Source organism: Rhinolophus ferrumequinum, chromosome 3 (genome assembly GCF_004115265.2).
Source record: "Rhinolophus ferrumequinum isolate MPI-CBG mRhiFer1 chromosome 3, mRhiFer1_v1.p, whole genome shotgun sequence".
Lineage (NCBI taxonomy): Eukaryota > Metazoa > Chordata > Mammalia > Chiroptera > Rhinolophidae > Rhinolophus > Rhinolophus ferrumequinum.
In genome coordinates this window covers 31,134-103,222 of record NC_046286.1, presented here as the reverse complement: position 1 = coordinate 103,222, position 72,089 = coordinate 31,134, and the positions used below count along the sequence as shown (strand labels likewise).

The following is a 72,089-nucleotide window of genomic DNA, read 5'->3' as shown; positions in this document are numbered from 1 at the left end:
TCATTTGAAATGTCATTCTAAATATCATTGGATATGTGTTACTCCTAAAAGATATAATAATAGTCAATATGATTGGAGTCGGGTTCGTTCACATCTTCAAGAAATTTGGCATGATGTTAATGTGTCTTTAGATATGTTTCGGTTTCATGATGAAATTCAAAGTATGAGAGAAGCTGAACCCTTGAAATTTGATGCAGCTCAGGCTGCTTCTGAGTTTATTGATGCTCTTAGAAATGCTATGCCATCTATGCCTCATATTACCCATTCTGTTATGATTTTTCTTATATTGGACATCTGTGTCTGTTTGGTTCTGTGCCTACTCCCCATCCTCATTAAGTGTTTCATCAGCAGGATGTTAGACTTGCGAGCTGACATCCATCAGCTTGAGCTTAAGACAAGGCCTTAAGTCTCTCTCTCCCCCTTGTATATATTGGGACGGGTTAGCCAATGACGGGTAAATCCTGGGAGGTCCTTCAACACCTAAGACAGGGCTTGTATTAAAAAATACAAGTTCCAAAGACGGGTTAATTGATGAGACGGTCCCGGGGTGCCTAAGACAGGCACCGTCACCTTATATCTCCTGTAATATGGATTTTGCTTCAATAAAATAAAAAAGGGGGAGATGTGGGGAGCCATAATTTCCTGTTATTCTGAAGCCTTGCAAACTGGCTCAGTTGTTATCTTTGCCTGCAACTGGTGGATGTTTACAAGTTGCTGAGGAAGGTGGTGAGAATGGCCAGTTTCTCGGAAACAGACACTGATGGCTATCAGGATAATTGATAGGCTCTGTTATGGGATAATTGGTTTGGGGAGTTTTTAGTGATTTGTAGTGTCAATGTTAAAGTTAAAAATTTACGTTCAATGATGTAATGCATTCCACTGTTTGCTGACTAGTAGTTGTGCACGTACTCTTAGGGTATATAAGTAGTGAAGGTAAATAAAGCCGGTGCTTCAGCATCACTGGAGACCGATCGATCGCATCATCAACATTTGTGTAAGTGTCTTTGTTCATTCCCACTCCCCCTTTCGGGCTTTTCGTTGATCTGTGGCTGCTGGTCAGCCTCACATGGTGAACACTCAATGTGATATATAGATGATGTATTACAGAATTGTACACTTGAAACCAATGTAATTTTACTAACCATTGTCACCCCAATACATTTTAATAAAAAGAAAAACTGATTTACCCAAAATCATGTGTAATTATATACTGCTCCTCCCTTGCTGTTATAAATTCTTTATTTTCTTAGTCGGATTATCTCTGCCTATCACACTAAAGTAGAAATTTTCATCATAAACTCTACCTCAATGGCTAGATCAATTGGTCTAAGATCTCTGCCTTCCCAAGTTTCTGTGTCCCACTGTTTTCATTTTCTTGGAGGCAAGAATTCTGTCCATGAGAAAAGAAGGTTCAGGAACTCAGGCTCAGCAGGGGGTCACACTGGGGGTTGGGGGGTGTGGGGGGAACACACTTCCTGTCATGGTCCACCTATCACTGTAACTGCTGCCTCCTTTTCACACCTTCCAGCAGAGCCATATATCAAATTCTTGTCATTTTCTTTCTAGAATACTGAAATAATCTCTTGTCTTTTCTCTTCCAGGCTCTTCCCCTTCAATGCTTCTCTTTCCTTCATCCCTCCTCCGCTGCAACTGCTAAACACCTGTCTGGTGATATCCCTCCACTGATAAAGAGGAAATAAGGCAATTTATTATAGCATCAAATCCAAAATCTTAGACAGGGTAGCAAAAATTAATATGTCTCAACCACTCCCTATTTTTCCCAGTCAGACTCCAATTTTTCCTTGAGGTAGGATTCTTATGAGGATAATTTGTTGCCCAAGGTCACACAGCTAGTGAGTGGCAGTTTAAAAACTGAAATAAAGCGTTACAGGTTCCCTGTCCTGGGCTCTGTTAATGATTTTATCCTACCGGAAAATCAACACCAGTTTCTATGTTTAGTTCCTTTGATCATAAAGGAAACAGGTTCAAGTTTTGCTGAGGTGCCTTCCACCACTTCATCCCAGTTTCAACCACAGCCTCTGCAACCACCCAAATTTTGGTTCACTATTTAGTTTTACTTGAATATTTTCCCTGAATTAAATAATCTCCGTTGTCATTTGGAATCCCCATTCAAGTGCCAATTGATGGTCCTTGATGTCAATCCAATGCCAACAGGAATCCCCAATTTGGGGTGCTTGGAAGAAGGAAATTTCATTTAGTGCAAACAGCTCAATGGTGATACAGCAGGGCTGTGGAACAGCTCGATAGTGTTATGGATCAATTATGAGACAGCACTGCTGTGAGGTGGCCCTGGGCTGAGATGGCCCTGCTCTGCTCCTTTCTGCTCTGGTCTGGTCCTGTGAAACAGCTTTGGTGTTCCAGCTCCAGCTGGGGAAACTCAGTCTTCAGTCTCCAGTGGAAAGGGAAAGGGTGCTCTCTGAGCCAGAAGGGAATTGACTTATAGAGGCAGAAGTCCCCGCCCCTGGTCCCTGATTTGTCCATCCTCGTACAAATGAGGACTCCAAAATCCTCATAGTTTGATTGGTGCAAAAGGCACTGTCCTGACTGGTCAGAATGCAGCCTATCTGATTTGTCAATGAAGTTGCTGATCGGGATATAGCTGTGCAGCTCTGATTTGATGGGGAAAGCCTCAGTCCTATTGGTTGAAACAGAATTCCAGGATCCCCTTTATAAGGGCTGGCTCAGACGGCAGGAACAGTGCAGGTCGGCAGTTCAGTGCCTGAGGCAGGTATTTCAGTGTAGGCTTCTCTCTGAAATTAATTCTGCATGAGAGGCCCCTGTGTAAAAATGGCTGCTAGGCTCTGCTTTTATACTTCAGCCCAGTTAGCCACCTGGAGTCCTTCTTGGTAGGTATCTTCTTTCTCAGGGTCTACATAGTTCTCCAGAATTTTCCTTACTCTGGATTGCAAGTGTGAAGCATAGGCTCTATCCTAAGTCTGCCATTTAAAGTAACATCACTTATGTTTATGTAGAATTTGTAGTTCACAAATCTCCTTCATGTCAATGATTTCATTTAGCCTTCACAATCAGCCAGTTACATAGGTAGGGCAAGTATTATTTGCTCTAATTTGCAATGGAAAAATGAGGTTTAGACGATGTATTACAGAATTGTACACCTGAAATTTATGTAACTTTACTAACAATGGTCACCCCAAAAAACTTTAATTTTATAAAAAAAGTGAGGTTTAGAAAAATAAGTGACTTTGGAAAAGTCTCAATCATGTAGAACTAGACCATAAACTTGAGTTTTTATTTCAAAACCACTTGTCTTTCCACTGTAGGCTCAATTCTGTATAATATATATATTTGTAAATGGAGGAAAGTTCTAGGGAGACTGTTCCTTTGTATTTAATTTCCATTCTCGTGTATTCTCAAACTTCTGACCTTCTTCCCCAAACATGATGAGGTTTGGGGCTCACCTCTGGTCTAGCTGACTGTGGCCCTGAGGCTTCACTGAGGTAACTAGATGGCCTGACACACAGACTTTCTGAAGGGTCTGTTACTAATGCCAAGTTTCCCTCCCCCAACCTTTTTCAGGAAGGTTCTTGTTCTTGGAGGTTGTGGTGCGGAGGCAGTGAGTGGAAGGATGTGTACTCCCCTAGGCAGTGTTCTTGTCTATTACTTTTGCCTTAATGGGCTGGGGGAGGGCAGGAGAGAGAGGGCTCTATGTCCATGCACACAGGAATTTGAGTAACCCACACCATTCAAAACCAAATGCCCTCCCACCTAGAAATTTTTCAGTCTATGACTCAGGCCCTTGTTGCCCCCAGAGAAAGAATAAATATGTTCCATGTCATGAACACATACTGCAAACCATCACCCACAATTCAATAGAACTGTAGGACATTGGGAAAATATGTCTACAGGCCTCAGTTTACCCATTTAAAAAAATCAGCTGTTGGATCAGAAAATCACCAAAGTCTCTCCGAGGCTGACATTCTTAGTTTATTTTCTCTGCTTTTGAGAGATTCTGATCACCTCTGAAACCTTAGATGGTTGGAAAATAAGAGTAAGAATCATAAAATTTTATAAATTTTAACCTTTAATGTGTCTTATAGGTCATATTTTCCAAACCACAACTGTATACATGAGAAGCATATGCTCAGTGAATTGAAGAGATTACCTCGTCCAAGTCCCAAGGGCAGGGACAGACTCATTGCTTGTATGCAGCCCAAAGCTCACACTATCATAGTTTTATCATTCAGCTCGAAGTAGTTTCTAGAGTATAGAAGCAGGTAGTGGAGGAGAACGAACCTGGGAGAGGAAGAAAGCAACAAATTATCTGAAGGAAACTGAAGACAAGTTGAAAAGCTATCAGCTTTGGAGGCTTCTGCTCGATGAGGCAAAAATGATGAAAAAAAAAAAGTACTAGTTGGATGGACCAACTGATGTGAAATATATTCTTAAAGTATAAAACTTTTTCTTCCGAGAAAAAGGTATTTTGTATTTTCCGTTCTGATGTCTTATAAACATGGGATATTTAGTAGTATAGTGCTTGGTTTCCAAGCATATAGAAACGTTCTAGTTATTTTTTTAATTGAATGGATGGCTTAATTGCATGATGGTCAGATTATATGTCCTGTAGTATTATATCAGTCATTTGAAATTTATAGATTTATAAATTTATAGATTGGGTTTATAGCCCAATATATGGTCAATTTTTGTAAATGTTCCATGTGTGTTTTAAAACAATTGGAATTCTGCAGTGTTGGATGTTTTATACTCTATGTTTATTAAGTCTAATTTGATAATCATGCTGATCATATCTCATACAGACACAACTCATTTTATTGCACTTCACTTTATTGTACTTTGTAGATATTGCCTTTTTTTCACAAATTGAACCTAAGATCCTCCACCAGCAAAAAAATTACTATTCATTGAAGGCTCAGATTATGGTTAGCATTTTTTAGCAATTAACTATTTTTTAATAAAGTTTGTACTTTTTTAAAAGACATAATGCTATAGCACACTTAATAGACTATACTACAATGTAAACATACTTTTATATGCATTGGGAAACCAAAAAAATTGTGTGACTTCCTTTATTGCCGTATTTGCTTCGTTGAGGTCATCTGAAACCACACCAGTAATATCTCCAAAGTATGCCTGTATAATATTGTTGATATTTTTCTTGCTTTTTCTATTACTGAAAGAGGTATGTTAAAGTCTTCCACTAGGATTTGTATATTTGTCTATTTCTGTCAATTTTAATGTATATATTATTAGCTATGTTATTAGGTGCTTACAAATTTAGAGTAATTATATCTTCCTGATGAATAATATATTTAATCATTCTGAAGAATTTCTCTAAGTTTTTAGTTATTCTTTTTGCCTTAAAGTCTATCTTGTCTGAAGTCAATATAGTCAATTTTATTCTGACATATTTATGCTTAGTAACTTTTTCCATCTTTTTATAATACTTTCAACCTTTCTTTTTTAGATGTGTATTTTGTCTCTCCTTTTCTATAGCCCTTATTCTCCTTTTCTAGTCTTCTTGTGAACTGTTTGGTATGTTTATTCCCCTTTCTCTACTCCCATAGGGTTGGTGGTTTTATCATTCTTTGAAATCACAAAATGCATCCCTGACATATCAGGTTCTAGTCATAAATAACCAATTTGCCTCTTTTTACCCTTTTTCTAGGCAATGTAAAGACCTTCGAATTTTATAACACTATGTCCACTCTCTTGAATTATATAATTTTATGTTATATTACTGGCATGATTAAACTTAGAAAGATATTACCTATCAAAATATAAAAGAGAAAGATGTTGTTTACATGTCAATCTTCATGATATATTTACTGTAATGTTAATTTTATGTGTCAACTTGATTGGGCCATGGGGCATACATATATTTAATTAAACATTATTACTGTGTCTGTGAGTGTGTTTTCTGGATGAGAGTAACATTTAAACTGGTAGAATGAGTAAAGAACATTGCTACCCACAAAGTAGGTGGGCCTCATCCAATCTGTTAAATGTCTAAATAGAATAAAAGGCTGAATAAGAAAGAAACCTCTCTCTACCTGACTGTCTTTGAACTGGGACATTGGTCTTCTGTCTTTGGATTCAGACTGGAACTGGACTTACACCATCAGCTTTCCTGGTTCTCAAGCCTTCAGCCTCAGACAAGAGGTACACTGTTAGTTCTCCTGGGTTTCCAGCTTGCTGACTGCAGATCTTGGGGCTTCTCAGCCTCCATAATCATGCGAGCCAATTCCTTCTAATAAATCCAGCTTTCACTCTCTTTCTCTGAAAAGATAGATAGATATAGATATATAGATATCTATATAGGACATAGACATAGATATACATGCATAGATACAGATATGTAAATATATCTATCTCTTTATATAACGATATCTCTTATTGATTCTTTTTTTCAGGAGAACCCTAATTTCCTTACAAACTCTTGCAGTTGGATGGATCTGTGTTTTCTAGTTTGTCCTTACCCTGAGAGCAAAGCTATTTAGACCATAGCTTAAGGTGGGGGCTCTCAGTGAGTAGACCCTGGGGCTCAGTGTCTGACCCCTGTGGTAAAATAAAAATAAATAAACATTTCTTCTTTGTCCCCAGTTCCTGGCACAGAGCTCCTAAAACACTTGGAATCTCCTGAGTGATATGTGTGTCATTTGTGTGCTACTGAGAAGACTGGTGGCTGGGGACCACTACAGAGTTTCAGGATGGGATTAGTTGCAGGAAAAACCAAACCATGATTAGAAGGTGGGAATTTTCAGCCACACCCTCTCTTCAGGGATGAGAGAGGGACTGGAGATTGAGTTCAATCACCAAAGGTCAGTGATTTAATCAATCATGCTTTTATAAGGAAACCTCCATGATGGAGTTGAGAGCTTACTGATCCATGAACACTGGAAGTGCTGGGAGGATGGCACACCTAGAGAGGGCATGAAAGCTCCATATTTGCATATACCTCCCACCCAGTAACTTGTGCTATACATTTTTTCTGTTTGGCTGTTCCTGAGTTGTATAATAAACCTGTAAATGTAAGCAAAGTGTTTGTCTAAGTTCTATGTGTCATTCCAGTAAATTTTCAAAACTGAAGAGGAGGTCATAGGAAATCTTGATCTATAACTGGTCAATCAGAAGTACAGGTGCTCCCCCAGAACTTACAACTGGACCCTGGAGTGTGGGCAGGCTTGAGAGACTAAGTCCTTCAACTGTGGTCCACACTAACTCTGGGAGTTGCTGTCAAATTTGAATTATTGAACACTAAGTTAGTGTCTGAAGAATCACAGACCTCCCCCTCGTAGAAGAATCCTTCAAGTCAGAAGTTCAACTCTACCTGGAGAGATACTGACCTTTATGAGAAAAAATGTTATTTGTGTTCAGTTTCTATTTCTGCACAAATGGCTTGGTAGTCTACTACCATTGTCATGCAGGTTATATGGGGGTCTCTGGTCCCACTCCCGGCATAAGAACGCAGGATATGGTGAGGCCAAAAATGAACACCCACAGAACCATAGATAGGGGAGGCATACCACTATAGTCTCACTGGCGGCTGGGTTGGAGACACAGGAAGCAGGAGCCACACCATCTGTAACCTGCCATCAGCTTCTCTGCCAACCAACCAACCCCACTTGCCAACTGTAATCCACCGTGCAATCCGTTCTTGCTAGCTCAGCCACCATCTTCTTGCTAGCCCCCATTTTCTGCTAGCCTAGCCACGGCAGTTATATTAGTGGCCAATGGCGCACTGGTTACAGCTGACAGCCAACTAGCCACAGCTGATGGCCATCCAATCACAGTTGATGGCCGTTTACTATCCGAGCCAGCACCTTTCCATGTGAGGCCGAAAGCCTGGAAACTGCACTCCTGGATCTGTCCCCACAACCGTCTTGTCAGTTCTTAAATGCTTTATGAGAGAGATTATGAAACCAGACATTAACTAGACACTAATCATGTTTCTTTTCCTTGGTGGCAAGGTTTTAAGGATATTGCAGACAACAGGAGGCTGTTACTCAGTCCCTCCACAGAGCCAGCTGTAGTCACACAACAGCCTAACTGTTTGTCACCCCCCCACCCCCCACACCTTTCCTTAAGGAAAGAAGAGTCTATGGGACTGTGTTTCTCTGGGCATGAGCTTGTTACACCTTGTTTCTCTCTGTTTGGTCTCCAAAAGAAGGGTTTGCAGTCAAAGACAAGTAAGATTCCCCACAGGGGGAACAACCCAAGCCAGACGGAACCCCATTGAGACCCCCAATGATCTGCCTTGGAACATCTGGGGAGGGGCCTTGCCTCCCCTTCCCCCATGCTTGCGAAAAGCTGCTGCTGCCTCTGGCTGCTCCCTCTCACCTAATTGTGAGCGATAAGATCAAGCTCTTTCTGCTCAGCTCATGGAATTGTTTTACCATGAGAGACTGCCCCCCAGGGAGGTGCATACCGCACCTTAGTCATCATGGGACTATATGCTTCGGCTGTTTTGGGACAAATAATTTTGGTTTGAGGTAATTTTCTGATGTGGTGGATGAGTTTCACAGATCGTGTCTAAAACAATGCCACTTCCTTGTATGTGATCAATAAACATCATCAGTCGTCTGATTCGTGGCTCCAGTCTTTCGAGGCTAGGTGAGACCCTTGGCCCTCTGCGATTTAAACACATTGAGTCTCTGCTTCTTTCTTAAAGCTTAACCCAAAGCCGCCTCTTCTCGCCTCCCCACAGCCCGTGTTGCGCTGGACGCGACAGCCATCCATAACCAGCTAACATCAGCTGAAACCAGTCTAGCCAACCTGAGTCTGTGCAGTTAGCAATTGAGTATTTCTGACGTGACCTCGAGAGCTCAGCAGAATCAAAATTCAAGCTGCCATGTAACTAATATTCAAAGACCTGGTTTCTGCAGGCTCATTTTTGAAGCAAGGGATGCCTGAAAATGCTGCCCAATCAGAAAGAAAACCAAACATCATAAAGAATTCATGACTTCAATCAATCAAACCCTGCTGATTTGAAATTCCTTTGTGCTTTCTCTCATCCCTCCCCATACGTTACCTTAATTGGATAAGTTCCAGAACCACCAAATCAGACCCTCCTAAATTAGAATTTAGGAATATACATAACCTCTTCTGACCTTCACCTCTTAGAACTTGTCTCAAGTCTTTGGGGAGACAGATTTGAGCTTTGTTTCCTGTCTCTTTGTCAGGCCAGCCTTACAATATATTCCTTTTCTCTGCAAGATTGCTGCCTCAAAATTTGGTCTTTCTGTTGTGCAGTGGGGCACTGGGCCCACTTGCTTGTCTTGGTTACAAAGTGATTACTGTTAACCTGAAAATGAAAGGCCAAAGTGAAAGGCAACAAGTATTTACTTGAGATGAAAAAACAAAAAACAAAAACAAACTATTCTGGAAACACTGATTCAGACAGAAACCCAAATAATGTTCCAAATAGAAGGTGAAGAAAAGTGGTATTTATAAGAAAGGGGAGGGGAGCAATTACATGAATAGAAGGAATTTCTATGGGTGTTAATACGCTAAGAAAGGAATTTTTATGGGTGCAGAAAAGCTAACAAGTGATGCTAATTCTAAAGAATGTATGTAATTTTCAGTCCCATAGTCATAATAATGTCCATTTTCCTGTTAGCTTTGCAAACAGTTGTTTTGAATACAATGCTGCTTTAGGCCCAGTGCAACTGTTATTTGCCCTGTTTAAACATTCCAAAGGTTTGAGGAGTAAGACCTGCAAGGTAGTTCCTCTGGGATGGCAGCTCCGACTCCATTTTGAAATAGTTCCATTTGTGTTATTTCTCACACTACAGACAAAAGAAGAAATGTCAATATGACCATGGAGGCAAAGATTGGAGTGATGCAATCACAAGCCAAGGAAATCTAGCAACACCAAAAACTGGAAAAGGCAAGAAACAGTTTACCTGTAGAACCCCCACCTTGTTTTGGTGCAGGGAAACTGATTTTGGACTTTTGGCCTCCAGAACTGTGAAAAAATAAAATTTTACTCTTGTAAGTCACCAAGTGTGTGGTAAGTTGTTACAGCAGCTGTACCAAGGAAACTTGTTAAAGGAAACTGACGTAGACTTTGGTAACTAGAAATGGGATGCTGTTGTAACAGATACCTTAAAGTGTTGAATGACTTTGGAATTTGACAATGGGTAGAGGCTGAAAGAATTTTAAGGTACATGACAGAAAATGACTATAGTGCCTTGAACTAACTATTGATAGAAATATGGATGTTAAAGGAAGCTTCTGGTAAGGGCTCAGAAGGAAATGAGGAACATGTTAAGGATAAGTGAAAGATTCATGACCTCTTCCTGGCATCACCGCAATCTCTAGCTTCCAGAGTCATATGTCTCCTGTCTTCCTAGTAAATGTCCTGCTGCTTTCCTGTCACAACAGTACATGTGAGTGTATAAGCGTGCACCACATAACGCTGACTGCAACGACAGACTGCATTTATGATGGTGGTCCCATAAGATTATAATGGAACTGAATCTCCTATAAGAAATGGAAGGATATGGGTTCAGGAGGAATTTCTTTTATTCAGACAGGAGCAATACCTGTGGGGATTGGCTATAGACTCCACCTCACTCACAACTCCTTGGTTTTGAGTGCACAGATTAGCACCCAGCCAGCCACTGACCTGTCTCAGCACAGAGGAGCCTGTCCCTGGCACTACATATTCAGAGGCTGCTCCAGCCCTCCCAGGTCTCGCCTGACGGTCTTCAGAGTACATTGCTGTAAATTCTTTGTTAAGGACCTAAGATGCTGTATAAGGACATAGGTCCACAAGAGCTACCTTAATAAGTGTTAAGTGTCACTGTCACTTTAGTGAAAGCTTTCTGTGGTAGCATGGAGCCAGCCTGTCCCTGTACTTTGGAAATATTTTTAGGTTGTATTGATGCAAAGCACAAGGTTTTATTTCTTCCATCAGTTCAATGCCAGAGACAGTGCTTTGTGCCAAATAGGGTCAGTGGAACCAAAAACAAATTTCTAAAGACAAAATATTGAGTCCTTAGTTCTACACCCTATCCATGTTAAACACCGTCTTTCTTATGAATACTAGAAAGTTCCTTGATCTGACCACTGCTCCAACATGCAATAGCCAAAACCACATTGCCATGACAATCCCGGGTTCCTTCATCTCTCCATCCTTATTTCTTACTCCTACTGATCCTCAGGCCACCTTCATTTCCCTGACAGTCACTGTTATAGTTATCTGTGCCTTACCCAGCTGGTTTCTCCTTGATATTCCAATCGATTTATTCCACATCTGTACTCATGGACTGGCATTGATAGCTTCAATGTTCTGTTTCTGATCCTGTCAGAAGGAAGCAGGAGGAGGGCTTGTGGGAATGTACAGTCTTGTCCCAGGGCTTCACATTCACTCACCACTCACTGACTGACTGACTCACGTAGAGCACCTTCCATCCTGCAAGCTCCATTTACTGTAAGTGCCCTCTACCATTTTTTATCTTTTATGGTGTACCATTTTTTATCTTTTATACTGTAGTTTTTATTGTGTTTTTTCTATGTTTAGATATGTTTAGATACACAAATACTTACCGTTGTACTACAGTTGCCTACAGTATTCACTATAGTAGCATGCTGTACAGATTGGTAGCCTAGGAGAAATACACTATACTATACAGCCCAGGTGTACATTAAGTTATACAACTGGATTTACATAAGTGCACTCTATGATGTTTGTGCAAGGATGAAATTGCCTAATAACATATTTCTCAGAATACAACCCCATCATCAAGCAACAACATGAGTATTTTGGGCCCACCCAGATAATCCAGGATAATTCCTTCATCTCAAGATCCTTAAATTAATGACATCTGCAAAATCTTTGCCATATAAGACAACACTGACAGGTTCTGGGGATTAAAACCTGATATCTTTGTGGGCCATTATTTAGGCTGCAACAGAGTTTGGATTTGGGAACAGAACACATTTGAATGTGAATTCTGGTTTGACGTATTACTAAATCTGTAACTTTGAAGAATTATTCATATCCTTATTTATAAAATGGAAAAATGTTAACCATATGGTTATTTTTGTTGATGCTTAAATAAGAAAATCTATCTAAATTTGCCTGATACATTGTATGAAGGGAGTCAATACATGTTAGTTTTGCTCCCTTTCTTGTCCTTAATATTTTATTCCTTCTCTCTCTTCTGTTTTTCTTTTATCTCCCTTCTTCCTTTAGCACTACCCTATTTCTTCTCTGTCTTTTCCCTATTTTATCTCTTGTACCAAATTCCTCCAAGCACCACTTGTTCCTATTGCATTTTCCTCCTGAAGATTGTAGACCAGGGAGTAGAAAGAGTTGGCTGCAAGAAAGGTTGAGAATTACAGGGACCTACCAGACTAGAACCTAGTGTTGAACGATTGGCATAAGACTCAAATGGGAGAAGACAAGCTTTGCCAGCTTCTATTTGTTGCTCCTAACTTAGCTTGGTGGCTACAGTGACAGAAGTCAATGTTTATTTTTAGGTAAGGCTATCCAAGTTCAGAAGAGCCAGTCTCTCTACTTTCTGGGCCTGTCCCTTTCCATATATGAATTGAAGGATCTAAAATATTTAAGTACTAAAATTTTAGGGTTTTCTGAGTGAGTATTCTCTCTTCCAAGTCTTATCAAGGTGAAAATTAGTAAAATTAGATCACCAAGAGATCTGAACCTTTTAAAAATGAGGAAATATTAAAAGACTATGAAATGTCAAAGGAAGTAGAGGCAGTCATATAATCCCAGTAGTTTTATAGTCCCCAGGTTAGTAGTTGGATATTGGTTTACAGTATTGATGAGATGGGCATATTCCTTATTTCCAAGGGAAGAGAAAGGCCTGAGTCACAGAAGTCTTGGGACTATGCTATGGTGGGGGACATCTGGTTCTGTGGCCAAAGAAGTTGCTTAGCCCTTGTGGATGCTTTGGGTATCTCAGTAGCCTGTGGTCACATGGGCACAGTGGCGCCTCCCTGGTACAGAAAGGTGGGAATATGGACATGGGCACTACCTGGGAAAGCACACATTTTTTCTCTACACATTGTACCCTTTGTCTCACCAAACCCTAAAATCATTTCTTGAGGAAGATGAGTGTGGAAATTTTGGCAATAGTGGCACAGCCTCCGGGAGGATTTTGCTTCAGGGCCAGCTGCCTTAATGAAGCCTTGGGATTAGGGTCTCAGCCAGCCTGGATTTGAGGTGTCCTCAAGGATGAGGCAATAATAGATGCAAACATGGACAAAAATGTATCAGAAAAGAAACTACAGCAAAAACATCATTCTCCTTAAATTCCTGGTATGTGTAGTTAGTGGATTTAAAGAAGTCAGGGGAAATTAAAAAAAAATAATAAAACAAAAGTTAGATTTAAAGTCAAGTGACTTCACATTTTTAAAATTTACTCTCATATTTGTAAATTGAGGAAATTGTGCTTCTCCTGCCTCATGTATACTCTGGTAGTGAGGGCAAAATGAGATGATAGATGAGATGAGATAAAAATATAATTTACAATATGAATAATATAGCATTACACAATTATGGCAGACCTGGGATTGGAGTCTATGTCTTCCACTTACAATGCAGAGAAGGAAATCCCTGGAGTCTTGAGAGGAGGGCCCCACGTATGTAGGAAGATGGATCAAAACCAGAAAAATATTTCAGGTAGAAACATGTAGAGGCTTACATCTCTAACTTGGGGTTCAAGTAAATAAAAAGTGGTTTCATTCTGGAACTAAGGTAAAGGCCCTTATGAAAGCAATAGTTTTGTTTTCTTTTTGACCAAAGAAACTGAGTTAGAAAAAGAGCAATTTCTTAATACTCAGGCACCTGGATGCCAGAACCCAATTTGCAGCTCCCTTGCAGTTTTTACTGGTGACGCAGAAAGTACCAGGCTGAGTTCGAGTCCAGAGTCTGGAGACGACATTATCTTAAAACAGACCAGACCCCAGGAAATGATGTCAGGATGTCAGCCCTCAAATCTGCCTGATCGACTCCCCCTTTCCTATATAAGAAAAAGCTAAGCTCAAGTTAGGTGCTGTTGTGTTCTAGAGACTCTGCCCGCCCCCCACCCCCCAGCCCAGCAGCCTCTCTGCCTGCACCTTTCTTCTTAAATAAACTTTCTAACTTCTATTCCTTTTGAATTTGTGAATGCTTTCACCTTCTGCAAATAACAATGGGTTAATTCTATGCCAGAACAGAAACCAACAATGAAAGAACCTTGTGGTGAGTGTGGGGGTACACATAAGGAAATGGAAGAAACTTGAAGGAAATCTCTGAATTGAAATTTACTTGCAGGAATTAGTATTAGTTTTGTAGGGCTGCCGTAACAAAGTGCCACAAACTAAGTGGCTTATGACGATAGAAATTTACTGTTTCACAGTTCTGGAGTCTAGAAGTCTGAAATCAAGGAGTCACCATGGTCATGTTCCCTCTAAAACTTATAGGGAAGGATCCTTTGCTTCTTCCAGTTTGTGGTAGCACTAGGTATTCCTTGGCTTGTGGCAGCATTACTCCAATCTCTGTTTCTGTCTTTACATGACGTCCTTCACAAAGCCATCTTTGTATAAGGACACTAGTCCATATTAGATTATGGATCCAACCTACTGCAGCATGACCTCATCTTAACTAATTACATTGGCAATGATTCTATTTTCAAATAAGGTCACATTCTGAGGTTATTGGATTAAGACTTCAATATATCTTTTTGGGGAAACACAATTCAGCCACAAAACAGCCTGTGACCTGTGCAAATCATTCTCTTCTTAGGAGTCCTGTCTATATCCTCTAGACTTCTTCATCCTAATTGGGTGAAAGAAACAATGATTGAGAGAAATTGTTCTGAATTTCCCATCTTTTTCTACCCTAACCCTTTTTGTGAAAGGAAGCAAGACTGACCTTGGGTTCAATTCTAGGCCTGGTCAAGCTCCCTGGGGCCCTAATTGTGGCTCAGGCCTTAGATAGTTACTTCTAAAGGTTTGTTTGATAAAAGTGTAGCCCACCATTTTGAATAAAGTATATTAAAAAATCTTTCAGGAATGATCCCAAAGTAATGGCCCAGATTTTACCTACAATGTCAAGGGATGACACCTAGATAGGTGGATTTTAGATGATGGTGACAGTCCAATCTGCCAGAAACATAGCATTTATAGAGGGAAGGATATGCCTGGAAATTTACCTGATATCAAATCAGGAAGAATCTTGAGTGCTCAATGGGAGAATTTCAGATTAAAAGTATAAGAATTAGGGAGGAATCAAAGTATTTTTAACACAAGGGTGATGTCAACAAAACAGATCTGTAGAAAAGTCATAGAATAGAGGCAGAGTGTGGAAGAAGAAGATCACTGGAGTAGATCTTCAAAGTAAGGAGACAAGCTAAGGGATGGAAGCAAAATTCCTGCAAGGAGATAACAAGGATCTGAACCATGGCTCCAGAGAGGGAGTGAAGGGAAATTTTAGCCCTGAGATACCTCCAGGTGGACCAGGGACATGAACTGTCTGCCTGTTTTCTTTCTACTCACTGTGGCCCTCTACCTTCACTTCTCATTGCTGGAAGCCACAACCCAAGATGCTCAAAAGCTTATCAGGAATATTGGAATAGGAATGTGGAAAGTTGGGGTATTAGGCCATTTGACTTACTAATGAGGTTTATAATGAAGTGTCTTCTTGTTACCGGAGAGTGAGTTCTTCTCGGCATGATGTCCATGTTCTTGGCGTCTCGAGTAAAGAATTGAATGAGACACAGAAATAAAGTAGTGAAAGAGTAGTTTATTATTAGAGATAGTACACTTCAAAGAAATAGAAATAGACCTGAGCAGTATTGAATGGCTCAAGGGCCCAAGGTGACACTCTTAGGAGATAAAGTACACTCCAACAAGTTTGGAGCAGGCCGAGCAACAGAAGAGGCTCAGTAGGCTCTGACTGGTGAGGACTTGGAGTTTTTATCCTTTTTTCTTTTTAACGGGCTGTTCCTTTGCAGGTGTGGGACCACTTGATTGACACATGTGATTGACAAGAAGCTATTACCTCATCTTTTTAGACTGCGCAAGTGTGAGTGGCCGGTAGTTGGGTATTTTGTTCCCATTTGTTCCTCATAGGGGTAGATAATTACAATGAAAAGGGGAAGTTTTGGACAAAGAGGGGAGGTCTTTTAGGCAATTGAATACTGTGGGTTATGCAGGAATGCAGAGACGGATGCCTATCTCTAACTTCCTACCTTGTTTTCCCCTTGAGAGACGTGATCCCCATAAAATCTCTATGGAAAGTTGAGGGACAGAAGGTCTTTTCTTCTGTATCTGCTTCCTGCTGAGCAGCGGTGTAGAGCTGTCCTTACCTATTGGGGGATTCACAGAACTCTCACCCTATCTGGTCTAGATGAGAGGAGGGGGTCCCGAGATCTGCCTGGAAGACCATATTGGCTTCTTTGGTTGCGACTGGCAATCTTGCTGGGGTATCCTCTGTATCTGCAAGGCCCCCAAATGAGGAACAATAGATTTTAATTAATAAATCTGTTAGTTCTCTAGAGCCTGTGCCCATTCAACCAGTCATTTAAGTGGTGTCAATTGTCCAGGAGCTGGGCCCAGAATGGGTTGGAAAGAACATTAGGCTTCAATGATTACAATCAACAAGTATACAGGCCTGGCGGTCCGGAATGGCTTTGGGGATGTTGGGAACTCACAGGCTTTTAAGTAGGTATCTGAGAAACATCCTGTGACTCAGGCTAGGAGCAACCTTTAGTCTAGGATTCAGAAACTGATTAGAAGAGTAATCAAAGCCAGGGGCTAAGGAGCTAAGAAACTAGGGAAAAGGAGAGTTAAAATTTCTGTAGTGAGGGAGGCTAAAAACTTGTAGTGAGGGAGCTCTCCCATATCATCCTCACCACTCAAGGGCTAGTTATTATAAGATGATAAAATGTAAATCATCTCAGACAGATTTAGCTACAATTAATGATCCATGGAACCAAAGCAAGGGCTGTACAGTAGGAATCACAAATTTGCTTTCATTTCAGCATTACTAACCTATGACCTTTGATACATCACTTCTGTCTCTGGGCTTCAATTTTCTCACATGTAAAGCTTAACGTGATGATAAGTATACTTCTGTGTCAGGTCCTGGTGTCATGCAGGGTCTCTAGTCTTGCTCCCTGCACAAGAATGAAGGATATGGTGAGGCCAAAAAGGAACACCAATGGAGCCATAGATAGGGAGGCATACCACTATAGTCTCGCTGGCGGCTGTGTTGGAGACACAGGAAGCAGGAGCCACACGATCAGCAGCCTGCCATCCGTTTCTCTGCCAACCAACCAACCAACCAATGTAGCCACGGCAGTTATGTTAGCATCCAATGGCCAACTGGTAACAGCCGACGGCCATCCACCACCCGAGCCAGCACCTTTCCACGTGAGGCCGAGAGCCTGGAAACTGCTTTCTGGGACTCCCTCCCCACACCTGGATTGAGTTCTTTATAGTTATTATCACATTTATTCCTCAAAGTAGCCCTAGGAGGTAGATAATATTATTACCCCAATTTTACAGATGAGAAAACTAAGGTACTTTTAATATTACATTAACTTTTTTTGAGTCAAGGGACTAGTCAGCGGCACATGGACATTGAACTCAATAATCTTTATCACCTCATAGTCTAAGGTTCAACATTTTTTCTGAACTGAGAATGGGGAGAGGTCTGTGGATGGAAAATGGATCACATGTTAAACTTTACAATCTCAGGAGACTGAAAATAACCACATAGGATGGTGTGAACATAAAAATTCCTAACTAAGGTGGACCAGGGCAGTAGTCACATCTTTAGCCTGAAGCTTCCTTAATAAGGTCAATCTTTACCTTAAGTGGGCCTGTCTATTGTCTTTTTGCACCTAAGATAAGGGAGATTAGTAAAGCTGAGCTGGCATTGAAAAGCCAGATGGGAGAAGATGAGAAGAGGTAGGGGATGTGGTGGGAGAAACAACTCCCTGCCTCCTCACCGATTCAAATGCTTTCCAACAACTTTCTGGTTGTTACCTTATTAGGGCCATACAATAAATAGATTTATAGAGTAAGTGGGGCAGAGATCATTATAGTAATTTACAGAGAATGAAACTCAAGCCCAAGGCAGTTCCCTGAATCACAGTTTAGTTTTCTCCCCGATAACTTCCTATTGCGCATCCTTCGTCTGTGCTGCTCCTGCATTAACCAACCCTTTTGCAGGAGACAGATTGCAGGGCAAAGTGTCTGAGACACTCAGGCCTCCACAGCTGGACTTCATAATTACAGATTGCAGTGTGCTGTTGACTAAATGGTGAAAGTTTGAGGGGACAGGACAAAGGATTAATAGTCATTTGGGACAATGCTTCTCAAACTTTAGTTTGCTTTTTTTTTTTTTTTAAATTTATTGGGGTGACAATTGTTAGTAGAGTTACATAGATTCCAGGTATACAATTCTGTGTTACATCATCTATAAATCCCATTGTGTGTTCACCACCCAGAGTCAGTTCTCCTTCCATCACCATATATTTGATCCCCTTTACCCTCATCTCTCAACCCCCAACCCCCTTGCCCTCTGGTAACCACTAAACTATTGTCTGTGTCTATGAGTTTTTCTTTCTCATTTGTCTGTCTTGTTCTTTTGTTGTTTTTGGTTCCTTGAAATATTTTGTTATCAATCAATCAATCTACCAACTAAGGAAGTCAATAACATTTAAATCTGACTTCTCTTTAGAATCAGACTGGACCATCTCTGCCCTACCAATCTGTGATTTTTAAGAAGGACTCCTACTGGACGGTGAAGTGGAGTCATTTATGGGAACCACTGCACAAACAATTGGCAGCTATTTGGATATGTCTCTGGAAACCTGTGACTAGCTTTCCACTCTGCCTCCTCAATCTCTGTAATCTTGAACCTTTCCTTTCATAGTTCTCAGTTTATTCATGTGACAAATGGATAAATTCAGTGGCCTTTAACTGTTCAAGGTAGGGCATCTGGCCAGGCTACCCATGCTGTTCATTTTCTACCTACAGAACAGAATGCACTACAGGAGAAGCAGAAGCCTTTGGTGTGGTTGTATTGGGCTTTCCCTACAACCACTTTGAGAAACAAGAGCAAGGAGAGAATTCAGAGGTCCTTTTCTGGGCTGAAGTAAGTGTCTGCTTGGGACCCTATAGGGTCCCTGTCAGGATTTCCCTTCCATATTCTACGTAGAGGCCTTTACATTCTGGAAACTTCTGGGGTAAGTAGTAGATCAGTGGGTTTAACATCATCCTAAGGCTTTCCCTGCTCACAGTACTCAAGTATTCTCTCTACCTTTGAGTTCTTTGATGATGAGACTGGGGAAAATCTAAAGGAAAAGAAGCACAGAGGAAAGGAGGGAAAATAGGAAATAGAAATGAATCAGGAACACTAACCTTAAATATTGCCTTCTGTTTTTCTTAATTCTCTATTGGCTCCATAAAGCCTATGCATGAAGCCCTGATTCCCAGAGACCTCTATTTTCTCACCTTCCCTGTCTACAACTTCTCTTTATCTCTAATTTCCTTTAGTGGTAAAGTAGTGGCAGCCATTACTGTTCATCCTGTCGGGACGATTTTTTCCTGCGGGCACAGCCGCTGTCCGTCCCCCTCCTCCTCCTCCTCCGATACCTCATCGGAGCAATTTCCTGCAAACACAGCAGTTAGAGGCTTTCCCGTCAAAACAGTGTTGAGCGATCACGGGTGTTAGGGACGGACCTCCCCAGCACCCCGGCCAGATGTAACCAGTCCCTAGTGTTGCAATGGCAATGGCGCAAATCCCCCCAAACCCGGACGCCTAACCCTACAGAACAAAGCGCCTGACCCGGGTAAGGCTCAGTCTTTGGGAACAATCCCGCTGAGCCCACTGCGTAATAAAGCTGCGTTCTCCCTGGTCTCTGCGTGCCGCTTGTCTCTCGGTCCTCGCCGCTTTTCCAGGACAATCTTGTCTTCATTTGGATCCACTTGGGAACACTACTTTATTGCAGGTATGTGCATTCAGGTAGTGGCTTTATCCCCAGTTTTCAGTTCTTTGAAAAAGGGAATGTGAATGGAGAAAAAGAACAGAAGGTCTCTACCTTCCTGAAAGTAAGTGAACATACACCTGGCATCCATCGGTCAGGTAGGTAGAAATGCCCTGAAAGCATGGGGCTCAAATCTAGGACTGAGGTTGGACACCTTGGAAAGAAATGCTCAGATAAGTTCAAGAATCATGGCAATATCTGTTGGGAGTCTTTTAGGTGCAAGTAGAGGAAACACATGATGTGTTATAGCTCTGACATGGACTAGTCAACTTCTGCTGAATGGTAATTATTCACTCATTCAACAATTCTTTATCAAATCCCCAGTTATGTTTAAGAACTGTGCTACCTAATGAGTTAACAAATATTAATAGGGCATAGTCTCTTCTCTGAAGAAACTCATATGTTATCAGGGAGATAAACTTAGAAATCGACAAGGTAGAGGGTTGTGTGGTAACTGACACAGAGTTTAGAACCACAAAAGCCCAGGATGGGAGAACCCCCAAGGATCTCTTAGTCCAAGGTTCCCAAATGCTGATCTGCGAACAAATCTGGTCCTTGTTGAAATTTTCAGCCATCCACAGAAAATTAAAAAAAAAAAAGACAGTATGGGGAATTTTTCACAGCTCAACTTAATTGAATATAAAAGATGGCTATTTATTATGATATTAAATTAATACTAGGTTAAATCACATGAATTGCCTTTTTGTTGCTCAAAAATGGTGATATAAATTTTATGTTCTTCAGCCTAATACTTAAAAATATGTTAAAATTTGAATTTATAGTTATAGCAGACTTTAAATTTTTCTTCTGGTCTTAATGAATGTTGATTAATTGTACTTTGATCTCCAGAAATTGCACTGCCCTATAAAGCCTCAAACTGTCCCGTGCAGCACGACGAGGGTTGTGGAGAGTGAGGAGAGTGGCTCAGGGTTAAGAAAAGACAGTAGCCATGAATAGAGTTAAAGTGTGGCGGTCAAGCGACTGGCAGCCTCAAAGACTGGGCTGGGGTGCCTAATCCGGCCAACTCATTAGCTTTTATTAGTTAGGTGGAGAAGCAAAAGAGATAAAGCTTGTCAATCTCAAGATCTGTGAATGCTATACGTCATAATAGGAAACTGATTCAAGCAAATCACCCTTGCCTGCAGGTAGCTGGACTCAGGCAGAGGACTGGACAGAGTCCAGCTGGACTGGACAGAGGCAGAGGCTCTCCTTAGCTGGGGGAACGTGGGGGGCTGTGCCCACCTCTATGAACCCTGTGGGTTCCCGTTGGTCCGCACTCGACTGCGCCTGGCTTGAGTTGTCCCCCACATGGGGAATCTTACTTGTCATTGGCTGACCAGCCATCTTTTTGGGGCCAAACAAGGCCACATAAGGTGCAAGCACAAAGATGAAGCAAAGTCCCTGAAAGGATCCGTCTCACAGACTTTCCTTGCTTTGGGGGCAGGTATAAGGAGACAGACGGGTAGGCTGCTGTGTGGCCACATCAAACTCTAGGAATCATTATTCTAAACCAAATCACTTTTTCCTTTCAGCTGAAAAATCAGAAGCTATAGACATGATATGACTTGCCAAAGAAAACAGAAGATATTCTTTTATTGAAGCACCACGATATAATCATGGGAGTGGGGAAGAGACAGGGGAAGAAGGAATGTTTTCTGTTTACTATCATTGTTTCTGACTCTTGGTTGTTTGATTGGTAGTTGTTGTATTGGTGATGATGTATTGAAATGTCTGTGGTTCACTAGGAGTGTGTCAAGTAGTTAACATATTGAGTTATATAATGGTGAGTAGACTATCTAGGGGTGGGATTGGACTGGACCACACAGAAGAAAAAACACATTTCTATTTTTCTTACCTTTGCTCCAGAACTCCTGCCCTCCAACCTCCGATCTTTTGACGCCCTCAAGCCAACTCTTCTGGGAGTCCATAAAGGTCCATGACATCTGCTGGAACTTTGAGAAGTTCTTGGTGGCACCTGATGGAATCCCTGTCATGTGCTTGTTTTACTGGGATTCAGTCAGCGCAGTGAAGTCAAATATCCTGGAGTACCTGAAGCAGTTCAACACTGAGTAGTAAGGGCCAGAGACTGTCAAAAGTTGCCACCCTTCCTCCCACCAGAAGAATAGTTTAACAACTATTCTATAACAAAAGTTCATCTTTGTTATACATTCCTTCCTACCGGAATCCATATGACTAAACCTCCTATACTGCCCAAATAAATTAGTGTGCACATGTGTGCGCATGTGTGTTTGTGTGTCTGTGTGGGTGGTGTGTTTGAAGGTTCAGGGAAAGAAAACTCATATCCTCAACTCTGATCCCAAAATGTCAAGTTTTTTCCACTTTATTCCAAAAGAAAATCATATTTCAGGGTGGATGGTTCAGACTACCCATGTCTCTAAAAAGTCAATCCCCATAAATCCTGACATCTATTCTATCTCCAACCTGAAGGTTTAAAGAAAACAGGAACTAGCAACAAGACTCTCCATCCCGTTAACAGGTTCTTAAATCTTCCAAGATAGGCATGCATTGTTAAAATCTTCTTCTCTCTAATTAGTATTGCTTCATTCCCGACATCCTGTAGTTCTGTTATAAGATTTTTTTTTAGTTAGAAATAAATTTATTGCATGTTAGAAATGAGTACATTGCATATTAACTATTTTTTAATTGAAGGTTATTGGGGTGACAATTGTTATTAAACTACATAGATTTCAGGTGTACAATTCTGTATCACATCATCTATAAATCCCATTGTGTGTTCACCACCCAGAGTCAGTTCTCCTTCCATCACCATATATTTGATCCCCCTTACCCTCATCTCTCACCCCCCAACCCCCTTGCCCTCTGGTAACCACTATTTTCTGTGTCTATGAGTTTTTGTTTCTCATTTGTTTCTCTTGTTGTTTTGTTGTTTTTGGTTTATATACAACATACAGTGAAATCATAGTGTTCTCTGCTTTATCTGTCTGACTTATTTCGCTTAGCATTATAATCTCAAGATCCATCCATGTTGTCACAAATGTTCCTATGTCATCTTTTCTTACCGCCGAATAGTATTCCATTGTGTATATATACCACAACTTCTTTATCCATCCATCTATTGAAGGACATTTTTGGTGTTTCCATGTCTTGGCCACCGTAAATAAAGCTGCAATGAACATTGGAGCACACGTGTCTTTATGTATAAATGTTTTCAGATTTTTTGGGTAGATACCCAGGAGAGGGATTCCTGGGTCATAAGGTAATTCTAGTCCTAATTTTTTGAGGAACCTCCGCACTGCCTTCCATAGTGGCTGCACCAATCTGCATTCCCACCAACAGTGTGTGAGGGTTCCTTTTTCTCCACAGCCTCTCCAACACTTGTTACTATTTGTCTTGTTAATGATAGCCATTCTGACTGGGGTGAGGTGATAAATATCTCATTGTGGTTTTTATTTGCATTTCTTTGATGATTAGTAATGTTGAACATTTTTTCATATGTCTATTTGCCATTTGTATGTCCTCTTTGGAAAAATGTCTCTTCAGGTCATCTGTCCATTTTTCAATTGGGTTGTTGGTTTTTTTGCTGTTGAGTTGCATGAATTCCTTGTATATTTTGGATATTATCCCCTTATCGGAGGCACTGTTTGCAACAATCTTCTCCCATTCAGTTGGTTGCTTCTTTATTTTGTCAATGGTTTCTTTTGCTGTGCAGAAGCTTTAAAGTTTGATATAGTCCCATTCATTTATTTTAGCTTTTACTTCCCTTAACTTTGGAGTCAAATTCATAAAACACTCTTTGAACCCAAGGTCCATAAGTTTAGTACCTATGTTTTCTTCTATGCAGTTTATTGCTTCAGATCTTATGCTTAAGTCTTTGATCCATTTTGAATTAATTTTGGTACATGGTGACAGATAGCAGTCCAGTTTCATTCTTTTGCATGTGGCTTTCCAATTCTGCCAGCACCGTTTATTGAAAAGGCTGTCTTTTCTCCATTGCATGTTTTTTGCTTCTTTGTCAAAAATTATCTGTTCATATTTATGTGGGTTTATTTCTGAGTTCTCAGTTCTATTCCATTGGTCTATGTGTCTGTTTTTCTGCCAGTACCATGCTGTTTTGATTATTGTTGCCCTGTAGTACAAGCTAAAGTCACGGAGTGTGAAACCTCTAGCATTGTTCTTTTTTCTTAAGATTGCTTTGGCTATTCGGGGTCTTTTGTGATTCCAAACAAATCTGATGATTCTTTGTTCTACTACTTTAAAAAATGCCATTGGGATTTTGATGGGGATTGCATTAAATCTGTATATTGCTTTGGGTAATATGGCCATTTTAGCTATGTTGATTCTTCCAATCCATGAGCACGAAATGTCTTTCCATTTCTTTGTGTCTTCTTCAATTTCTTTTAAAGAGGTCTTATAGTTTTCATCATATAAGTGTTTCACATCCTTGGTTAAGTTTATTCCTAGGTATTTTATTCTTTTTGCTGCAGTTGCAAAAGGAATTGTGTTTTGTTTTTTTTTATTTCTTTTTCTGAGATTTCATTGTTATTATATAGGAATGCAATGGACTTTTGTACATTGATTTTGTAGCTGGCAACTTTACTGTATTCGTTGATTGTTTCTGATAGCTTTTTGGTGGAGTCTTTAGGGTTTTCTACATAAGCATTATGTCATGTGCAAAGAGTGACAATTTAGCTTCTTGATTCCCAATTTGGATGCCTTTTATTTCTTTCTCTTGCCTGATTGCTCTGGCGAGGACTTCCAACACTATGTTGAAACGCAGAGATGATATGGGACAGCCCTGTCATGTTCCTGAACATAGAGGAAAGAGCTTCAGTTTTTCACCTTTAATTATGAGATTAGCTGAGGGTTTGTTATAGATGGCCTTTATTATGTTAAGGTATTTTCCTTCTATACCTATTTTATTAAGTGGTTTAATCATAAATGTATGTTGTATCTTGTCAAATGCTTTTTCTGCATCAATTGATATAATCATATGATTTTTGTCTTTTATTTTGTTTATGTGATGTATCACATTGATGGATTTGCGTATGTTGAACCATCCTTCTGCCTCTGGGATGAACCCCACTTGGTCGTGATGAATAATCTTTTTAATGCATTGTTGCATTCGATTTGCTAGAATTTTGTTTAGGATTTTTGCATCTGTATTCATCAGAGATATTGGTGTGTAGTTCTCTTTTTTTGTGTTGTCTTTACCAGGTTTTGGTATCAGGGTAATGTTGGCCTCATAAAATGAGTTAGGGAGTACTGTCTCTTCTTGGAGACAGCATATGGTTGGGTTTAGTTGTTTGATCCAATGTGCTTCTCTGTGCCTTTTTATTGGTGAGTTCAGTCCTATTACATTTAGGATGATTATTGATATGTGAGGATTTCCTATCATTCTATCTTAGGTTTTCTGGTAAGACTGTGTCTCCATTGTTTCTTTGTGTTTTTGTTGTTGTCTATTATTTCTGTGTGGTTGTACTGTTTCTTCTTTTATTACAGTATATATTTCAGTTCTGGATTTTTTTTTTTTGAGTGGTTACCCTGAAGTTTATGTAAAAGAAAGTTTGACATTTAGAGTATTCTATTTTCTTCAGCATGCCTACTTTCTGCATTCCCATATTCTGGTTCAGGCCTTTACTCTCCCTCTTTTTATGTTTTGGATGCCACAAATTGTCCTGTTGATTGTGGTCGAATAGTCTCCTTTAGTATTTCCTGTAGTGAAGGTCGTGTATTAGAAAATTCCCTCAGCTTCTGTATATCTGGAAAAGTCTTTATTCCTCCTTCATATCTAGAGGGTATCTTTGCTGGACATGTTATTCTTGGCTCACAATTTCTCTATTTCAACAGTTTGAATATTTGGTTCCACTCCCTCCTGACTTGTAGAGTTTCTGCTGAGAAATCTGATGATAATCTAATGGGCTTTTCTTTGTAGGTTACCATCTTCTTTTCCCTGGACGCCTTGAGGATTCTTTCTTTGTCGTTGATTTTTGACAGCTTCAATACAATGTGCCTTGGAGAAGGCCTATTTGGGTTGAGGTAATTAGGTATTCTATTTGCTTCTTGGATTCGAGGATCCAGTTCTTTCCACAAGTTTGGGAAGTTCTCATCAACAATTTGTTTGAATATATTCTCTGTTCCCTTCTCTCTTTCTTCTCCTTCTGGTATGCTCATTATTCTTATATTGCTCTTTCTGATGGAGTCAGCAAGTTCTTGTAGAGTTCTTTCATTTCTTTTAAGTCTCAAGTCTCTTTCTTCTTCCATCCGTGTAATTTCCAGGTTTCTATCTTCGATGTCACTGATTCTTTCCTCCATCTGGTCAACTCTACTACCTAAGCTGGCTATTTCTTTCTTAATTTCTTTATTGAGTTCTTAATCTCCAGAAATTCTATTTGGTTCTTTTTTAAAATTTAAATCTCTTTGGTAAAATATTCGTGTTGTTCTTTAATTGTGTTTCTGAGTTCATTAAACTGCCTTTCTGTGTTTTCTTGCAACTCGTTGAATTTTTTTCAGAACTGCAATCTTGAATTCTCTGTCATTTAAGTCACATATTTCCATATCTTTAAATTCATTTTCTGGAGACTTTTCACTTTCTTTCTGAGCTGTCTTGTTGCCTTGGTTATTCATGGCAATTAATGATTTATTGTTTCTCTTCCTGGACATCTACAGGAGTGGGTTCTGCAACAGGTTGATGGGAAGAGGTCTTTCTTTTGTTTTCCAGTACTTGTTGGTAGAATGTTTTGTTTTCTTTCTGACTGTAGCCTTTTTTTCTCTCTCATACTGTAGTGTTATGTTTTCTCTACACTATTCCAGCTTCTCACACAATGGGGCGATTCCCTGGGAGGTGCGCTTCTCCTCTGTTAACAGTTCGCCTGGGTCATAGCGTACAGCATCCCTGTGGGGATGTGGAGAGCTTTGAGGTTCCAAAGCTCTTCCTGTACCAGATTCAGAGCCCTTATGTTTCAGCAGTTCTGTTTACTCCTGCAGGGATCCACCCAGGTAGGTGGGTATAGGGGCGGGTGAGTTGTGAGATGTGGTTCAGAGCAATCACAGCGACTACCACCACAGCTGGTCCTGCTTCCACAGCTCCCTCCTCTTTGCCGGAACTAGTTGGGCTTCGAATCTTTGTCTGCAGACCACAGTTCTCAGAATTGCAAATATTCTGTTCTTTTGATCTGACACTGCTACTGTTCTGCTTCTAGCACTGGGTAGGTGGGGGTGGGGCGAGCTCTTGGAAGGTAGGGAGGGGGCAGCTAGTCTCAGTGCCTCAGGCTTCCATTCTCTGCAGCAGTGAGGGCTTAAACCACCATTTTCAGTCTTCTTCAGTTAGTCTTTGCTCCAAGGTCTCTGCCATGAGCGTTGGGTTCAGCCGTGTTATTTGCTGTCCCCTCAGCCTTGTTGGCCATAAGCGGAGCCCTGCAGTCTGAGTTCATCCCTCTCCCACAGCTGTGGTAATGCCGGGATGCATCTAGCTCAGAGCACTGAGCTAGGTCTATGTCCTGTGCCTGCGCGGCTCCGTCTCCACACTTCTCCCTTTCCTCCTCCACTGTCGTGCTATTTGCCCACCTTTAGGGGAATTCATTAGTGAGACTCTTCGTCATGCCTGTCTACTGTGCAGGGAGTCCTTTATGGAGTTATAGTTTTTCAATTTGTTGTAAATTCCAGGGGAGATTTCCAGAGGCTCACCTCACGCTATCATTTTGATGACCGAGAGAGGTTATCACTTTATGAGGGGTGTAAATGTCTAACTATTACATTGTTTTGTACACCTGTAATTAATGAAAACATACAAACAAATAAATAAATATTCAGTCACTCTTAAAAAACAAAAATGGGCACAGGACTTAAACAGACACTTCTCCCAAGAAGACGTACAAACGTCCAACAGATGCATGAAGAAATGCTCAACTTCACTAGCTATTAGAGAAATGCAAATCAAAACCACAACGAGATATCACCTCACACCTGCTAAATGGCTATCATCAACAACACAAATAATAACAAGTGTTGGAGAGGCTGTGGAGAAAAAGGAACCCTCATACACAGCTGGTGGGAATGTAAATTGGTACAGCCACTATGGAAAACAGTGTGGAGCGTTCCTCGTTAAATTAAGAATAGAATTACCATATGATTCAGCAATCCCTCTCCTGGATACCTACTCAAAAAATCTGAAAAAATTTATCCATAAATATTTATGTACCCCAATGTTCACTGCAGCATTATTTACAGTGGCCACCTAGAGTGTATGTAGTATTCATACCAATTTTTAGATCATAACTTCAAGGGAACTAAAAAGATAACTAAAAGCTCTGCACAGCAAGAGAAACCATTAACAAACAAAGAGGAAACGAACTGAATGGGGAGAAGATATTTGCAAACAACACCTCTGATAAGGGGCTGATATCCAAAATATATAAAGAACTCATACAATTCAACAACAAACAAACAGTCCAATTAAAAACATTTTTCCATAGATATAACCAATAGATATAACCAAATAGATATAACATATATATGTGTGTGTATATATATATATATGACTATAACCAATAGATAATCAATAGATGATTGGATAAAGAAGATGTAGTCTGACAATTAAGTTTGCTAACTGGTTGCAACAATGTTGCTAACCTTTTTTGATATCTGAGGGATTATTTGTTATGTATTTGTACCAACTGGACAAATAGTTAACCAAGTTTACTATTTGGAAGTGCTGAAAAGGCTGCGTGAAAAAGTTAAACGACCTGAACTTTTTGCCAACAATTCATGGCTCTTGCAGCTTACAAGACACGGTCTGTGAGGGAGTTTTTCACCAGTAAACAAATAACTGTATTGGAACACCCCCCCTACTCACCTGATATGGCCCCCAATGACATCTTTATTTACCCAAAGATAAAGGAAATATTGAAAGGAAGACATTTTGATGGCATTCAGGACATGAAGGGTAATATGACGACAGCTCTGATGGCCATTACAGAAAAAGAGTTCCAAAATTGCTTTGAAGTGTAGACGAGGCGCTGGCATTGGTGCATAGCTTCCAAAGGGGAGTATTTCAGAGGTGACTGTAGTGATATTTAGTAAAGAGGTATGTAGCATTTTTTCTAGGATGAGTTCCTGAACTTAACTGTCAGACCTCTGTATATACATAATGGAATACTACTTGGCCATAAGAAAAGATGAAATACTGCCATTTTCGACAACATGGATGGATATTGAGATTATTATGCTAAGCAAAATAAGTCAGGCAGAAAAATTCAAGAACCCTATGCTTTCACTCATATGCGGGATATAAAACAACAAAGGAACAAGACAAACAAACAAAGAAACAAAAACTCATAGACACAGTTTAGTGTGTACCAGAGGATAAGGGGGAGGGGTGGTAGAAGACTGTAAAGGGGGTCAAATATATGGTGATGGAAGAAGAACTGACTCTGGGTGGTGAGCACACAATGTGATATATAGATAATGTATTATAGAATTGTACACTTGAAACCTATATAATTTTACTAACCATTGTCACTCCAATAAACAAAAAATTTTTAAATGATGAAAATACACTCTCTTCTCAATGATGTTTTTAAACAATTTGAGATCTATTTATGTTTTTAATAATGATGAAATTAATATAGGGTTGTTGCCAACATTTTTATTACCTAAGTAGCCTAAGGAAATTTTAATAAATGAGGATTGTGATATTTCTAAATGTTTTATTGTGCAAAAAAAAATAAAAAAAACAAGAGTCCTTTTGTTGCTAACATCTGCAATACATAGATGATGCATTATAGAATTGGACACTTGAAATCTATATACTTTTACTAACCAATGTCACCCCAATTTAATAAAAAATTATAAAAAGAAATTGAAAAACAAATAGAAACAAACGATCCTAACTGTACATTGTGTTTCTTACGTAACTATACAAATAAAATAATGAATTCAAATAAGATATGTTTACAGTGCTCTGACTATATTCCCCTAATTGGATATAATTTAAGAACAAATAAACAAATAAAGCCAGCAAAGAAAATTTGAACTACATATAGTAGGTGTATTGTTGCTAGCGATAATTTATATTGTAATGTCGAAAACTGTTTTGTTTATATTGAAAGGTAGAGCAAATTGAGTGAATATATTGATACTATTGGGAACAAAGCTTTTCACTGTGGGAGAAAGGAAAAACAAATGTCCGATTGTGAAAATGAAAAAAAAAATTGTGGTGTTGTATTTGAAGATTTATTATAAAATACTAAAAAAATATGATATATATGTATAATTGAATATATATAATTATATAATTTTAGCTTTTAAGTCCACTGATATGGCCTAGAAGCAATGAAAGAGCCAGTACCAACAGGTCCAGTACCAATGACTTTTCTTTCTATTGCCCCAAACCCAGATCTTGCGTTCTGTGTACCATTGACCACTAAAAGGAGGCTGAGCTTCATGAAAAAATAGTGGATTCCAGATCTAGGGCAGGAGAAGTATAAAATGATCCTGGAGTATATTGTGCAAGTAAGTATAGTACACGAAAACTTTCTTTGCAGGAAATAGCAACTAATAAATGTAGAAGGAATGTGTCTCAGTTTTTCTCATCTGTTAAATGGGGTTAATTGTGCCTAACTTACAGGGCTGTTTTGGATAATAAATGAGTTAATGTGTGTGAAACACTGTTAGCTGTTATTACGGTGGACCCTTAAGCAACGCGGAGGTCAGGTGCGCCCACTTTCCCTGCAGTAGAAAATCCGTGTACAGCTACGCATATTGCCTCTGTCCCCCACGAGAATATGCCACTTGGTGCTTCACTGCACCTACGAGTGGATCAGCGAGGCGACCACAGAGGTGCGGAAACCTCCAAGATTACCAGAAGGAACGCGGCCAGACCGCTGTTACCCCGGAGAGCGACTAGGTGTGACGCACTTCCGGCCTTTGTGGTTTATCCTGCCGTGGGCTGCGGCCGTCAGGGACTGAGGGCTGCGTCCTGGCCGGCGGGCCCTGCCCCGCGGAGACCCGGTGAGCTCCGGAGTCGCGCCGCCGCGGAGGGCCGGTGCGAGGTGTGGTCCGTGCGCGCCGCCCCTGGCTGGGTGTGGGGGGGCGTCCGGGGCTTCTGGGCTCGCGCGGGCCGGCGGGGGGCGAGAGGAGGCGGCCCGGTCACCTGAAGGGCCTTGCGAGTTAGAAGTCAGCGTCCTGGCCCCACCGCACCCGCTCAGTGCATTTCCGAGCTCCAGCCAGTCTGCCCTCGTAACGAGCCCCTTGACCTCTTTCTCTCCGAAGCTTAGGATAAGAATAGGTGCAGATACCGAGAGGGATGTTTGTATTTTCCAACGTCTGTCGGTCTCTACTAAGGACTTATTTTAGACAGGGGACAAAGATAACCTTATAATATGCCACGGCTTCCTAGTGTGATTCACAGAGTGCACAGGCGCATCTCGTCTGTCGCTTTTATCTTTCAAATGAGTGTTTAAACAGCACTTCTGTGCCAGGCATCACTGTTCAAAGCACTTTCCAAATATGAGCGTATTTACTTCCCATCGCTGTATGCTATAAGCACCGTTATTTTGTAACCTCCCCTTCGGCCCCCCCCCCCCCCCCACTTTTAACATCAAGAAGAAAAAGGGCGAGTGACTTGCTTGGGCTCATACAGCTGGTAAAGGGTATATTTAGGATTCAGATCTAGGCAGCTGGGCAGTTTGGCTCCAGAGTCTATTTTTTAAACCCTTTGTGTCGTGCAGGGCGACCGGCGGGGTCTGCGGGGTCTCTGGTCCCACTCCCCACACAAGAACGCAGGATATGGTGAGGCCAAAAAGGAACACCCACGGAGCCATAGGTAGGGGAGTCGTATCTCTATACTCTCACTGGCGGCTGGGTTGGAGACACAGGAAACAGGAGCCACACAATTCTCAACCCTCACTGCGCCGCTTGCAGGCTCAGCCACCATCTTCTTTCTGGCCCCCATTTTCTGCCAGCCTAGCCACGGCAGTTATATTAGTGCCCAATGGCTCACTGGTTACAGCTGACGGCCAACTAGCCACAGCTGATGGCCATTTGATCACAGTCGATGGCCATTTACTACCTGAGTCAGCACCTGTCTATGTGAGGCCGAGAGCCTGGAAACTGCTTTTTAGGGCTCTGTCCCCACATTTTGCTATGGTAATTATGCTTTTTTTCTGTATTAGCTTTACAGCCACAACCCAGGAAATTACTTCTCTCATTTGAATCTGATCCTACTCCTTTTGGACCTCAGTAGTCCTGGGCCTCTAGTTAGGATTTAAGATTAGAAAGAAGTATATGCTCAAAGACATGCATATCTGTCTGCAAATCTGATGAAACAGCCATTTTGTTTCTTTCTGTACACATTTCCCCACCACTCACCCGTGTTGTGCTTTGGGCAATAGAAAAGATTACACTCTTGGTGCTAAAGGTAGGTATTGATTAAGCCACCTGAACCAAAAAATGTGTGTTATCTCGTTAAGAGGTGGTTAATTTGCATGTTTATTATGCACCAAGCTTTGTGCAAAACCCCTTTTTGTGCATTATCTCATTTAATACTCTACAACTTTGCAAGGAGGTTGTCCTCATTTAATACATGAGGAGATTGAAGCTCAGAAAAATGAATCAAATAACTTGTCCAAGGTCACATTGTTAGTAGGTCAGAATTTACAACTAGATCTGCCTGTCTGTGTTGTCTGCTACCTCTTACTACCTTCTGCTTATCTCAGACAAATAGGATAAATATGGGCCATGTTGTGTGTATGTGTCTGTGTGTGATTGCAGATGCATAGACAATGTCTGAAAGGATACATTCGAATCTAACAGCATCTATTTTTCAGAGTAGAACTTGGTGAGGGAATTATATATTCTTCTGTACTTTCTGAATTTTTTTTAAAATATGAGAAGTAACTGCAAGATAGATTGTGACTGAGGGTAAAAGTTGGGGCACATGAAATAAGAGCTGAAAGGAGGAAGGGGTTCGCCTGGAATGGCTAAGGAAAAACTTGAGAGAGGATGTGAGATTCGAATCAAGCTGCAGACACTGGGTAGGGTTTGAATAAGTGCAGAAGGCAAGAGCAAGGACATGGAACTAAACAATAGTGAGAAAAAAAGCCTCGGTGGAGCTGACAGTGTTTGCATGGAATAGAGGAAAACAAGAGTGGGGCCAGAGGTCTGATTGGTCTTAAGCCAGGCTTGAGAGTTTGGGAATTCATCCAGTAAGTAAAAGGGAGCCATAGATGGTGACAGCAGTGGAGAGAGTGGGGGAAAGTATTATGATAAAGGTACATTTGCATGGTGTGCTGCGTAGTGTTCACCTACATGCATTTCTTTGGTAAAGTTCATCCCTCTACAAGAATAATGGTAGATTTAGGGAGTTGAACTTGCTGAGGTCCTAGGAGAAACCAGCTTTAAAATGTAGATGTATTTTTTAAGGTGGGAGAGATTATTATGCTAATTATATAATTGACGTACACAATGGGGTGGTGATCCTGAATGAGGGATTAATAACTATGTTTGTGACCAGGAGGGCAGGGTTATAAGACACTTGGGAAGCCTTCAGAGACACTGAGTTCAAAGAACTAAGATGTGCTGCTGGTGTGAGGCCATGGGTATTCAGGCCACCAGGTAAAAGGAAAATCAGGGAAAGGAAAGCAAAAGGACCCTAGGATATACAGAGAAATTGATCTTAGTGAAACCGAGTAAAGATTTGAAACACCATGTATCAGAAGTGGGCAGAGCTTAAAACTTGAGCTTCATCATCTGTGAACAGAAAACCTTTGACTCGAAACCTAGGTGAGTAGACAACAAATAGGAAAAAGACATTTTTCCAAGGTCCTAAAAGGTTGAAAAAGAGCATGAGTGGCTGTTTAACCCTTTGAACCCATGCTAGGTTAATTGCGTAATGTGAGAGCACATATTCTTAATTTACCTATTTGATATCTGCACCCTAAAACTCTAGATCCCTAGAACAAACTCAGCCAACCATCATCTCTTCCCTAGATTATTGCCGTAACTTTTCTCCCTGCTTTCACTTTTCCCCATGATCTATTATCACAGCAGCCAGTTATTATTAGTTTTCATATTAAATGTAAGTAAAAATTTGTAACCCCTCTGCTGCAAAACTTATGGCTTTCCACGTCTCTTAGAGTACAAGACACAACACTTGCAATGTCTTTTCATGATCTGACTTCTATCACTGTCACTTTTGCTTCCTCTGTCCCTGCACATTATTCAGTTAGCTGTTCCTTGAAGAATCCAGGCCATTTCCTACCTCCAAGAATTCCATGTTCCCTTTGCATGGAACAGTTTTTCCAGATCATCTTGTACTCTCTCCTCACTTCCTCCAGATCCTGCTCAAATACTGTCTTATCAACAAGGCCTTCTCTGTCTGCCCCACATAAAATAGAAACCTTCCTTCACCCTTTCTATCTTCTTTACCTTTATTTGTCTCTATAGCATTTATTACCACTTGACATATATTTAATTACTGTCTGTCCTCTGTGGGCCCCTTCGCTCATCTTGTCCCTTTCTTTCCTCTGCATAGAGGAGAGATAGTAGCATAATGGTTGAGACTATGAATTCTGAAGTTAGATTTCCTGAGTTTGAATTGCACTTACTACCTGTGAAACCTTGGGTAAGTGACTCTTTGTGCCTCAGTTTTCTTATCTGTAAAGGATAATAATAATAATACCTTACTCGTAGTTATTTTGAGGATTAAATGACGTAATATATGTAAAGCACCAGAACAATACCTGGTACCTTAAAACTACTATAACTGCGAGCTATTATTAATATGGTTATTAGATTGTAAATTGCATGAGACTAGGCACTTTTTTTGTTTGCAGCTTATCCACAGTGCCTAGAACAGTACTTGGACTATGGTAAGCTCTGAATAAATATTTGCTAAATGAATGAGTGTTGTATGAAAAGTTATGGCAGAAAAACATAATGTGGTAGTCACAGTGGTAGTGAGTAGGCCCTGAGAAAAGCTGGGGGGAAAACATGAACTCAAGGACCCTGTCTTTGCAGGGAAAAACCTCTCCACTCTTCCCGGGGCAGTGACTATAGAAGTCAACCAAGCCAAAGATGTTAGAAATTTGTGGAGAGGATTATATTTGCAGATTACCCAGGAGGATGCTGCCCCACCTTAGTGTTTTTTTTTCTCCTTGACAGGTATAACCAGTAGTGACAATATGAATTTATCTTCTAGTTGTAGTGTGATCGGTGTGCACTTGTAATTTAAATATCCTATTCTTAGCTTTTAAAATTTTGCAATGCCTGCCAATACCTAAGAATAGTATAGGGTTATTTTTACAGTGAATTACAATGATTTTATTTAAAATTGAAAAACATTTACAGGTTATGATCCTGTTATGTGGATCATGAAATCTATGTGTAGGGCTATGACCAGGGTTTTTGTTTTTTGGGTATTTTTTTAAATAGGATTAAAAACAATAGTATATACAGTATCACATAAAGTAACGATACATAGTATTCTGTGAAATAATTATTTCAGTTATTTGTGTGTGTGTGTATCTTATTCATGCACATTCATGCACAGGAACGCCTGATCTGGGCCTTAATATAAGATATTTGTTGCTGACAGTCCTGGTCAAAAAGGTTTGAAAGCCTCTGCCCCAAAATGACGCTTGGAAATCAGTAGATCACATAATTATTTTTCTTACAGAAAATTGCCTTTGTTAATTACTATCCTGGTTAAGATTATTTATAAGCTTAAAGAAGTCATAGACATTTGTTTTTATTTACACCCATTTTTATTTTACATATAGTCACTCACTCTCCATCCTCAAGGAGTTTTAAAAAAAAATGATTTCCAAAAAATTGAAGGGCAAGAAAGAGCTCAAACTCTACCCCTGTTTTAAAATATTAGAACTAATGTATTTTAATTTTAATACCTCTGAGCTACGATCACCCCAGTTGACTATTTTCTCATTTTTCTGCCATATGGTTGATATCACTAGGATACTTCATTTAATATTTTAATAAAACTTGTAAGAAAAATAACAATAGTGGTAACTTACAGTACTTTGGAGTTTACCAAGCTGCCAGCTTCTTGTGCTCTTTATCCATGGTCTTATTTTATCTTTATATCAACCTAGAAAGATAGGCAAGTTTGGCTTTAGGATTGCTATTTTACAGATTGAATAGACTAAGCTTCAAAAGGTGAAGCCCACGCCTTCAGAAGGTGTACCTGGCAGATCATGTCTCAATCCCAGATTTTCCCCACTCCAAACATAGATTTGTTTCCTCCACACCTCACTGATGAGAGGAACTCTACCTCTCCTCTCAACTGTGCATTTCCTTTGTTCCTTGTTATGTCTTTTTATCTCCTTTACTTTCTCTCCCTCCTCCATTTTCCTTCCCTTTTTTTCCTTGATTCTTATTTGGACCACTTGGGACCAAAGTGCTTGTTTACCTCCATTCAACTAAAAACTTATTTTGAGTCTAGTCTCTTACCATTCAAATAGAAACCCAATATATTCCAGCTGATTTATTTGAGATGATTTCATTCCGGATGATCAAAATGGTCCCTTCCTTCAATAAAACTGTGTGTGGTGGTGGTGGTGGTGGTGGTGCATGTGTGTATATATGTGTGTGTGTGTGTGGGGGGGAGTTGTTTCTGTTTTCCTTCCTGTATTATCTGCATCAGCATTATGTAGTCCTCATGCGTTCAGTGTTCTTCATTAGACAGGGTGACTGATTTTGGTATAAATACTGCCAGTACCTGCCAGCAGGAAAGATTTTTCTACATTTTAATATTTTTTTTCTCTGCATATTATTTTTTAGTTTTTGGGATTTCCAGAAGAAAAGATCAAGGGGGAATTATCAAGAATACATTCTTTTTCTGAGTAGTTAAGCCTAAAATGACCACAACCTTGGCCCTTCAGACTTCAGAGATGCAGGAGGGACTTCTGTCAGTGAAAGTAAAAGAGGAAGAAGACCGTGTCTGTGGGCAAGAATCTGGCCTGTCAAGAGATAACCCTCATACCAGAGAGTTCTTCGGTAGATGTTTCAGGCAGTTCTGCTATTGGGAGACACCTGGGCCCCGAGAGGCTCTTCGAAGACTCTGGGAGCTCTGCCATCAGTGGCTGAGGCCTGAGCTGCACACCAAAGAGCAGATCCTGGAGCTGCTGGTGCTGGAGCAGTTCCTGACCATCCTGCCTGAGGAGCTCCAGGCCTGGGTAAGAGACCACCACCCAGTGAATGGCGAAGAGGCAGTGACTGTACTGGAGGATTTGGAGAGAGAGCTGGATGAACCAGGAGAGCAGGTGAGAAAATGGGAGAACAGAGGTTTGTACCTATAGGATCAAATATGGGTTTTTAGTGCGGAGAAAGAGGAGGAGGATTTCTTTATGTCTGGTTGTGGGCTCTTAATCTCTGGGGTTTTTTTGTTTTGTTTTGTTTTGTGTGTTTTTTAACCAGTTTCTTGCTCCTTTTCTTATCCAGTGGCTCTGAGAAGGCCTCCTTGCAATGTTTTTCATGATATTTGATTACCAACTGTCCTTAATTTCCACCAGGTCCCAACCTATGTTCATGAACAGGAATTGTTTGTGAAGGAGAAAGCAACTCTAGGACCAACCCAGGAATCGTCAGTTGGCCAGATCCAAACCTTGGAAGAGCAGTGTCAATGTAACTTGCGAGAGGTGTACCTGGTACAAGACATTGGTGAGGATTATTAGCATTTCCTCGGGAAGCCCACCTCATTCCCTCAGTGTTCATCAATTCAATAAGTGTATTTAGTGTCAATCCATTTATCTATGTGCCAGGCACTGTGCTAGGTTCTGGGGCTACAGTGATGAGGAAAGTAGACATGGTCCCTACCCTCATGAAGTCTGCAGTCTTGTAGGAGATGCAGTTGTAATACAGTGCATCTTCTCCCTGAGGTCAGTATAATTGCTAGAGTGGGAAAGTCAACAAAAAGCGTGGTTGCTTGTGTCCTTCCACTCTCCTTGCCAGTTTTTTCTTTAGAAACATAACATTCATGTGATCCATTTATTATTTCAGATAATGAGGCTGGGGCTTGGAATGAGCTTTCCAAAGAAATGAAATCTCTTGTGGAATTACCTGGAAAATTAAATGGGGATATTATTCAGATGCCTGAAAGTGGAGGCACCTGTGACCATGAGGACAGATTGGAAAGGCAAAGGGTAAGCTCTTCAGTGGAGAGACCCTATATCTGTGGTGAATGTGGAAAAAGCTTCACTCAGAATTCCATCCTTATCGAGCACCAGAGAACACACACAGGTGAGAAGCCCTATGAGTGTGATGAGTGTGGGCGGGCCTTCAGCCAGCGTTCAGGCTTGTTCCAGCACCAGAGACTGCACACTGGGAAGAAGCTCTACCAATGCAACATTTGTGGCAAAGCCTTCAGCCAGAACGCTGGGCTTTTCCATCATCTCAGGATCCACACTGGGGAAAAACCTTACCAGTGTAATCAGTGCAGTAAGAGCTTTAGTCGACGTTCTGTCCTCATTAAGCATCAGAGAATTCATACTGGAGAAAGACCTTATGAATGTGAAGAATGTGGCAAGAACTTCATTTACCATTGCAACCTCATTCAGCATCGGAAAGTCCACCCTGTGGCAGGATCCTGCTAGCTCCTTGGAACAGGTAGGGCAAAAATTTATGATATCAGATCACAAGGCAAGGTAGCAAGGTTGGTTCTTTCTTTGTTCCTGAGAGAACACTAACGGCTTAATCCTTTAGTAGGATAGGAAGCTCCAAGGGAAGCCAGTAAAAATTTCCTTATTTATTTTTTCTATTTTTTCTTTTAAATTTATTGGGTGACAGTGGTTTCAAGTGTGCAATTCTATAATACTTCATCTATATATTGCATTATGTGCTCACCACCCAGAGTCAGTTCTTTTTCCATCATCATATATTTTATCCCGTTTACCCTCTTCTACCATCCCACTCCCCCCTTACCCTCTGGTAACCACTAAACTGTTGTCTGTGTCTATGACTGTTTCGTTATTTGCTTGTCTTGTTCCTTTGTAGCTTTCAGTTTTAATCCCACATATTAGTGAAATCATATGGTTCTTGACTTTTTTTGTCTGACTTCACTTAGCATAATAATCTCAGGATCCATCTATGTTGTCACAAATGGCAGTATTTCATCTTTTCAAGGCAGATTAGTATTCCATTGTGCGTGCATACCACAGCTTTATCCAATCATCTATGGAAGGATACTTTGGTTGTTTCCATGTCTTGGCCACTGTAAATAATTCTGCAATGAACATTTATGGGTAAATGTTTTCAGATTTTTTTGATAGATACCCAGGAGAGGTATTTCTGGGTCATATGGTAATTGTATTATTAATTATTTTGAGGAGTGTCCATACTGGTTTCCATAGTGGCTGTACCAATTTACATTCCCACTAATAGTGTATGAGGGTTCCTTTTTCTCCACTGCCTCTCCAACACTTGTTATTATTTGTGTTGTTGATGATAACTGTTCTAACAGGTGTGAGGTGATACCTCATTGTGGTTTTGAACTGCCTTTCCCTAATAGTTAGTGAAGTCGAGCATTTCTTCGTGCATCTGTTCGACTTTTGTATGTCTTCTTGGGAGAAGTTTCTGTTCATGTCCTCTCCTCATTTTGTAATTAGATTGTTTGTTTTTTAGTTGCTGAGTTGTATGAGTTCCTTATATATTTTGGATATTAGCCCCTTATCAGAGATGTTCACAAATATCTTTTCCTATTCGGTTGGTTGCCTTTTTGTTTTGTCAATAGTTTCTTTTGCTGTGCAGAAGCTTTTTAATTTGATATAGTCCCATTCATTTATTTTAACTTTTACTTCCCTTGCCTTTGAGGTCAAATTCATAAAATCCTCTTTGAACCCAAGCTCCATAAGTTTCGTATCTATGCTTTCTTCTATTCAGTTTATTGTTTCAGGTCTTATATTTAGATCTTTCATCCATTTTGAGTTAATTTTGGTATGTGGTGACAGATAGTAGTCTAGTTTCATTTTTTTGCATGCAGCTTTCCAATTCTCCCAGCACCATTTATTGAAGAAGCTTTATTTTCTCCATTGTCTGTTTTTGGCTCCTTTGTCGAAAATTATCTGTTCATGTTTGTGTGGGTTTCTTTCTGGGTTTTCAGTTCTATTCAGTGGGTCTATGTGTCTATTTTACTGCCAATACCATGCTGTTTTGATTATTGTCGCCCTGTAGTAAAAGCTGAAGTCAGGGAGTGTGATACTGCCAGCCTTATTCTTTTTCTTAGGAATTCACAACAAATTGATCAACTATAATTCCACAAAGGACTCCCTGTGCAGCGGATAGGCAAGATGAAGAGACTCACAACTGAAATCATCTAAAGATGAGCAAATTGGGCGAGTGGGGAAGGAGGAAAGGGGGACGTGTGGAGACACGGGGCCGTGCATGCAGGACGCAGACAGAGGTCAGAGCTCCAAGCTCCCTGCATTCCAGAGCTATCACAGCCGCAGGAGAGGGAAGAATTCGGACTGCTAGTGCTCCACTTATGGCCCACAGTCCCAACTGAGGGATCAGCCTATAAAACGGCTGAACCCAACACTTGCGGTAGAGACCACGGGGCGCAAAGACTGATGGAAGAAGGGTGAAAATGGCGGTTTTAAGCCCTCACTGCCAAGCAGAGGACTGAAGCCTTAGGGACAGAGCCTAGCCGACCCCTCCCCAACCTCCCAGAGCTCACCCCACCCCCACATGCCCAGTGCTATGAAGCAGAACAGTAGCAGCATCAGATCAAAAGAAGAGAATATTTGCAGTTCTGAGAACTGTGGCTAACAGCCACGGACTTGCAGCCCAATTAGTTCTGGCAAAGGGGAGGGAGCCTTGGGCGTAGGACTGGCTGTGCTGGTGGTTGCCGCCATGCATTCGCTCGGGGCTACCTCTCACAACCCAGCCTGCTCCTATCCCCACCTATCTGGGGAGTAAACGGAGCTGCTGAAACACACAAGCTCTGAAACTGGTGCAAGATGAGCTTTGGAACTTCAGAAGCTCTTCATATCCCCCACGGAGGTAGTGCCCTGTGACCCAGGCTACCTGTTCACGCAGGGGAAGCACACCTTCCAGGGAATCCCCCCCCCCACCCCGCCACATTGTGTGAGAAGCTGGAGCAGTGCAGAGAATATATAACACTATAGCGTGAGAGAGAATAAAAGGCTGCAGTTGGAGAGAAAACATTCTAACAGCACCTACTGAAAAGCTTTCTATCAACCTGTGGCAGAAGCCACTTCTGTAGATGTCTAGGAAGAGAAATAATAATTCATTAATTGACATGAATAACCAAGGTAACAAGACAGATCAGAAAGAAAATGAAAAGTCTCCAGAAAATGAACTTAAACACGTGGAAATATGTGACTTAAATGTCAGAGAATTCAAGATTGCAGTTCTTAAAAAATTGAACGAGATGCAAAAAAACACAGACAGGCAGTTTAATGAACTCAGAAACACAATCAGAGAACAACATAAACATGTTACCAAAGAGATTGAAATTTTTAAAAAAGAACCAAATAGACTTTCTGGAGTTAAGAACTGAATAGAAGAAATGAAGAATGAAATAACCAGCTTAGGTAGTAGAGTTGACCAGATGGAGGAAAGGATCAGTGACATTGAAGATAGAAACCTGGAAATAACACGGATGGAAGAAGAAAGAGACTTGAGACTTAAAAGAAATGAAAAAACTTTCTACAAGAACTTGCTGACTCCATCAGAAAGAGCAATATAAGAATAATGGTCACACCAGAAGGAGAAGAAAGGAAGAGGGGTACAGAGAGTATATTCAAACAGTCAAAGAGAGCTTCCCAAGCTTGTGGAAACAACTGGATCCTCTGTTGTCACACAACAGCCTAGCCCAGGTGTGTCCAAACTGCGGCCCGTGGGCCAACTGCTGCTCGCAATCCATTTTTAATTGGCCCGCAGCAAATTCCAAAAATATATTTAGTTTACTTAAATAAACCAGGTGAGGCAATACGTACTTCACCTCGAGTGAGTGGCCCAGCTGTTTGTATATTTTACCGCATATGGCCCTTGGTGAAAAATGTTGAAAAAAGCTTGGACACCCCTGGCCTAGCCTATTGTACCCCATGTCTTTCCTTAAGGAAAGAAGAGTCTGTGAGACTGCATCTCTAGGTCTGTATATTTCTCTCTATTTAGTCTCCAAAAGAGGGTTTGCAGCCAATGATGAGTAAGATTCCCCACGGGGGAAGGGGGGGACAACTCAAGTCAGGCGGAACCCCGTGGAGACCCCCCGATGAGCTGCCTTAGAAAGATTTGGGAAGGGGCCTTGTCTCCCCTTCCCCCTGCCTGGGAAAAAACACTGCTGACTCTGGTTTTTCCCCCTCTCACCTAATTGTGAGAAAAGTCTTTAGAGTGATAAGATCAAGCTCTCTCTGCTCAGCTCTATAAAACAGTCTCAACATGTGATATATGTCCTTTAGGGAGTCACATACCTCACCTCAGTCATCATAGGACTTTTTGCTTCGGCTGTTTGGGGACCAACATAATTCGTTTGGGTTATTTCTATAACGTGATAGATGAGTCTCACAGACTGTGTCAGAAACAATAACACTCCCTTGTATGCTTATCAATAAAAGCCACCAGTTGGCTTTATTCTGGGCTCCAGTCTTTCAGAACTGTGAGCCCCTGGCCTTCTGAGATTTAACTGCATTAAGTCTCTGTTTGTTTCTTTCTTAAAACTTAACCCAAAGCCGCCCCTTCTCTCACCCTCACTGCCCATGTTGCACTGGATGCGACAATCCTTGAATCCAAGAAGCAAAGGGAACACCTCATTAAATTACCTCAATCCCAACAAACCTTCTCCAAGGCATATTGTACTGAAGCTGTCAAAAATTAACAACAAAGCTGCCGTGGAAAAGAAGACAGTAACCTACAAAGGAAAGCCCACTAGATTATCATCAGATTTTTCAGCAGAAACTCTACAAGTCAGGAGAGAGTGGAATCAAATATTCAAACTATTGAAAGAGAGAAATTATGAGCCAAGAATAACATATCCAGCAAAGATATCCTTTAGATATGAAGGGGGAATAAAGACCTTTCCAGACATACAGAAGCTGAGGGAATTTTGTAACATACGACCTGCTCTACAAGAAATACTGAAGGAGGCTATTCAACCTAAAACAAAAAAGTAAAAGAATGCAAAACTATGAGTACTATTATGAACATACAGAAGCAGGAAGTGGCAACACCTACACCAAATAGGACACTATACACTTAAACATAACTTACAAGGTGAAGAAGGAAAAAAAAAGACACTTAAAAAAAGAGGAAAAAGACAACTTGCTATTGCAGCACAAAAATCAACTCACAGCAAAAATAGGGATAATTTGTGACAACAAACACATAAAAGGAGAGAGAGTAAAGGTCTGAACTGGCAAAAGGGAGTGGAGAAAGTAACCTACTGAGTAAAATGGACTACTCTAAATATGAAACTTTTTTTTAAATAAACTTAATGGTAACCACTCAAAAAAAATCCAGAACTGAAATATATAACATAAAAAAGAAGAAAAAGGGAAAAGTCGTGGAATACCACCACACTGAAATAATAGACAGCAACAAAAAGGAAAAGAAACAATGGAGGCACATTTCTACCAGAAAACCAGACATAGAATGATAGGAAATTCTCATATATCGATAATCACTTTAAATGTAAATGGACTGAACTCACCAATAAAAAGGCACAGAGTAGCAGATTGGATCAAAAAACTAAACCCAACCATATGCAATCTCCAAGAGATACATCTTAGCTACAAGGACAAATATAGACTGAAAGTGAAAGGGTGGAAATTTTCTCTGAATACCATTTGCTTGGAGTGTCCCAGGGACACAGGGATGATTCAACATATGCAAATTGATCAATGTGATATACCACATAAACAAAATGAAAGACAAAAAGACATGATTATATCAATCGATGCAGAAAAAGAATTTGACAAGATACAACATCCATTTATGATTAAAACACTTAATAAAATAGGTATAGAAGGAAAATACCTTAACATAATAAAGGCCATATATGACAAACCCTCAAGTAATATCATAATTAACAGTGAAAAACTGAAGCCCTTTGCTCTATGTTCAGGAAAACGACAGGGCTGTCCTCTATCACTTCTGCTTTTCAACATAGTATTAGAAGTCCTAGCCAGAGCAACCAGGCAAGAGAAAGAAATAAAAGGCCTCCAAATTTGAAATGAAGACGTTAAATTGTCACTTTTTGCAGATGACATGATGCTATATATAGAAAACCCTAAAGACTCCACCTAGAAGCTATTAGAAACAATAAACGAGTACAATAACATTGCCGGCTACAAAATCAATGTACAAAAGTTCATTGCATTCCAATATACTAACGATAAAATCTCAGAAAAAGAAATTAAAAAAAAAACACAAAAAAACAATTCCTTTTGCAATTGCAATAAAAATAATAAAATACCTAGCAATACACTTAACCATGGTTGTGAAAGACTTATATACTGAAAATTATAAGACATTTTAAAAAGACATTGAAGAAGACAAAGAAATGGAAAGGCATTCCGTGTTCATGGATTGGAAGAATCAACACAGTTAAAATGGCCATAGCACCCAAAACAATATACAGATTTGATGCAATTCCCATCAAAATCCCAATGGCATTTATTTTTAAAGAAATAGTAGGAAAAAAATCATCAGATTTGTATGGAACCACAAAAGACCCCAAATAGCCAAAGCAATCCTAAGAGTAAAGAACAATGCTGGAGGTATCACACTCCCTGACTTCAGCTTGTACTACAGGGCAACAATAATCAGAACAGTATGCTACTGGCAGAAAAACAGATACACAGACCAATGGAATAGAATTGAGGACCCAGAAATAACCCCACATAAATATGGACAGATAATTTTTGACAAAGAAGCAAAAAACATGCAATGGAGAAAAGACAATCTCTTCAATAAATGGTGCTGGGGAGAATTGAAAGCCATGTGCAAAAGAGTGAACCTAGACTGCTATCTGTCACCATGTACTAAAATTAATTAAAAATGGATTAAAGACCTAAACGTGAGCCCTGAAAGAATAAGCTGCATAGAAGAAAACATTGGTACTAAACCTATGGACCTTGGGTTCAAAGAGCCTTTTATGAATTTGACTCCTAAGGTAAGTAAAAGCTAAAATAAATGAATGGGACTATATCAAACTACAAAGTTTCTGCACAGCAAAAGAAACCATCGACAAAATAAAGAGGCAACCAACCGAATTGGAGATTTTTGCTAACAATGCCGCTGATAATGGGCTACTATTAAGGTTTTTTTTTTTTTTTTTTTTTTTTAAACCTTAATCCTTTCCTCTTTGTGCGTATACACAATCATCTTCTCACTGGTTCTCTGTTTGCCCGTAAGTAGACCAGGGCTCAAAGCCTGCTTGGTTGTCCCAAAACCCTACACTCTTCTTGAGAAGTTACTATTCTTTGCTTGGTTTCCTGTGTCTTTCTGTTGTTCTTTGTTCTGTTGCATAGTATTTCATAAAGATATTTTAAACTATTTGCTCATTGTGGTAGAAAGGTAAGTGTATCACTGTTGCTTCTTTCTAGAGTTAGCCTTCCATTTCATTTGCAAATAAAAAGAAAAATTTGAATAGAATTACCTTATGACCCAGCAATCCCTCTCCTATCTACCCCCAGAAATCTGAAAACATTTATTCATAAAGATATGTGTGCTCCAGTGTTCATTGCAGCTTTATTTCCAGTGGCCAAGACATGGAAATGACCAAATTATCGTTCAATAGATGATTAGATAAAGAAGTTGTAGTATATATACACAATGGAATACTATTCTGCCATAAGATGAAATAGTAGCATTTGTGACAACATGGATGGATCTTGAGATTATTATACTGAGCAAAATAAGTCAGACAGGAAAAGTCAAGAACCATATGATTTCACTGATATGTGGTATATGAAACAAAAACAACAAAAGAACAAGACAAAAGAATGAGAAACAAAAACTCATAGACACAGACAATAGTTTAGTGGTTACCAGAGGGTAAGCAGGGAGGGGGGTGGTAGATGAGAGTAAAGGGGATCAAATATATGGTGATGTAAGGAGAACTGACTTTGGGTGGTGAACACACAATGGGATATATATAGATGATGTATTACAGAATTGTACACCTGAAATCTATGTAACTTTATGAACAATTGTCATCCCAATAATCTTTAATTTAAAAAAAAAAAGTGTGGGTAAATAGAATAAAGCTTTCCTTCTCTTGAGTTTTGTAAATTATGTTTAACTGTTCAAGCAAATATTATAACTGGTGTGGTTCTAAATATATTTATAGGAAATATTTAAAGAGAATTATAAATGGAAAGGGTAAGGAAAGTAAGTTTCCTATATTTCACTTAAATTGGTAAATGATGACATCACTAGAATGTGGTAAGTTATGTACATATACTGTTATACCTGGAACATTGACTAAAAAAACTATATAGAGAGATATAGTCATGAATAAATAAAAACTATATAGAGAGACATACTCAAGAATAAATCAAAATGCATTTCAAAACATTCAAATAACATACATTCAATCAAAAAACATTCAAATAACCTACAAGAAGGCAAGAAAAAAGAAATATGAAATAAAAAACATTAAAAAAAATCAGATTGAATCCCTAATATATCATTACATACGCTAGACATAAGTGATCTAAAATATACTAGTTAAAAGACAGAGATTGGCAAGGTAGATTAAAAAACATGACCCAACTATATGTTGTCTACAAGAAACTCACTTCAAATATGGTATATAAAAGATGAAAATATAAGGATGGGAGAGGATGCAAATAATAATCAAAGGAATACAGGAGTAGCTATATTAATATCAGACAAAGTATACTTCAGAGTAAAGAAAATTACTATAGAGGGACATTATGTAATGATAAAAAGGACCAATCCATCAAGAATACATGGCAAGCCTAAATACATATGCACTGAACAGAACTACAAAATATGTGAGGCAAAAACTGATAGAACTCAAAGGAAAAGTAGGTAATTATAGTTAAAGATTTCAGCAGCCTTCTCTTAACAATTGCTAGAAGAACTAGAAAAAATTCATCAAGGATATTGAATAACTCAATACAATCAATCAACGGGATTCAATTGACATTTATAGAATATGCCACCCAACAAGAGCAGAATATACATTCTTTTCAAGTGCCAAAGAACATATAACAAGATTGACAAAATGCAGATTCATGAAGCAAACCTTAACAAACTTATAAGATTGAAATCATATAGTGTGTTCTCAGACAATAATTGAACCAAACTTGAAATCAATCTCCGAGAGATAATAGTTCTAATAATCCATGGATTTTAAGTAATCTAAGTAATTGATGATTCACTTCTAAATAAACCATGCGTCTGGGTCAAGGAGAAATCTTAAGGACAAAAAAATTAAAATACAATGAAGTGAAAGAAAATGAAAATGCACCATAGCAAAATTTGTGAGACAGGGCTAAAGTAGTCTGTGAAGGAAATGTATACTATTAAATGTATACATTCGAACAAAGAAAGGTTTTAATTCAATAATCAAATCCTATATGTCAAAAACCTTTAACAAGAAGAAAAAATGTAAAAACGAAGCAAACAGGAGAAATGAAATAATAAAGATAAGGAAATCAATGAAGTTGAAACCAGAAAAAGAATAGAGAAAAATTAATGAAACAAAGAGGTATTCTTTTAAAAGACTGATAAAATTAAAGTCTCTAGACAGCAAAACAAACAAACAAAAAAACCAAAAAACAAAACCAGAGGAGACGGGGAGAAGATGCAAATTATCAGTACACATAGGAGAGGGGTTGTCAGTGCTGAGCTCATTGGCATTAAAAGGAAAAGAAAGGAATACTTTGAATTACTCAATGCTCACAAATTTGATAACAGATGAAATCGAACAATTTCGTGAAAAATAAATTCCCAAAACTCACACAAAGAGAAGTAGGTAAGAGGAAGTTTCTGCATAGGCCTTTGTATTAAGAGAACTAAATTGATATTTAATATGAAAAAAACTCAGCATCAGGAACAGATGGTTTCACTGGTGAATTCTACCAATCATTTAAGGAAGAAATTATACAAGTTCTTTACAATCTATTCAAGAAAATATAAGTCGTGTAAACACTTGCTAACTCATTCCATGAGGCCAACATTAACCTAATACCAAAACCAGATAAACACATTACAGAAAGGAAAATTACAGACCAGTATTTTTCGTGAATATAGATGCAAACACCCTTAACAAAATATTAGCAAATTGAATCCAATAATGTATATAAAAAATTATACACCATGAAGAAGTGGAATTGATTTCAGGTATGCAAAGATGGTTCAACATTTGAAAATCAATTGATGTAATCTGCCACATTAAAATGCTTACAAAGAAAAATAACGATGCAGAAACAGCTTTTGACAAAATCCCATGACTGTTTATGATTAAAAAAAAAAAAACTCTAAGAAAACTAGGAATAGATAGAGGGGAACTTCCTCAGGTTGACAAAGAGCATCAAAAAACAAACATAAAAACTGTATAGGGGCGACCCAGTGGCTCAGACAGTTGGAGTGCAGTGCTCCTAATTGCCACAGGCTGCAGGTTCGATTCCCACATGGGCCAGGGAGCTGTACCCTCTACAGCTAAGACTAAACAGTGGCTCTCCCTAGAGTCTCCTAGAGCTGGGCTGCCATGAAGAGCCGGAGGTCGGTGTGAGCTACTGTGTGCTGCCATGGACTGCTGTGGGCTGCTGTGAGCTGCGGTGGGCTGCCGGGGTCTGCCGTGTGCTGATGTGTGCTACCGTGAGTGACCCACAGCCGTGAGTGGCTGGCAGCCATTGTGAGCGGCCAGCAGCCGAGGAGAGCTGCCATGAGCTGCTTTGAGCAGCAACCAACAACCGGCAACCCACTGCATCAGCCTGATGGAGTGCAAGGCTCATAATACCAGCATGGGCCAGGGAACTGCGCCCTACAACTAGACTGAGAAACAATGGCTTAAAAACCTGGTGGGGAGGGGCAAAAAAAACCAACCAAACAAACAAAAACCTCTACAGATAGCAGTTTACATATTGGTGAAATATTGAATACATTTCATCTACAATTGGAAACTCGGCAAGGATGCCCAATATCACCATTTTTATCCAACGTAAAACAAGAAGTTCTAGTTCAATGAGATAAGAAAGGAAATTAAAGATACAAAGTACAAAAAAGGTAACTGTCCCTAATTGCAGATGACATGATTATATACTCAGAAAATCCCAAGGAAACTACAAAACCTCCTAGCACTAATAAGTGAGGTTATCAAGTTCACACAATACAAGATCAGCATACAAAAATCAATTGTATTTCTTTTTTTGTTTGTTTTTATTAATTTCAAGTGTACAAAATAACATAATGATTAGACATTTACACTTAATCACAAAGTGATAACCCTTCAAGTCTACTACCCTTGTGCCATCATTCATAGCTATCACAATACCACTGACGATATTCCTTATGCTGTACTTTACATCCTGTGACTATATGTATGCATATATAGGAGGTGAGATAAAAAAACATAAATGTTTAAAAAAATGGATTACAGTAAAAGAAACATTGCCATTAACACCCCTCAAAATACTCCCCCTCACTTTGAACACAATTATCCCATCATTCTTGCCACTTTCTGAAGCACTTCTGGAAGTCCTCTTTCTTGAGTATCGCTAATTGTGCTGTTGTGGTTGCCTCAATGTCCTGAATTGATTGAAAACATTTACGTTTCATGGTCATTTTTGATTTTGAGGAAGAACCAGAAGTTGCACGGTGCCAGATCTGGTGAATAAGCTGAATGAGGACATACCATAGTATTTTTATTTGACAGAAATTGCCATATACCAGAAGTGATGTGTGACACAGAGCATTGTCATGATGGATGATGAAACCATTTGCCCGTATTATGTTAATACGTTGTTTGTGATCCATGATTTATGGACACTCAAAAACACACCATGTCTCAACCATAGCTTACACCAGATTGACTGCACCAAACAAGTTGAAACTTGTCACACATTGTTACTAAGGTTCTATGTGCCGCTTCCTGTTTTGAAAATCCCTGCCTTTCCATTGGATGGCACTAGGCAGCTGTCGTGTCCCACACTAGGAGGGTTGTGGGGAGGTTGTGGGGAGCGAGGAGGGCGGCGCAGGGTTAAGAAAAGACAGTAGCCATGAATAGAGTTAAGCAGGGCCAAGGGACATGCAGCCTCAAGGACTGAGCACTCCTAATCTGCCCACGCATTAGCTTTTATTAGTTCGGTGAGGAAGTAAAGGAGATAAAGCTTGTCAATCTCAAGATCTGTGAATCCCATACATCCTAATAGGAAGCTGATTCAAGCCAATCACCCTTGCCTGCAGGCAGCAGAACCGTAAGTCTCAGGATGTATGTACTTCCCTGAGGGACAAAACCTATATGCACATGACTAGATGGAGAGCACTTCATTGAATCACTTCTTTTGCAGGTTTTGGGAAGGAATGCAGCCACAGAGGCAGAGGCTCTCCTTAGCTGGGGGAAGGTGGAGGGCTGTGCCCACCTCTGTCAACCCCGTGGGTTCTCCTGTTGGTCCCCACTTGACTGCGCCTGGCTTGAGTTGTCCCCTCCATGGGGAATTTTACTCCTCATTGGCTGACCAGCCATCTTTTTGGGGCCAAACAGGGAGACATAAGGTGCAAACACAAAGGTGAAGCAAAGTCCTTGAAAGGATCCATTTTACAGACCCTCCTTTCTTTGGGGGCAGGTACAAGGAGACAGACGGGTAGGCTGCTGCGTGGCAGCAGGCAGCAGCATTCACTGTATGTTTTGATCACCATATATATATTTATGGATGATATTCAATATCATTTTTTATTACTTGGTGTATAGGGCAATGGTTAGGCATATATATATAATCTATGACGACCTGACAAGTTTGTGAACTCATCCTAGAAAAAGTCTTACATACCTCATTGGTGAATATCACTATGGTCACCTTCGCAGTCCTCCCCTTGGGAAGCTATGCACCGATGCCAGTGCCTAGTCCACCCTTCAAAGCAATTTTGTAATTCTCTTTCTGGAATGGCCATCAGAGTTGTCCTTGATGTCCTGAATGTTATCAAATGTGTTTCTTTCAATATTCCCTTTATCTTCTGGTAAAGAAAGAAGTCATTTGGGGCCAGACCAGGTATGTAGGGAGGGTGTTCCAATACAGTCATTTGTTTACTGGCTAAAAACTCCCTCACAGACAGTGACGTGTGAGCTGGTGCATTGTCATGATGCAAGAGCCACGAATTGTTGGTGAAAAGTTCAGGTCATCTAACTTTTTCACACAGCCTTTTCAGCACTTCCAAATAGTAAACTTGTGTAACTGTTTGTCCAGTTGGTACAAATTCATAATGAATAATTCATCTGATATCAAAAAAAGGTTAGCAACATCATTGCAACAAGTTCGCAAACTTAATTGTCAGATCTCGTAGGAAGTGATTCCCCCGATAAGTCCAGACCCTTCTGACACCCTACATACTCTTTAAAACATTATAGACTATATTCCCCATACTGATTTCGCATCCAGTGACTCTTTTGAGACTACCGATTTGTACTTCCTTATCCCTTCTCCTTACTCACCCATCCCTCAACCCTCCTCCCATCTAGCAACCATCAGTTTGTTCTCTGTATCTACGACTCTTTTTCTGTTTTATTTACTGATTTGTTCTGATCTTTAGATCTGACATAGTGAGATCATATGGTGTTTGTCTTTCTCAGTCTGACTTATTTCACTTAGCGTAATATCCTCTAGGTCCATCCATGTTGTTGCAAATGGTAAGATTTCCCTCTTTTTTATGGCAGAGTAATACTCCATTGTATAAATGTACCCCAATTTCTTTATCCAGTCATCTATTGATGAGCATTTCAGTTGTTTCCATATCTTGGCTATTGTGAATAGTGCTGCAATAAACATAGGGATGCATATATTTTTTCAAATTAGTGTTTTGGATTTCTTTGGATAAATACCCAGAAGTGGAATTGCTGGGTCATAAAGTAGTGCTATTTTAAATTTTTCTGAGGAACATCCATACTGTTTTCCATAGTGGCTGCACCAATTTGTAATCCCAGCAACAGTGCATGAGAATTCCCCTTAGTCCACATCCTCACCAGCACTTGTTTGTTGATATATTGATGATCGCCATTCTGACAGGAGTAAGGTGGTATGTCACTGTGGTTTTTATTTGCATTTCTCTGATGATTAGTGATGGTGAGCATCACTAATCATTGGCCATCTGTATGTCTATGTCTATTGGCCATCTGTATGTCCTCTTTGGATAAATGCCTATTCAGGTCTTCTGCTCATTTTTTAATTGGATTGTTTGCATTTTTTTGGTGTTGAGTTGTATGAGTTGTTTTATTTATATATATATATATATATATATATATATATATATATATATATATATAGAGAGAGAGAGAGAGAGAGAGAGAGAGAGAGAGATTTTGGATACTAATCCTTTATCAGATGTATCATTGGCAAATATCTTCTCCCATTTAGTAAGAAGATGTCTTTTTGTTTTCTTGATAGTTTCCTTTGCTGTGGAAAAACGTTTTAGTTTCATGTAATCCCATTTGTTTATTTTTTCTTTTGTTTCTCTTGTCTGAAAGCATACATCAGTGAAAATATTACTAAGGGTAATGTCTGAGAGTTTACTTCCTATATTTTCTTCTAGGAGTTTTATAGTTTCAGGCCTTATATTTTAGTCTACATTCCATTTTGAGTTTATTCTTGTATATGACATAAGAAGGTGGTCCAGTTTCATGTTTTTGTATTTTTCTGCCCAGTTTTCTCAGGACCATTTATGAAATAGACTGTCTTTACTCCAGTGTAAATTCTTGCTTCATCATAGATTAGATGACCATATAGGCATGGATTTATTTCAGCGCTTTCTATTCTATTCCACTCATCTACGTGTCTCTTTTTATGTCAATACCATGCTGTTTTGATTACTATAGCCTTGTAGTATAATTTGATAACAGGCAGCATTATTCTTTTATTGGAATAAAGCATTATTTATGGAATAAAGCATTATTACAGTTTTATTCTTTTGAAGGGGATTAATGGTAATATGTGTTTTACTGTAATAATTTTTAAAAATTTATTCAGTCACAGTAGTTTTTGATCACACCTTGTATATATTGCTTTGGGTAGTATGGACATTTTAGCTATATTAATTCTTCCTATCCATGAGCGTGGTATATATTTCCATTTATTTTCATCTTTAATTTCTCTCTTTAACATCTTATAATTTTCTGAGTACAGGTCTTCTACTGCCTTGGTTAAATTTATTCCTAAGCTTTTTTTTTTTTTTTATGCAGTTGTAAATGGGATGGTTTTATTAATTTCTTTTTCTGATAGTTTGTTATTGGAGTATAAAAATGCAATCAATTTCTAAATACTATATCCTGCTATTTTACTAAATTCATTTATCAGTTCTAATAGTTTTTTGATGGAATCTTTGGGGTTCTCCATATATATTATCATGTCATCTGCAAATAATGACAATATTAATTCCTCCTTTCCAATTTGGATGCCTTTTACTTCTTTTTCTTGTCTGATTGCTGTGGCTAGAACTTCCAGTGCTATGTTGAATAAAAGTGGTGAGAGTGGGCATCCTTGTCTTGTTCCTGATCTTAAGGAGAATGCTTTTAGCTTTTCCCCATTGAGTATTCTGTTAGCTGTGTGTTTGGCATACGAGGTCTGACAATTAAGTTTGCGAACTTGTTGCAACGCTGTTGCTAAACTTTTTTGATATCAGATGGATTATTCATTATGAATTTGTACCAAGTTTACTGTCTAGAAGTGCTGAAAAGGCTGTGTGAAAAAGTTAGATGACCTGAACTTTTCTTGAACAATTAATTCGTGGCTCTTCCATCATGACAATGCACCAGCTCACACGTCACTGTCTGTGAGGGAGTTTTTAGCCAGTAAACAAATAACTGTATTGGAACACCCTCCCTACTCACCTGGTCTGGCTCCCAATGACTTCTTTCTTTACTCGAAGATAAAGGAAATATTGAAAAGAAGACATTTTGATGACATTCAGGACATGAAGGTTAATATGATGACATGTTCGATGGTCATTCCAGAAAGAGAATTCCAAAATTGCTTTGAAGGGTGGACTAGGCACTGGTGTTGGTGCATAGCTTCCCAAGGTGAGTACTTTGAAGGTGACTGTAGTGATATTCAGCAATGAGGTGTGTAGCACTTTTTCTAGGATGAGTTCACAAACTTAATTGTCCGACCTCATATATGGCCTTTATTATGTTGAGATATATTCCTTCTATTGCCAGTTTGCTGAGAGTTTTTATCATAAACGTATGCTGGATTTTGTCAAATGCTTTTTCTGCATCTATTGATACAACCATATGCTCTTTATTTTTCATTTTGTGTGTGTGTGTGTGTGTGTGTGTGTGTGTGTGTTTAATTAAAGTTTATTGGGGTGACAATTGTTAGTAAAGTTACATAGATTTCAGGTGTACAATCTGTATTACATCATCTATAAATCCCATTGTGTGTTCACCACCCAGAGTCAGTTCTCCTCCCATCACGTTAATTGATTTGTGAATATTGAACCAACCTTGCATACCATGAATGAATCCCACTTGATCGTGGTGTATGATCTTTTTAATGTATTGTGAATTCAGTTTGGTAATATTGTGTTGAGGATTTCTGCATCTATGTTCATTAGGAATATCAGCTTATAGTGTTCTTTTTTTCTGTAATGCCTTTGTCTGGTTTTGGAATCAGGGTTATTGTTGTCTCATAAAATGAGCTTGAGAGCTTTCCCTCCTCCTGCATTTTTTTTGGAATCGTTTGAGGAGAATAGGTGTTAATTCTTTTTTGAATGTTTGGTAAAATTCACCTGTGAAGCCATCTGGTCCAGGATTTTTATTTGTTGGGAGCTTGTTGATTACTGATTTAATTTTGTTGGTAATAATCAGTCTATTCAGATTTTCTGTTTCTTCTTGATTTAGCCTTGGAAGATTGTGTGCTTCTAGGAATTTATCCATTTCTTTCAGATTGTCCAAATTGTTGGTGTATATTTGCTCATAATATTTTCTTAAAATTGTAATATTTTCACAAAATTGTGGTGTCAATTGTCGCTTCTTCTCTTTCATTTCTGATTTTATTTATATGCATTCTCTCTCTTTTTTTCTTGATGAGTCTTGTTAAAAGTTTTTCAATTTTGTTTATCTTTTCAAAAAATCAGCTCTTGGTTTCATTGATTTTTTTGGTCTCTATTTCATTTATATCTACTCTAATCTTTATTATTTCCTTCCTTGTACTCATTTGGGGCTTTGTATGCTGTTCTTTTTCCAGTTCACTTAGGTGTAAAGATAGATTGTTGATTTGAGATTGTTTGTTTCTTTAGGTAGGCCTGCATTGCTATGAATTTCCCTCTTAGTACTGCTTTCACTGTGTCCCATAGATTTTGGGTCGTTGTGTTTTCATTTTTTGTTTGTCTCAAAGTATCTTTTGATTTCTTCCTGGGTCTCATTGTTGACCCATTCATTATTTAATAGTATGTTTTTTAGCTACATGTGTTTGTCTGTTTTTCAGTTTTTTTCTTGTAATTGATTTCTAGTTTTATAGCACTGTGGTCAGAGAAGATGATTGATACATGCTTTCAATCTTCTTAAATTTATTGAGACTTGTTTTGTGGCCTGACATGTGGTCTATCTTGGACAATATTCCATATTCACTTGAAAAGAATGTATACTCTGCTGCTGTGGAGGGAAATGCCCTAAAAATACCAATTAAAACAATCTGATCGAGTGTGTCATTTAAGGCTGCTGTTTCCGTGTTGATTTCCTGTCTGGAGGATCTGTCCATTAGTGGGGTATTAAAGTCTCCTACTACAATTGTGTTACTGTTGATCTCTGCATTTATGTCTGTCAATATTTGTTTTATATATTTAGGTGCTCCTATGTTGGGTGCAGAGATGTTTACTAGGTTTATGTCCTCTTGTTGGATTGACCCATTTATCATTATGTAATGTCATTCTTTGTCTCTTATTATAGTCTTCATTTTAAAGTCTATTTTGTCTGATATAAATATTGCCACCTCAGCTTTTTTCTCATTTCCATTTGACTGAAATATCTTTTTTCATCCCTTTACTTTCAGCCTGTGTGTCTTTTAGTGTGAGGTGGATTTCTTGTACACAGCATATGTATGGGTCTTTTTTTCTTATCCACTCAGCAACCCTATGTCTTTTGATTTTAGCATTTAATCCATTTACATTTAAAGTGATTATTGATAGGTGCATAATTATTGGCATTTTATTATCCATATTTTTGATCTTTGTTAGTGTGTTTTTTTGTTTTCTGCTTTACTCTGCTTAAAGAAGTCCTTTTAACATTTCTTGTAATACTAACTTAGTGGTAATTAATTCCTTTAGTTTTTTCTTATCTGGGAAGCTCTTTATCTCTCCTTCTATTTTAAATGATAGCCTTGCTGGGTAGAGCAGTCTTGCTTGTAGGCCCTTGTTTTTCATCTCTTTGAATATTTCCTGCCACTCCCTTCTGGCCTACAAAGTGTCTGTTGAAAAATCAGCTGATAGTCTTATTGGAGCTCCCTTGTGAATAACTAGTTGTCTTTCTCTTGCTGCTTTTAGGATTCTCTCTTTGTCCCGAACCTTTGCCATTTTAATTATGACGTGTCTTGGGGTGGGCTTGTTTGGGTTCATCTTTGGAACTTTCTGTACTTCCTGGTTTTGTATGTCTATTTCCTTCACCAGGTTAGGGAAGTTTTCAGTCAATTCTTCAAATAGGTTCTCAGTCCCTTGCTCCCTCTTTTCTTTTAGTACTCCTATGATGTGAATGTTGTTATACTTATGTTGTCCTACAGGTGCCTTATATTATCTTCATTGTTTTTTATTCTTTTTGTTGTTGTTGTTGTTGTTCCAATTGGGTGTATTCTACTATCTTGTCTTCTAAATCACTGATTCAGTCCTCTGCTTCATCTTGCCTGCTGGTGATTCCTTCTAGTGTATTCTTCATTTCAGTTATTGTTTTCTTTAGTTTTGACTGGTTCTTTTTTATGGTTTCTATGTCCTTTATGCTTGCTATCTCTGTTGAAATTCTCACTAAGTTCCTTAAGCATTCTTGCAATCAGTGTTTTAAACTTTGTCTTTGGTAGATTGGGTTGCCTCCATTTTATTTAGTTCTATTTCTGGAGGTTTCTCCTGTTCTTTTATTTGGGACATGTGTTTTTTGTTTCCTCATTCTGCCTACTGCTCTGTGTTTTCTTCTATGTATTAGGTAGATCTCCTATGTCTCTCAGTCTTTGCTGGGTGGCCTTATGTAGTATGTGTCCTGTGTAGTCAAATTGCACAGTCTCCCTGATCTGTGACTGTTCCAGGAGTGTCCCTTGAGTGTGTTGTGTGTGTTCTCCTGTTGTAGTTGAGCCTTGATTGCTTTTGGTGTTTCAGTGGGTGGGATTAACTCCCAGGCTGACTAACTGTGAGAATTGGCTACACCCACAGTGTGGTAGCTGACCCCTCAGATGAGAATTTGCCCCTTGTGTTCTTGTGCCTGTTTAGACCCTACTTTGGGTGTGGCACTTGTGGGGCTAACCAGGGAGTGCTCTAGTGTGGTCTAAAGCTGGCCTCTGGGTGTGTTTTTTCTGGTATCTCTTGGGAGGGGCTCCCATGCAGGCCAATTTCAGCTTTGCCTGTTTCAAATCCATGGCTACCTGTTAGGAACCAAAAAGCTATATGTGGTTCCTGCCTGTGCTGGATCTGGAGGCATGTGGGGGTGTCCTCACTAACCAAGGCTGGCTGACCAATAGTGGGCCTGAGGCAGCTTAGCAAAAGGCCCAGTGCTCCCTAGGCCTTTTGCCAGCCTCCAGCTTCCTGTAAGGCCCAGCTGTTAAAAGAGCCTACTTAGGTGCACATGGCTGGCTGGTTGACCGGGTATTGAGAGAGCCCTTGGCAATGCAGCAGTAGCTGGGTGAGGTGGAGCTCAAGGGAGTCACAAGACATGGCTGGTCATTTTTACAAAGTTAGTGCAGATTCAGTTCTTACGCTAGTGCCTGGCCTGTGACCACTTTGTACAATGCCCTTAGACTACTGCAGGTAGCTACTGCTCTTCAATTTCTTGAGAGCTGCCCCCGAGTTGCTGTGGCACAGTTTTGGGGTCACTATCCACCACCAAAGTCTCCTTGGGCTGTCGCAGATTGTCTGCTGCTATAAAAGGCCTCTGCAGCTTGTGGGTCAGGGCCAGCCACCCAGGTGCCCAGAGTGCCCCTGGCAATGCAGCCCTTGGTGGGTGGGGTGGGGTTCCAGGGAGCTAAGGAGTGTGGTAGGTGTTTTCTACAAAGTCAGTGTAGTCTTGGCTCCTCCACTGGTGCTGAGCCTGCAACCACTCCACAAAATCTCCCCAAGAACACTGCTGCCACCCACTAACCATTTCAGGCCCGCAGGTTCCCGAGAGTTGCCTAAGAGATGCTGCAGTATAGGTCTTGGGTTACTGCCCACCAGCAGACATTTTCCAGGCCACCACAGGCCATCCTCCCACTTCAGATAGGCTTCTGAAGCCTGTGGGGTGGGACCAGCAGCCCAGCACTCAAGAGTTTCCCGGGAGATGTAGCACCAGCTGTGTGGGGGGTGGGGACCCAGAGTGTTACCAAGGTGGTGCACATGCATGGGTTCCATCAGACCAGTGTGGTCCCAGACTTGGCCCTTTAGGGGAGGGCTTAACACTGAAGAAATGGCACCCTCCTGTAGGCCACATGTGTGTTAGCCTTCACATAGGGACAACAATGGCTCCTATCCCTCCAGCTTCCTCCCCAAGGCCACACAACTCAGTTTCCCCCACATCTCCCTGGGCCTTCCGAGCTGCTGCCCCTCCACCAAGGGCCAGATGAATGCCCACAAGCAAGTAAGACCATGTGTAGGCTCTACAAGTGGGCATCTGGGTTTCTCTGGCTGCCTTCCACCCCACTGGGAAGAGCAGATGGAGACCTTGCTGATTTCACTGCCAGATGCCTTCGGAACTCCTCTTCCTAGCTTAGGACCTCTGAGCTGGAGAGCCCAGTGGGGCTCGACCCCTCCCTCTTCAGGGGGGACCTCTGCCTCCGAGGTGTCCCTCCCAGCATTCAACCATTATCTGTGGGCTTGGCGTCAGCCTGTTTTGCCTCTCTGCCCGTCCTACCAGTCTGATGTAGCCTCTTCTTTGTATCCTTAATTATAGGGGTTCTGTTCAGCTAGTGTTCAGATGATTTTTGAGGTTGATTGTTCTATAATTGATTTGTAATTTTGTTGTGATCGTGGGATGCAGTAGGTATATAGTGTTTACCTAATTCGCTATCTTGGACCTCTACCTCAATTATATTTTTATATACTAGCAATGAACACATGGATGCTAAAATTAATAATTCAGTACCATTTTTGTGACTCAGAAAAAGGAAGGTAATAAAATGTAAATTAACAAAACATGTATGGTACTTGTCTGCTGAACAGTACAAAATTCTGAAGAAAGAAAGCAAAGAGGATCTAAATAAGTGGAGAAGATACACTGTGTTCATGGATTTGAAGACTCAAAGATGTCACTTCTCCCAAAGTTGATATACAGGTACATTCCAATTCCTATAAAAATCTCAACAAGAATTTTTGTGAATATAAACAAGATTATTCTAAAATGTATATAGAAAGGCAAATGAACCAAAATAGCTAAAATAATTTTGAAAACCAAAAGTGTATAGAATCAGTCTACCTGACTTAAGAGTTATATATAATTATAGTAATTAAGAGATTAATTACTCCAGTAGTGCCGGAGGATGGACAGATATTAATGGAAAAGACTAGAGATACAAGAACTCATAGACATAGACAATAGTTTAGTGGTTACCAGAGGGTAAGGGGGGTGGGGGTGGGAGATGAGGGTAAGGGGGATCAAATATATGGTGATGGAAGGAGAACTGACTCTGGGTGGTGAACACACAGTGGGATTTATAGATGATGTAATGCAGAATTGTACACCTGAAATCTATGTAATTTTACTAACAATTGTCACCCCAATAAATTAAAAAAAAAAAGACTAGAGAACTGACAAATAGATCCACACAAATATTCCCTACTGATTTTTGTCAAAAGTGCAAAAGCAGTCCAATAGAGGAAAGATATCCTTTCAATAAATGGTGCTGAAGCAATTGGAAATCCATCCATAAAAAAGAAAAAACCTTGGTCTAAGTATCATACCTAATACAAAGTTAGCTCAAAATGATTCATATACTAAAATGTAAAGCTTAAAACTGTAAAACTTTTAGAACAAAGATAGGATTAAATCCTCAGGGTCTAGAGCCAAGGAGTTCTTAGACTTGACATCAAAAGCACAATCCATAAATGGAAAAATTGGTAAACTGGACCTCATGAAAATTTTTAAAAAGTGTTGCTCAGTGAAACAGCCTTTTAAGAGGATGAAGAGGGAAGCTACAAAATTGGAGAAATATTTGCCAACCATATATCAAATGACTAGTATCCAGAATATATAAAGAATATAAAGAATTCTCAAACCTCAACAGTATAAAGCAAGCAATCCAATGAGAACTTGGGAAAAGGACATGAAGAGACATTTCACTAAAGATATACTGATGGCAAATAAGCATATAAAATGATTTTAAACATTATTATCCATTAGGGAAATGCAAGTTAAAACCATAATAAAATACTACGACACAAGTATCAGAAAGACTAAAATAAAAAATAGTGACAACACCAAGTACTGGTGAGGATGTAGAAAAATAGAGTCACTCATATATTGCTGGTGGGAATGTAAAATGGTATAGCTATTATGGAAAGCATTTGGTAGTTTATTTAAAAACTAAGCCTGTAACTACCACATGACCCAGCAACTGCACTCCTAGGCATTTATCCTAGAGAAAGGGAGACATAAGTTCCCACACAAAACTGAACATTACTGTTTATAGCAGCTTCGTTTGCAATAGCCCCAAACTGGAAACAACTTTGATGTCCTTCAACAGATTAGTGGTCAAACAGTAATATATCCATATAAGGGAATACTACTCAGCAATAAAAAAGGAATAGACTGTTGATATATGGAACAAGCTTACTGATACTCCAGAGAAATATGTTGAGTGGAAAAAGCCAATCTGAAAGGTTACCCACTGTATGATTCCATTAATATAACATTCTTAAAGTGGCAAAATTATAGAAGTAGAGAACAGAGTCCTGGTTGCCAGTGTTCATGAGAAGATGGGGGTGATAGGGAAGTGGGTGTGTTTATAAAAGGGATTCTTGTAGGGATGGAAATGTTCTGTATCTTGAAATGTTCTATATCAATGTAAATATTCTGGTGACATTGTACTATAATTTGCGAGATGTTACTATTTGTGGAAACTTGGTAAAGAGTAAATGGGATCCCATTATTTCTTCCAATGTATGTGAATCTACAATTACATTAAAATAAAATTTAATTAAAAAACTATGGCATTTTGTGATATGAGAAAATTATATTGTATTCAAATTTTAGTGTTCAGAAATCAAATTGTGTTGGTACAAAAAAAAAAAGAGATCCTGACTAAGGAAACCTATCTTAAATTAGGTCAGTTGATTAGCAATCTTAATTTTATCTGCAACCTTAATTCCCTCTTGCCAAGTAACGTAATACAGTCACAGTTCTGGAGATTAGGAGTCGATATCTTTGGGGGAGGTCATTATTGTGCCTACCACAGGTAGTGCTGTAAATACCTGTCAATCACTCCATAGCAGCACATCAAGATATGTCTCTCTTTTTTTTATTTTTATATCTGCCTAATATTCTACTGGATAGATGTGCCACAGTTTATTCAGTCAGTCCTCTACTGATGGACATTTGGTTTGTTTGCAATTTTTAGCTTGAATACTTCAGTGAATAATCTTGTGCATATGTACTTTTGTACTTACATTAAGGAATTTTGCTACATACATTTTGTTACTTTTCCAAATAGGGGACGTACCATTTCATATTCCCATTGGGAATATATACGAGTTCCTCTTTCCTCATGAATACAGTGTATTGTCAAAGTTCTGGATTTTTGCCAATCTGATAAAATCACTGGTGGTAACTCGGTGTAGTTTTCAGTTTGTATGTTTATATTTTGAGGGAAGTTGAGCATCTTTACAGATGTTTGAGGGCTGCTACTATTTGTTATTCTGCCAACTGTCCTTTTGCCCATTTTCTCCATTGGGTTATTGGTTATTTTCTTTTTAGGAAATACTTTAGGAGCTCTTTATATATTAGGGATGCTAGCTGTTTGTCCGTGATATGTTGCAAATACTTTTCCAGTGTGTCATTTGTCTTTTGACTTTCTTTATGGTGTTTTTTGACAAGCATTACATTTATTTAGTCAGATTTATCAATATTTTTTATTGCTTTTGAAAATTGAGGCATAGATAGGTAAGGTTTCCTTGGTCTCAGGTATTAGAATTATTACTCATGTTTCTTGTAATACATGTATAGGTGCATTTTTTACACTTGATTTTGAATCCATTTGGAAGTTATCCTGATTGTGATGAGTGCTGGGAGATAATAATCCAATTTTATCTTTGACAAAGTAGCTATCAGTTGTCTCAATACAAGTTATTTGTAAGTTCTTCATTACCTCCTTGATTTGAGATGCCACTGTCATCATCTATTAAATATTCATATGTATCTGGGTCTATTTCAGGTCTATTCATGTACCAATATCACACTCTTGATTATAGAGGCTTTATAATACATTCTAATATCTGATTAGGCTGTTCCTCCCCATAGTTCTTTTTTAAGGTGTTTCATGGCTATCCTTATTTTCCCATATGAAATTTATAATCAAATTGTCTAATTGTAGAACAGTCTGTGTTGATACTTTTATTATAGAAGATTGACTTCTTCATTGAGTCTTTTTAGCCAAGAACAGCATATATCTTTCTCTTTAAATTTTACACTTGGCCTTTCAGAAGGTTTTTAAAAAGTTTTCCCCATACAGGTTTTGCATGTTTCTTAAACTTATTCCAAATTATTCTTTTTTCTTTTTTGGGTGTTGCTGTTGTAAATAGTCTCCATTTCCATTATATCTTGCAACTGGTTATCAATAGTTATTTGTATATATGAAGGCTATTGATTATAGTGTATTGATGTTACATCTTACTACCCTATTAAGTCACATTTTAGATGTGGTTTTCCAATTCAACTCTGTGGGTTTTCAGATGTATAATCATATCATCAGTGCATAGAAATGAATATGAAGAGAAACGCTGAGGGTGATAAAGCAGGCAGACAGAACCAGGTTAGCCTTGATAAGTGTGTGTTGAGGAGAAGTGTAGTTGTCTAGGGAAGGACCTTTCAGGAGACCATCCCTTTGAAGCATCTTAAACCTCAAAGGTGCAAAAATCCAAATAAAACTGAGGCGAAGCATGGGATCTTCCTATCTTCAGATCGGTTCGCTGAGCCTGGACCACGCATCAAGTCGGGGAAGTGGGGATAATAGCCAGGTAGAGAGGAGAAGAAAACCTTTCCGTGTAACCCCGAGCCTGAGAATACTCAGTGTTCCTCTCCGGCGGCGCGCGGGAAAACTAAGCAGAATTGAGAGCCCTGGCGGTCCCACTCCTAGAGCTGCGGGGGAAGTGCGCCACGCGCGGCTGGGCCAGCTGGGTCCCTGTGGGTGGCTCTCGTGGACAGATCTGGATTCTAAAGGGGATGGAGGCTTCAGTCCTTTGCCCCGAGGAGGGAGTCCTCTGCTAGCCACCTGGGGCGCGCGCGGGTGAGCGAGTCTCTACTCCGAAGGCGGCGGGCGGGCGGGCGATGTTATTACTGCGTTCTCGCGACCTGGACCCCTGGAACCCGGCCCAGGTCGGAGCGGGACAGCCTCTGGTCCTCCCCAGCCCAGGTGGGTCCGCGAGAATTTCCCTAACACAGAGCCATCCGCGCACCTCTTGGGGAGGGAGTCCGAGGCCCGGAGTTCAGGGCAGCGTCCCCGGACGCTGCGGACAGTCCTGGCTCCGCGCCCCATAGTTCGGGGCTTGCATAGGGCAGTGTACCCTTCTCCGGTTCCGTGCCTTGCGACTTTTCTGGACACTTCGGGGTCACAAACGCTGACAGAGCATCCTAGGGCCCCCTTTCCTGTGCTTGCCTTACTTTAGATTTAAAATCACAGAAGGTGAGGGTAGAAGAGGGACTTAAAGATCAACGTCTCTGTCCTTTTCACTATAAATGAAGACTGAGGAGCAGCGAGATCAAGTCCCTGAAGGAATACATTCATGTGACTTTGCTGCTTTTCATGGAAGACCATGGTTTTCACCAGACATCTGGGCATTTACAAACATTTTTAAAGCACCTAATGAAGAATGCCTCAAATTATTATTTATTTGCTCTAAATATTGGGCTTATTCCACTTAATTGTCCTTTATTCTAGAACTAAATGAATATATTTTCTAATAAGTCTCACTCTTCTTAAAGTCCTGAAACAATTTAGTATCTTTTAGTTGATCTTTCTCTTTAAATTAGTCTAGTCTTAAGTCTTTTTTTTTAACTGAAGTATTTCTCTGAGTATAATAAATTAACCTGGAGGCAGCTTTCAAAGTGCATCCTTAGAATTTGCAATTTTTGTTTATGGTGTAGTCTGTGTTAATAATGATGGCTTCTTTCTCAGGGCCACCCAGGAAGAAACTTTCCACAGAAAATCATGCTTGAAGCAGTGATAAAGCTTTCACACAGCTGTGATGTCATCTACTTGAGCTATCCAGACCCACAAGGACCAAAATGAACTTTTGGAAGTAAAGACGAGGGAGGAGGAGGAAGAGTATAAATATACCACCAGACAGGAATAGAACCTGCAAAAAAAACAAACCAAAACAAACAAACAAATGAAAAAATCCATAGCAGAGAGATCTTCTGACGGAAATTTAGGCAGTTCTGCTGCCAGGAAACATCTTCAGCCTGTGAGACTTTGTGCGAACTCTGGGAGCTCTGCCATTAGTGGCTGAGGCTAGAGCGGGTGCTGGGGCTGGTGCTGGAGCAGGTCCTGACCACCCTGCCTGAGGAGCTCCAGGCCTGGGTTCAGGAACAGCACCCAGAAAGTGGGGAAGAGGTGGTTACTGTGCTGGAGGATTTAGAGAAAGAACTGGGTGAGCCAGGATATCAGGTGAGAAAAAAGATGTAGTTTCTGTTTGAGAAAAGATGAATTTTTGATTTCTAGGCCAGAGTGAAGTAGAGAATTATTGCACAAATTATGTTCTTGACACTTTTAGTGCATCAGAAGGGGGGCTAAGTGTCATGGAAAATTGGTTAATGTGGTCCTAACTTATTTATACCTTTTCTGTGAAAGGATCATGTATTTCTGTACTAAGCTACAAAATTCCGTTCTATGACATGCTGCTCAGAACATTATGAACAGAAGACTTCTAGTACAGAGAGAAAATGTGAGAGAGATGATGGTAACAGGGCGGGCAGCAGCCTCTTAAAAGGGGCATCACTTCTGTTGCACAATCAAAATAATTAAGAAATAAGGTTTTGTCGATATGTACACTGCTCTGTCTCCAGTAAAAGATGAAAGATGGAAAAATCAAAGTCAGTCTCAGAGGAATAAGATGTAGGAACTGAATGGAAAGTTAAGAGGGAGGGGCAGGGCAGGGTATCCATGTTTTTTGAGTAGCAGAAAGCCCAGTTAGGTTAGAAAGATGAGTTGTGGGTAGAATACTTAAGAACAGACAATCTAGGAAATTGAATATCAACCTTGAGTTTAGATTTTATTCTTTAGAACAGGAGCCCCTAATCTTTTCTCTTTGAGTCCAAATGACCTTTGCTAACCCAAGATATAAAAGATAACCAAATTATGTAAGACCTTTTTGTTTTAACACTGATACAAAACAGTGGTTCTCAACCAATGGCAGTTTTGTGTTCCAGAGGACATTTGGCAATGCCTTGGAACATCCTGGTTTGTCACAGTGGTGGGGAGGTGCTACTGGCATCTAGTGGCTGAAGGGCAGGGATGCTGCAAAATACCTTGCAGTGCACAGGACAGCTCCACCACACAGTGATTTGATCAACATGTCAATAGGGCCAAAGCGAGGAAACCTTGGTATAAAGCATGTAAAACCGTGAAATAGTGAAAGAGGAAATGTAATCTAGCATTTGGGTACAAAGACTGAAGATGAGTATGTGGTGAAAAGATCTAAGTTTGAAATAGTCATGAAAGTGTGATCACAAAGGATGAAGCATGTCTTAGGTAAGAATTGATTGGAAATGATGACAGATTAGATGTATAAAGAAGGAAGAACAAAAGGAGAACTCTTTACTGAGCAGTGCTTTACATACGTGATGTCTAGGCTGAGCATGAGGGATTTCAAATTTGAAAGACTAACGCAATGGAGACACTCCTAATAGAGTTCAGCACTTTAGGAAAAGGTGAATTGGGGAAAAGTTCATTCATTCAGCACATATTTATTTTGAACATCTATTTTGATTCTGGACACTGGAAATGCAGAGTGAGCAAAGCATAGAAGATTGCTGCTCTCGTGTACATAGATTCTAGTCTACTGAAAGGAGGCAGCTGGTAAATAAAAAATATATGTCGTGTGGTAATAAATTATATTAAAAAACAATAAAGCAGAGAAAGAACTAGTAAATGAAATGGAGATTGATATTTTCAATAGACTGATCAGGGAAGGCTTCTCAGATAGGGTATCAGAGCAGAGATTGGAATTAAAACAGCATGCCATGCAGCCATCTAGAGATAAGAGCATTCAGGCAGAGGAACTAGTAAATCTTAAGGTAAAGTGTACTTGTCATGCTGGAGAGGCACTTGTCAAGGAGGAGGTGAAATCAAATAGTTATAAGGAGGTCAAGTCATGTAGGGGCTTGTAAGCCATTATATAAACCCTGGATTTTGCTCTGAGATAGAAAGTCATTGGGAAGTTTTAAACAAAAGAGAGGATTAATCTGACTTAAATTTTAGCATAATCAGTCTAGCTGCTATGTCTGGAAAGTTCTACATCTGGGCTGATGGTAGGGGAGGGACAGGGGTAAAAGTTAGAAGCAGGGAAACTAGTTTAGGAGGCTGTAGCTATGAACAGTAATTCAGGCAGGAGATATTGATGGCTTGGACTAGGATAGTAACAGTGGACGTGATGAGATGTGGTTGGATTTTGGATATATTTTGAAGGTAAAGCTTGACAGGATTTGTTTTTACGGAGGATGTGGGATACGAGAGTGACTTAAGGATTATGCCAAGGTTTTCAGTCTGGACATCAGGTAGAATGGATTTGTTGTTTACTGAGATGGTTAAAACCAGGAGAGAAGTAGGTTTGGCGTAGAGGAACAGGAATCAAAAGTTAGGTTTTGGATATATTAATGAATTTTGAGATTCCCAATAGGAATCCAAGCAGAAAAGTTGAGCAAGCAACTGGATATAACAAATTGGAATTCAGTGGAGTGATATGTGCTAGAAATATGAAATTGGGACTTCTCAAAATAGGGATGGTTTTTAAAGCCCTGAGACAAGTAACCAGCAATGGAAACTGAGGAGTGGCCAGGGCAGTAGGAAGAGAAACAGAAAAAAGAATGGGATACTCAGTTGCAGGCAAAAATAATTTGGTTTTAAATATGTTGAGTTTGTATTGCCAAACAGTCCTTTCTCTTAAGCATGCTAGGGGCAGCCAGTGGAGTTTACAACTTGAGTTTTGGGGCCTAGCCATAAATCTAGGGATAAAAGGCACAGCTCACTGTACTGCCCTTTTTATTTGTTCCTTTTTTTTAAAATTTGAAATACCATTTTTTTCCTGTACGTCTGACATAGCATTCTGCTGATTTGGGCTCTTATTAGGAGGCAGAGGTTACAAAATGAAACTGTAAATAATGGCAGTGTTTGGTGATTTTCTTATTTATAAAATTTAGCCATTGAAGGCAATGGGGGAATAATTTGAGGGCCTGTTATATGCCAAGTCCCTGTGCTAGGTGCTTTACATACATGATGTCAAAGTAGGTAACTCACCCAACTTCACAGAGATACTAAACTAAGAAAGTAATTTCACATCCCTACTTTTTACAATACCATGTTGGGGAAACTGATTGTTTAAATGTAAGAAGGAATAGGCCCGTGGAAGAATGAGAGGCTGCAGAGTGGTTGAAATTGTTGAATAAATGAGTTAATTGAGGGAACAAAGGTAAGAGGGGAGAAGAAAGAGGTGGGATTGAAGTTAGAAGTGGAGATAGGAGCCTTGAAAACTAAAAGACATCTTCCTCTAAGATAGAAGGGAGGGAGAGGAGTATAAAAGTAGACATAGATAAAGTAAAGAGGAGATGATTTTTCAGATGATTCACAATAGAAAATAAGATCATCTTCCCAGAAAGAAGTGGGATGAGGACCTCGGAAGAGCAGAGACTATTGGAAACAGCTTCTGGAGTGAATATGGAAGTTATTTCTCTCCTTTTTCTTCTTTTCCCTTTTTCCTTCCTCCTTCCACCCTTTTACTTTTTTTCCCTTTCTCCTTTGTTCTTTCTGCCTTTCTTCATCATTTCTCTTCATTATTTCTCTTATTTCCTTTCTTTTCCCCTCTGTTTTATTTCCCCCTAAATTCTCTTTTTTCCTTTGTGCATTTTACCTTCGGGTTTTGCGAAGCAGTTACATTTATACTGACCTTGAAGAATGAGTAGGCTTATAGCAGGCTATCTGGAAAGTTTATTTCAAATTTCAGAGAGCTGGATGCCACTGACATGAATAGTTTATTTTCTGTGTATACAGTGTATGTCTCAGCTATATCTCATTTACCTCAGGTCTCAGTCCACACTGAGGTGGCACCTCTAGGAACAGAACAAGAACCCACTATGTTCTTCTTGTCTGTGAAACCCCAGCTAAAGAGTGAATCTCTAGAACTTGAAGTCCAACAGGAAATGGTCACCAGAATCACATACCAATAACATATCATTTACATGGGAATAACATGGCAATCACATTATGGTCACAGGGAATCACAAGCAAGTCAGAATGGCATTCAGGTGGGAATCACGTGGCAAACCCAGGATGATCATGGGAGGAATCGTGTGGTGGACACATGGGAATTACAGAGAAATTTTGTGACATTTTGGGGGATTCACATGCCAGTAACATTACAGTCAGGTGGGAACTGCTGTGCAGGGGACCCTGCTCGCTGCACCATTTGTCGTGCGGGGCGGCCTGCGGGGTCTCAGCTCCCGCTCCCCACATAAGAACTCAGGATGTGGTGAGGCCAAAAAGGAACACCCACGGAGCCTTAGGTAGAGGAGTCACACCACTATATTCTCACTGGAGGCTGGGTGAGACACACGCAATAATAGCCACACGATCCGCAGTCCGCCATTCACTTCTCTGCCTGCCAACCAACCAACCAATCAATGCAGCTGCGCAGTTACATCAGTAGCCAATTGGCCAACAGGTTACAGCCGATGGCCAACCAACCACAGTTGATGGTCATTCACTACCGGAGCCAGCACCTCCCCACGCAAAGCCAAGACCCTGGAAACTGCTTTTTGGGGCTCTGTCCCCACACTCCACCCCTCCAGGGTCTCGCCTCACAATCTACGAGAAAAGCGTCTTCCGCAAGGATCCTTGTGCCATATTAGCCTACAGGCACCTATGGATGGGAAGAAACAGTAGTTTTAGGAACCAACAATGGCAAATCCCTTCCATCTGGGAGGATACACGCTAGCTTTTTGTCTTGGGAAAGGAGGGTCGCTGCCACTGGCACCTTTCCCAGTTTGTGGTACCAGACCTTTATGGCAGTGCTTGGGGTCCCTTGCATAATTTCAACATGTAACAGAACAGGGGACCCCATAATAGGCCATAGCGAGAGCACATAGGTTCCCACAAAATCATCCCGGTATCGGGACCTCTGTATACTCCAGTCACTTGCGGTGGCCACTCAGCCACCACCCCTGGCATCACTTGCAAATCATGAGTCAAACCGGCCCCCCATGGGGCTATCAGGCCCAACCACCGACAGTGGGGGCTTTTGACCTGCCAGGGCCAAGTCCATTGCTGCCATTCCCCTGCTTTCAAGCATGTGGGTGCTGGCAGCAACATGTTTCCATTTCTGCCGTAGCCTGGCTTTAACAGAGTCTCACTTGTGGTAACTTGTAATTGGATGGGAGCGGCCGTTCGATGTAGCAGAGCTTCTACTGGTGTGGGCCCTCCCTTCTGTGGTCTCTCATTCAGGACTCTCAGGACATCCCATCGACACGAGGCCCAGTCACACATCATGGGAGGGTGTTTTGACACCCGGAGGCCTTGCTTCAAAAGGCCGTTGTAGCGTTCAATCATGCCAGCTGCTTGTGGGTTATACGGAGCATGAAACAACCATTGCACGTCCATCCTGGCAGCACAGCGCTGCACTTCTTGCCCCGTAAAATGGGTACCCCTGTCACTTTCAACGACTTGGGGGTGCCCATAGAAGGCGCACAGCCGTGCTAGAGCGACCACTGTATGCCGGTGATCTGCAGCCGGACACGGCCAAGGAAACATCAACCCCATAGCAGTGTCCACTGCTGTGAACGCATACATAGCATTGCGGGCATTAGGCAGGGGTCCAATGTAATCCACTTCCCAGAAAGTGAGGGGCACCCTCCCTCATGTAATCTGCTGTGTCTCCCAGGGGAGCCCCCACCTTTGGGGGCTGTCCTGGGCACAGACGGCACAGTCATAACAGGCATCTGCTATCTCCTGCCATTTCAAAGGCAGACCCCAGCGTCTGCTCACCTGCCACATGGTTCGGCTTCCGGCGTGCTGCAATTTCCTATGCAGCCAATGGGCCACATCAGTGGCAGGAGCCCGTTCTAACCATCGGACCCGTGCTAGGGCATCTGCTTCATCATTACCTGGGGACACTAAGGGGGAGTGACCTGTGACATGCATTAGGGTCACCTCCTTTCTCTGCCCTAGGTCCCAGAGGTCCTGCCACAGGGCTTGACCCCACAGTGGAAGGTGTCCTACCGAACAGTTTTGGTGTTTCCACATAGGGAGCCACAACGTTAGGTCCCGGAACACCGCCCAGCTGTCAGTACAAATAACTAGAGGCTCGAGCTCATGGCTGATTATCATCCACACAGCCCGTAGCTCAGCCCACTGGCTACTCTGGCCCACCCCAGTATCAAACCAAGTGGTGTCTGTTTTGGGCTGCACACCAATACCATCCAAACAGCTGCAGCCCCTCGGCTAGAACCATCGGTGAACCAGGCATCCTCAGGTACTGGGGGCTGTCCTTCTCTGTAGGGCGAGGGCTCCAAGTCCTCCCCTCTAGGCAGAGCGCTTGGCTCAGCCTGGGCTACAAGCTCCACAGGCCCCAGGACCTGTTGTAGCTCTGTGCTCAAAGGGCTTGAACTAAGGGTGCTACGTTGCTCCAAGTAGGCACCCCACTTGGCGAGGGTGGTGGTCTGTGCCACCTCCATTTTGGGTCCCTGGGTCCATGTACGGACCCACCCCTGGACAGGATAAGTTGTTCGAACCAACACCCGTGCTGTTCCTGTGATGGCTTCTGTGGCCACTAGGGCTGCGTACACAGCAGCCAGCTGTTTCTCTATTAGTGAGTAGCGGACCTCTGCTCCTTTCCATAATTGGGACCAAAATCCCACTGGCAACCGGAGACGCTCCTGCTATTGTCAGAGGCCCCAACCATACCAGTCTTGGGTTACGTGAACATCAAGTTCAAATGGGCGGCTGGGGTCCACTACTTGCAGAGCCTGTGCCTGCTGCACTGCCCGTTTTGTGGCAACGAAGGCTTGCTCTATAGCCTCTGTCCAATCCCATGAGGCCCCCTTTTTTATCATGTTGTACAAGGGCCTTGCCATTTGTGCTAAATGGGGTACAAATGCCCACCAATATCCTAGCAGACCCAAATACGTCTGCAGTTGGGAGACCTTGGTCGGCCGGGGAAAGGCTTGTATCTTGTCAATAATTGCCTCATGTATGACCTTTGTCTTACCTGACCACAAAACACCCAAAAACTTGACGGATAAGCCAGGGCCTTGGAACTTTTCCTCATTCACCACCCAGCCGTGTGACTTCAGGTGGTGGAGAA

The 72,089-nt window shown here is 40.3% G+C and overlaps 2 protein-coding genes across 4 annotated transcripts; both read left to right on the top strand.

Annotated features, from left to right (window-relative positions):
* The first annotated feature begins 15,684 nt into the window (after positions 1-15,684).
* Positions 15,685-22,082, top strand: LOC117018385 (glutathione peroxidase 6-like). Its single transcript, XM_033099328.1, is given in 6 exon segments — positions 15,685-15,708; positions 17,864-17,925; positions 19,000-19,108; positions 19,110-19,117; positions 19,974-20,073; positions 21,876-22,082. Coding segments are annotated over 6 exon segments (510 nt in total).
* Positions 22,083-36,786: 14,704 nt separating this feature from the next.
* Positions 36,787-65,654, top strand: ZSCAN23 (zinc finger and SCAN domain containing 23). 3 transcript variants are annotated; one of them, XR_004421833.1, is made up of 5 exons: positions 36,787-37,267; positions 37,517-37,664; positions 38,004-38,609; positions 59,529-59,640; positions 64,694-65,654. XR_004421833.1 is itself a non-coding variant. In XM_033095228.1 (4 exons), exons 1-3 carry the CDS (start codon positions 36,863-36,865, stop codon positions 38,594-38,596), a joined length of 1,146 nt encoding a protein of 381 aa, XP_032951119.1. In that variant the 5' UTR covers positions 36,787-36,862; the 3' UTR covers positions 38,597-38,609; positions 64,694-65,654. The 3 variants fall into 3 exon arrangements, 2 of the variants coding, with proteins under 2 accessions (XP_032951119.1, XP_032951125.1); XM_033095228.1 differs by lacking the exon at positions 59,529-59,640; XM_033095234.1 differs by lacking the exon at positions 64,694-65,654 and having other exon boundaries at positions 59,529-59,888.
* Positions 65,655-72,089: the final 6,435 nt, after the last annotated feature.

Excerpts from the sequence above, each read along its gene's own strand:
- ZSCAN23 (XM_033095228.1), top strand. The coding sequence starts at position 36,863 with ATGACCACAACCTTGGCCCTTCAGACTTCAGAGATGCAGGAGGGACTT. Across the intron at positions 37,268-37,516 it reads TGGATGAACCAGGAGAGCAG|GTCCCAACCTATGTTCATGA; the intron begins GTGAGAAAATGG and ends AATTTCCACCAG. Across the intron at positions 37,665-38,003 it reads GTACCTGGTACAAGACATTG|ATAATGAGGCTGGGGCTTGG; the intron begins GTGAGGATTATT and ends TTATTATTTCAG.